The 71,399-nt window shown below is 42.7% G+C and overlaps 2 protein-coding genes across 8 annotated transcripts in view; one reads left to right on the top strand and one right to left on the bottom strand.

Annotated features, from left to right (window-relative positions):
• The first annotated feature begins 25,690 nt into the window (after window positions 1-25,690).
• AASS (aminoadipate-semialdehyde synthase) lies at window positions 25,691-59,500 on the top strand. 3 transcript variants are annotated; one of them, XM_068165238.1, is made up of 24 exons: window positions 25,691-25,777; window positions 27,851-28,071; window positions 29,090-29,266; window positions 29,813-29,897; window positions 30,546-30,613; window positions 31,588-31,734; window positions 32,608-32,686; window positions 32,780-32,907; window positions 33,488-33,636; window positions 34,694-34,816; window positions 34,968-35,079; window positions 35,619-35,678; window positions 35,772-35,839; window positions 38,238-38,359; window positions 42,113-42,242; window positions 43,114-43,224; window positions 44,665-44,773; window positions 45,202-45,342; window positions 47,552-47,719; window positions 50,790-50,885; window positions 53,370-53,485; window positions 53,612-53,700; window positions 55,071-55,247; window positions 57,026-59,500. In XM_068165238.1, exons 2-24 carry the CDS (start codon window positions 27,859-27,861, stop codon window positions 57,142-57,144), a joined length of 2,787 nt encoding a protein of 928 aa, XP_068021339.1. In that variant the 5' UTR covers window positions 25,691-25,777; window positions 27,851-27,858; the 3' UTR covers window positions 57,145-59,500. The 3 variants fall into 3 exon arrangements, with proteins under 3 accessions (XP_068021339.1, XP_068021330.1, XP_068021348.1); XM_068165229.1 differs by lacking the exon at window positions 25,691-25,777 and having other exon boundaries at window positions 27,730-28,071; XM_068165247.1 differs by lacking the exons at window positions 25,691-25,777; window positions 27,851-28,071; window positions 29,813-29,897 and having other exon boundaries at window positions 29,192-29,266.
• Window positions 59,501-67,789: 8,289 nt separating this feature from the next.
• PTPRZ1 (protein tyrosine phosphatase receptor type Z1) overlaps window positions 67,790-71,399 on the bottom strand; it is a 156,516-nt gene continuing 152,906 nt past the window's right edge. For all 5 annotated transcript variants that reach the window (XM_068165185.1, XM_068165199.1, XM_068165193.1 and 2 more), the window contains 2 exons: window positions 71,327-71,399; window positions 67,790-68,885 (listed from right to left, as the gene is read on the bottom strand). The exon at window positions 71,327-71,399 is cut by the window's right edge and continues 63 nt beyond it. In XM_068165185.1, the coding sequence (XP_068021286.1) occupies window positions 68,745-68,885; window positions 71,327-71,399 (214 nt within the window). In that variant the 3' untranslated portion in view covers window positions 67,790-68,744. The remainder of the gene's footprint in view (window positions 68,886-71,326) is intronic.

Here is a 71,399-nt window from a genome sequence, read left to right as displayed (position 1 = left end):
CACTGTTTAGCTTTAGCTAGAAAATACTTTGTTTCTTTTCCTATGCTTACCAGAAAATAAAAAAGAAATGGCAGTATTATTTTTTAACCTACTATATTTTAAAGGAACAACAGGCTGGCTCTTCAAATAAACAATAAAACATTATATGAGGATCACAGGAAATATTTTTTTTTCTTTTATATTTGCCAGCAAATAAATACATTAATCTACATATCATAAATAAAAAGATACCTAACCCCCACACACACTTTGAGATACTTTAACTGAATACTAAAAGCTGAAGGCCAGCTCTTGCTTGTATCCAGTAATGCTTTTGCATGCTGGGAACTTGGGAAGCGCAGGAGACACAGATAAATTAATTTGGATGACATTATTCAATTTATAGGAACAGACAGTTTGAAAAGCCACGGTAGAACTGGCTTGAATAGTTAGGTAATGACCACAACAAATTCATAATTACTTTTGTGGGCAACCCGTAATTATTATTGTTTCACATGATAAAGTCACGGACTGTTTTGATTCGCTAGTCCTAAGAAGCAGAGACACCCTTCCCTACAAACAGTGTTTCTTCTGTTCTTGTGGAGCATGCTGGCTCTCTGGGTATATTCTTCTCACATACCTTTAGAAATGCAGTGTACAATTACCTTAAAAAAAAGTAATAAATTAAATTACATAGGGATTATATCTACAGCAGAGACTGAGCTACCCTAAAATGGATCTGCTACAGGACAGGCAGCTGAGTCCCCAGCCATGCAAAACTTCTTGAAGAAGAAGTCAGCAATTGTTAATTTAGAACAATTCCTTCCCTGATACTGAGTGTTGGTGTACACAAGACTGGCTTGTAGTGGAAGTTACAGTGGGCAGAGAGCTACTTTACGCAAGCAAGGGAGTACATCACTGCCGAGTTGCATTTTCTATATTTAACTTACATCTGTCTCTGCACTAATTACAAAGGGTGCTACTTTCTAAGACTTTTATTTTTTTTCTATAGAAGTTTCTTTTGCCTAATCAGCATTTATAACTCTCTGCAGACGTTTACAAGTAGATTTTGATGGAATATTAGTATAATAACTTGTTGCATTGGGAAGAATTTGCTTGAAACCAGAGATAACCAGATTAAGGGTACGGAAGCATCTGTCTGAGGAAGTCATGCTCACGTTCAAACACCCCTTCTGCTTCACAGGCATCCGAGCTCTTCAGTGGTGTCTGTCCCGAGTTAGAGAGTCAGTGTGTCTATTTTGGTCTTTCTTGCTTTCTTCGGACTGCTACTCCAGATGGCGGCCAGTCAGTAGTGGTGTGCCCCAGGGATCAGTGCTGGGCCCCATGCTCTTTAACATCTTTATTGATGATCTGGATGAGGGCATTGAGTCCATCATCAGTAAATTTGCAGATGACACCAAGCTGGGGCAGGAGTTGATCTGCTGGAGAGTAGAGAGGCTTTGCAGAGGGACCTCGACAGGCTGGACAGATGGGCAGAATCTAACGGCATGACATTTAACACATCCAAGTGCCGGGTTCTGTACATTGGCCACAACAACCCCATGCAGTGCTACAGGCTGGGGTCAGAGTGGCTGGAGAGCAGCCAAGCAGAGAGGGACCTAGGGGTACTGGTTGATGGTAGGCAGAACATCAGCCTGCAGTATGCCCAGGCAAGAGGGCCAATGGCATCCTGGCCTGCATCAAGAACAGTGTCGCCAGCAGGAACAGGGAGGTCATTCTGCCCCTGTACACTGCACTGGTTAGGCCACACCTCGAGTCCTATGTCCAGGTCTGGGCCCCTCAGTTTAGGAAGGATATTGACTTGCTGGAGCGTGTCCAGAGAAGGGCAACAAAGTTGGTGAGGGGTCTGGAGCACAAGCCCTATGAGGAGAGACTGAGGGAGCTGGGGTTGCTTAGCCTGGAGAAGAGGAGACTCAGGAGTGACTTTATTGCTCTCTATAACTACCTTAAGGGAGGCTGTAGGCAGGCAGAGGTTGGTCTCTTCTCCCAGGCAATCAGCATCAGAACAAGAACACATGATCTCAGGCTGTGCCAGGGGAGGTTTAGGCTGGAGGTTAGGAGGAAGTTTTACACAGAGAGAGTGATTGCCCATTGGAATGGGCTGCCCGGGGAGGTGGTGGAGTCACCAACACTGGAGGTGTTCAGGAGGAGACTTGATAAGCACCAACTTATAAAGTGTCCCACACTTTTGTAGAAGGTTTAGATATCCCTTCCTCATATTAATCAAATGGTTGCAACCACCACGTGGAGGAATTAGGTTATGAATAATTTATCTAATGGATTTAAAATTTTTTTATAGTTAAGTTCAGTTCAGAACAATCTTGTTCGAGACATCAAACCAGCTTGTCTACTTTGGGCAATGCTTACATCAAAACCTTGAGCATCTTAACAGGAAGCAAGTGAACATAAACATCTATGTTTTCTGCATCGTCAGTGGAGGAATAGAATAGAATAGAATAGAATAGAATAGAATAGACCAGGTTGGAAGAGACCTTCAAGATCATCATGTCCAACCTATCATCCAACACCACCTAATCAACTAAACCATGCAACCAAGCACTCCATCAAGTCTCCTCCTGAACACCTCCAATGATGGTGACTCCACCACCTCCTCAGGCAGCCCATTCCAGTGGGCAATCACTCTCTCTGTGTAGAACTTCTTCCTAACCTCCAGCCTAAACCTCCCCTGGCACAGCCTGAGACTGTGTCTTCTTGTTCTGGTACTGGCTGCCTGGGAGAAGAGACCAACATCCGCCTGTCTACAACCTCCCTTCAGGTAGTTGTAGACAGCAAGAAGGTCAGCCCTGAGTCTCCTCTTCTCCAGGCTAAGCAACCCCAGCTCCCTCAGTCTCTCCTCATAGGGCTTGTGCTCCAAACCCCTCACCAACTTTGTTGCCCTTCTCTGGACACGTTCCAGCAAGTCAACATCCTTCCTAAACTGAGCGGCCCAGAACTGGACACAGGACTCAAGGTGTGGCCTAACCAGTGCAGTGTACATGGGCAGAATGACCTCCCTGCTCCTGCTGGCCACACTCTTCCTGATGCAAGCCAGGATGCCATTGGCCCTCTTGGCTGCCTGGGCATACTGCAGGCTCATGTTCAGCCTACCATCGACCAGTAGTTCACAGTTCTTCTCACAGATATCCAAAGCAATTCAGTTTCCACAGTAGCTCTCTTCTCTATTATTACTTCTGGGAGAACAAAAGAAAGTCCCAGGTAATGGTGCTCATGAGCATTTTTTAGGTAATGATTTGAAGGTGAATCTGCTTATTCACACAGCCAGATGATGGGGAGCTGCACCCTGCTTTGCCAGGCTGACACATAAAGCCAACACCTGCATCCTAGGAGACCATCTAAATCCTCAGGCCGTGGAACATGCTGAGTGAAAGCACCCTCCAAGCCTTCTAGTTCACTTTGCATCCAACATGAAAACATTGATGGGGACAGTAGGACAGCCAACAAAAGGAACTCTTTTTCGTGCCCTCCTGGGTCAGGCTTTCATAGGGGACAAAGGTGCTGCGCTAAGTGCCCTGCAGCACAAGTGCTGTTTTCAAGCAGCCTTGGAAGCAGGGAAGAAATCCCAGTCCTGCTGCCTCACCAGCGTGTGCTGTAACTACTGGCTGCTCTATGTCTTGCTCTTTGGCTGTGTGGTGGCTCTGTTTAAAGAAGAGAGATGAAAAATGTTCTCATGTAAGATACTGTGTGGTTTACTTCTTTTCAATGTTGCCCTTCTTGTGTTGTGGAGATTAAGGAGTTTTTCATGCTGGATGAGCTGAATTCTGCACCTGGTAAATTTTAAGAAACTTTAGGCTCCCATCAGTGGAAGCTGGAATCACTCTTTCTGGAGTCCATGGCTGTGCCTGTATTCAACCACAAAGACTTTACAGCCTAACAAAGTGCCTGTGTAGTTTGGATATATCTGCTGCAGGTAATGTCAAAGGAGTTTCTGTTTCTAGTAGCTAGCTTAGCTGAGGGAACAGAAAAGCTCTGGATTCTTTAGTGAAGAAAAACTCATAGGACACTTCTCCTGCCTCTTTAAGAAGTATCTGAAATTGAATTCGAATTTACTGAATTGTTCAAACTTTGCAACTCTTTGGAATAATCAGGAAACCTGTCCTAGCTTTTGATAAAGGCTCTTGCTTAGAGGGGGATTCCTTTCGGGTATCTGTGCATTTCCAACAAAAACAGTATTTGAAAATGGAGAATGAGTATATTTACCTAGCAAAGGATAGCACAAGCAAATCTCTCTATGTAAACCTCCATATATTTCCCACTCACATATAATATGGGTTGTATGAAGTCACACAGAAGGGAATGCTTCTTGCTTTATTTGGGAAACATTTGCAACAAGTGCAGACAACCTTCTTGATACTTGGGCTCCTAGCAACCTCTTTAAATGTTTGAGAGCCATCATACCCATACCTTATATCTGTGAAATGAAGAGGAGAGAAACTGCTAGGAGTCTCACAGTATTCTCAAGACTTCTGGGACTGGATCACATGGGAAGCTGAGATCTATCTGACCTATGGTCAGATAAAACAATTCACTTGGCTAGGGAATTTTTCTGTGCTATCAGGAATCTAAGAAAAAAAGTAAAATGTAGTTTATGGTAGAATAGAATAGAATAGAATAGAATAGAATAGAATAGAATAGAATAGAATAGAATAGAATAGAATAGAATAGAATAGACCAGGTTGGAAGAGACCTTCAAGATCATCGCGTCCAACCCATCAACCAATCCAACCCACCTAAACAACTAAACCATGGCACCAAGCACCCCATCAAGTCTCCTCCTGAACACCTCCAATGATGGTGACTCCACCACCTCCCCGGGCAGCCCATTCCAATGGGCAATCACTCCCTCTGTATAGAACTTCTTCCTAACCTCCAGCCTAAACCTCCCCTGGTGCAGCCTGAGACTGTGTCTTCTTGTTCTGATGCTGGCTGCCTGGGAGAAGAGACCAACATCTGCCTGTCTACAACCTCCCTTCAGGTAGTTGTAGAGAGCAATAAGGTCACCCCTGAGTCTCCTCTTCTCCAGGCTAAGCAGCCCCAGCTCCCTCAGTCTCTCCTCATAGGGCTTGTGTTCCAAACCCCTCACCAACTTTGTTGCTCTTCTCTGGACTCGTTCCAGCAAGTCAACATCCTTCCTAAACTGAGGGGCCCAGAACTGGACACAGGACTCGAGGTGTGGCCTAACCAGTGCAGTGTACAGGGGCAGAATGACCTCCCTGTTCCTGCTGGCCACACTGTTCTTGATGCAGGCCAGGATGCCATTGGCCCTCTTGGCTGCCTGGGCATACTGCAGGCTGATGTTCAGCCTACCATCGACCAGTACCCATTTTCCATTTCTATAGGGCTTTCCCATATGTCAGAAACATCATATCATAATTGAGTTTTACTCTGTAATTGTTTTTTTTAAATCTGGTGATATACCATAGTATTCTGCTTTCTTGTAAAAGGGACTTCTTCAGTATGAACACCAGAAAATCTTTACCATGCTAAGACAGCTGTTCTAATCCACTTCTCAAGTTTTATGTAATACTGAAAAGTACACTGGAATTTTTAACAAAATAACTTATTCTCTTAAGTTCTTAGACAGAAGTTTCTCAGAATTCAGATTCTGCCACCAGCTGCAGTAGAATAGAATAGAATAGAATAGAATAGAATAGAATAGAATAGAATAGAATAGAATAGCACTAACCAGGTTAGAAGAGACTGGAGCAAGATATGGATATTTGAGAGAGATGGATATTTGAGAGATGATAATATGGATATGCTGAAATATTATCCCCTTTGATTTCTAATTGATTCGTGAAGATATTATGTTAAAATCCAAATATAAGCATTCTGAAGATGTATAAAGAGAATGATGGAAGTGTATCCACCATGTAAATACTATGTCTGTAAAAATGTTTGGGCATCAACAGCGGTGGGTAAGGCACACAATATTTTCCACCCCCAGAATGTTACCATGCTTTAGTCCATTTCAAAATGTGCTGGTGAAAAATATTTATAGCTAATTCTGCAATTTAGGAACCTGAGCTCTTCAATCTGGGCAGTGTCATGCCACTGCAGATGTATGCCATGCAGTCAGCCTTACACTCACAGTGGTGTACTGCTACTAATTGCAACACTTCTAGTTCAGAATAAAGTAGCAGCTTCTCAGTGAGATTTAAACACACTAAGGCAAAATTTAAATTAATCAAGCAGAAAACCAAAATGAAACACCTATCTGTTGCTTTTGTAGCTCATTAGCTATTAACAGTGAGAGCACTGTAAATGGATTGATAATTTTCTTGTGATAAGTTGTGTAGGCTATTATCCAGTAAAAAGGGGGCAGGTTTCAGACATGACTTGATGGCTTAGGGAGCCAGTTCAGGTCTTCTTTGACCTTTCTGAGGATAGATCTCTTGATATTCAGGGTTTTTGATGGGCACAGTCAAGACTGAGCTCTCATGGGCTCCTTCTGAGGGATTACCATGTCTGTTTGCTTTGCTTCTTTGTTTTCTCAAGTCAGGAGATTTTCCTGATCTTCGGTATAAGAAAAGATTCAAGGGTTCAGTATCTATGAGTTGGGAAGGTGTTTTGTTATTGGCTATTTCTGTCCTGAACCTTCATCAGACCAGTGAAGGAACCTGTTGTCAAGGAAGACAGATGGAACTCCAAACTGACCACTAATGCCATCATTTTATATTTGTCCATATTAAAGACAAAAGTGGGTCATAACAAGATATCCTTGAATAATATACTCTTGTAATTAAGAAGTGCATGCTCCCCATGATGATGAGGTGGGTGACTACTGCACCTCATCTGGCTGTAAAACTCTGTAATATGTAACCCTCCCCACTGTGAGGAAACAGTCTGAGTTAGGCTTTTGCACTGGAATTACACTGGTCATGTCTAAGACTGTAGCTAAGCAAAAAGAAACTTGGCATGTAAAACCAGACATAGGAGAAAATCTTCATTGTTAAAGTCACTGACAGATCCTGTCATCTCTGTGAAATCCAATTGAACTAAATCTTTGCTTGATGATTCAGCTGTGAAGGGAAGAGATTTAAGCAATTGTTTTCTGTGTCTGGTAATTGAAAGCAAACAAGTGGAAATTCAGTGGGTGGTTTTGGGGAAAAACCAAGATTAGAAACTTGCTTTCCCCATAATTTCCCTTTGCATAAGTAGTTAATTCTTTCTCCCCACCTCTCTCTATCCCACATCACTGCACAGAGTTAAAAATGAAAAAAATATTACTTTTTTTGTTTTTTGTTTTGTTTTTTTTGTTGTTGTTGGCTTATTTTTTATTTGTTCAGTTTTGGGTTTGATTTGGTTTGGAGACAAAACTAACACCAGAGGCAATGTAGGCCCTGGTGACAGAGGATACAAAGAAAGCAGAGTTGCTGAATGCCTTCTTTGTCTATACTGCTGGAGACTGTCTTCAGGAGCCCTAGACCCCTGAGGCCCCAGAGCAAGTCAGGATCAAGGAGAAGTTTGCCTTGGTTGATGAAGACTGGGTTAGGGAATCAATTAAGCAATCTGGACATCCACAAATCCAAGGGTCCTGATGGAATGCATCCATGGGTGCTGAGGGAGCTTGTGGTAGTCACTGCTAGGCCAGTCTCCATCATCTTTGGCAAGTTGTGGGGAACAGGAGAGGTGCCAGAGTGCTGTAGGAAAGTAGGTGTCACTCCAGTATTCAGAAAGGGCAAGAAGGAGGATCCAAGTAACTATAAGCCTCCCCTTCATTCCTTCAAAAGGCGATGAAACAACTTATCCTTGGAGCTGTGTCTAGACACATCAAGGATAAGAAGGTCACTGAGAGCAGTCAGCATAGTTTTACCAAAGGGAAGTCATGTTTAACAAACCAGATAACCTTTTAGGAGGACATAACCAGATGATGGTAGCACAGTGGGTGTAGTTTATCTTGATTTTAATAGAGCATTTGATACTGTCTCCCACAGCATCCATGCAGCTAAACTGAGGAAATGTGGTCTGGATGATTGGGTAGTGAGGTGGACTGAGAACTGGTTGAAGGAAAGAAGTCAGAGAGTTGTGGTCAGTAGGACAGAGTCCAGCTGGAGGCTGGTAGCTGTATTAGGAGGATGCAGCCAGGCTCTTCTCAGTGATGTCCAATGATAGGACAAGGGGCAATGGGTGCAAACTGGGGCATAGGAACCTCTATGTAAAGGTAAGGAAAAACTTTTTTGCCATGAGGGTGACAGAACACTGGAACAGGCTCCCCAGAGACATGGAGTCTCCTTCTCTGGAGACATTCACAACTCACCCGAATGCATTCCTGCGTGACCTACTCCAGGTGATCCTGCTCTGGAAACGGAGTTGGATTAGATGATTTTTCCAGGTCCCTTCCAACTCCTAACATGATCCATCTCCTCTAAAACTGGCTGTGTGAACTGTGCTTTTGATGTGGTGGATTAGTTTAAAAAAAAATTATTATTTATTTTAAAAAAATTGAGTATAGAAGGAGCAGTGACAATCAGGCTGTGACTGTACACACCCAGTGCTAAGCCAGCTGAAAGGCACACCTTCCTGTGCCTTACTAGTAGGCACATGGCTACAGGCACCAATTGCCTAATTCCACCCACATACTAAACATTCTTCAGAAAGTAGATGGCATTCAGAAATCCCATGACTAATTCTTTCTAATAAGAGCAATACCCTCTGTTTTCAGTACTTTTTCTTTTGATTTCCTCAACTGTGAGATGTCTTTTACCACCAGAAGTTTCATCAAAAGTATCAGCCTTCACATGCTCCATTTGCAGTGATGTCCTCCAGCACGGACAACCAGAATGATGCATTTCCTTTTGATGGTGCTCTTGGTAATTTTTCCTTTTGTGCCTTTTACATGGTATGTCCTGTTAATTGTGCCTGCCAAAAGACAACAGCCTCACTGTATGGGCTAAACTTTATTCACCTCCTTCTCAAGAGATGCAACACATTTGCATTTCAAGATTCATGTAAAATGTCAGCTTATTTTCTGGATCTGTTTAGATACTTGCATATGTTTTACCACAATGCAGTTCCTACTTTGTATAGTAGCCAAAAAGAAGACAGTTTTGGTGCTGCAACAGTCCTTTTTTGGAGATGTTCTTCAGTTGTGTGTCCTGTAGGACCTGTTTCTCCTGTTGGTCTGTGTGGGATGCTAATGTAAACTGCTTTGCTTTGTGTTGATTCATAGGTAAGTTCCCTGATGACACACATTCCTTTCCTGCATGATATAATCCACATCTGTTAAAAACCTGTAGCACCTTTGCCTTTGTTCAATGCTTCTGTTTCTACACTGGAATACACTGCTATACTGCTACATTTTGTTTGTATGTTGTTATTCTCTGGTACTACCTTTCTGGTTTATAATATGCCATGTCAGTGTTGCTAGCGAATATTTTCCTCTGCTCTTCTCAGTAACTTGTTCTGGCTTTCTAATGAGTTTCTCTAATATGAAGCTGTCCTATGTTAGTGATTTCTTTTGAGTGTCATCCCCTTGTCATCTTTACCATCATCCTGCCACATTTATCAGTGAAACAGCCATCTTGTATTAATAGGTATAACTGGGCGACCCACTCACTAGCTGCCTCTGTGGGATCCTTATAAAACACTTCTTTGTATGAGGGGTCTTCTTCTTGACAAAACAATAAGACCCAAATGGCATAAAAAAACCTATCTGATTTTTTCCCCCCTCTCTGCTTCATTGAGCTTGCCACTTAAGACTCTTGCTCTGCTATATCTCTGTCCCCTTGCCCGACACTATTTGTAAATGAACAGCTTCCTGGATTGCAGACCACTTAGCTACTTCAGATCCAGCACAGATTAACACCATTAACTGCTTCCACTTAGTTCAGCTCTCTTCAGTGGTTTCTGTTTTCTAAAGTCCTTGCAGAGCATGCTTCTGGCATGAGCTGGCACAACACCCACGGTCAGTTTATTTTTTTCCTGCTGATCCTATAACCATCTTGGTGAGACTTCTTACAGCAATGGAGAACTATAGATGCATACAGAGAAAGGTCTATGAATAAACAGCACATTGAATAAGTATTCTTGTGCTCTCGATCATGCCTATCATGTTACCTCAGGGCTGAGGGAGCTGAGGCTGCTTAGTCTGGAGAAGAGGAGGCTCAGGGGAGACCTTCTTGCTGTCTACAACTACCTGAAGGGAGGTTGTGGCCAGGTGGGGGTTGGTCTCTTCTCCCAGGCAACCAGCACCAGAACAAGAAGACACACTCTCAAGCTGTGCCAGGGAAGGTTTAGGCTGGATGTTAGGAAGAAATTCTTCATAGAAAGAGTGATTGGCTGTTGGAATGGGCTGCCCAGGGAGGTGGTGGAGTCGCCATCATTGGAGGTGTTTAGGAAGAGACTTGATGGGGTGCTTGGTGCTGTGGTTTAGTTGATTAGGTGGTGTTGGATGATAGGTTGGACTCGATGATCTTGAAGGTCTTTTCCAACCTGGTGAATTCTATTCTATTTTCTATTCTATTCTATTCTATTCTATTCTATTCTATTCTATTCTATTCTATTCTATTCTATTCTATTCTATTCTATTCTATTCTACTCTACTGTACTCTACTCTACTTTCCACATGTCATCTTGTAGGGGGGGCTACAAGAAGGCTGGAGAGGGAATGTTTACAAAGGCCTGTGGTGATAGGATGAGGGGCAATGTTTTTACATTAGAGAAGGGTAGACATAGATTGGATGTTAGGAACAAGTTTTTTGTCATGAGGGTGGTGGAATACGGGTATAGGTTTCCCAAGGAGGTAGTGGAGACTCTGGAAATATTCAAGGTCAGGACCTGTGGGTGCTGGTTGATGGCCAGATGCAAAGAAGCCAGCAGTGTGGTCAGTAGGTGTAGGGAAGTGATTGTCCCCCTGTACCAGGCACTAGTGAGGCTGCATTTCAAATACTTTGCTCAGTTTTGGGACCCTCCCTAGAAGCAGTACACTGATGTGACGGAGTGTGCTCAGAGCAGCTGGTGAAAGGTCTAGGAGTCTTATGAGGAGCAGTTGAAGGAACTGGGGTTTTTTAGCCTGGAGAAAAGGGGTTCAAAGGGAGACCTCATTGCTCTCTACAACTACCTGAAAGGAGGTTGTGTCAAGGTAGGTGTCAGTCTCTTCTCACAAGTAACAATAGAACAAGAGGAAATGGCTTCAATTTGCAGCAGAGGAGGTTTAGACTGGATTTTAGGAAAGTTTTCTTCACAAAAAGAGTTGTCAAGCCCGGGAACAGACTGCCTGAGAAAGTGGTTAAATCACCTGAAGATGAATAGATGCATAGATGTGGTGCCTAACAGGTGGACTTGATGCCCTTAAAAGTCTTCTCCAACCTAACTGATTCTGTGTTCCTAAGAACAGAAATGTGCTGAGAAAGAGGCATCTCTTTTGTTAGAGAACTAGGTGGTTTAGGTTTTTTTTTTAATAGGAAAAAAAAAAAAAAGAAAGAAAAAAAATGGTGCCATCAAGTGGAAATCTTCTGTATTGCTGAGAAGAGCTTGCAAAGGCACAGTGCATCAGATGTATAAGCCCCATAAAGTGTTGCAGTGGTAATGTTTTCTTCATCATACCACATTACATCCTGGTCTAAAATTGTCAAGAAACCCTACCTGTTCATATAGGAACTAACATCCTCCCACTCTTGCATGCAGCAAAAGTGTCTTGTTTTTTGACAAATCATGTTTATGGATCTCATTAACGAGTATTCCTCTCTAATTTTGTGATTCTCCTGATACCAGGGTCGCAGTGTCCTCCTGGCTGGAATGCTGCCTGTTTCCAGGTCCCCATTCCAGAGCACAGGGAGTTCTCCTGCAGAGCCAGCCGTCAGTGCTATGTGTTGAATTTACTCCAATATGCAGGGATTAAAAGTGACATTCCTTTGCATTTCCACATTTCTCCTGGAAAGCACTTTTTAGATTTTTTTGTTTGTTTGATTGTTTTTAAATTCAGGATCACCTGACAGGAGGGAAACTCACTTTGGCAGGTCCCCTTATTGTTTCACCTCTGTTCAGAAGTATCTACAGGGTACCTACATTCACACTGAAACTGGCAGAGTGTAACATCACTTGGAGATGGGTAATGCTTGGCACTGCCTAAGCTACTTGCTCACTAAATGTCAGTCAGATCCCTTGGTTTCATCTTAGGGAAGAGTTGCATGGGATAAACTTCAGTTCAACAGAAAGAATAGTCATGGATTTCAGAGACCTGTGCCACTTGAAAAATACATTTCCTGCCCTCTGGAGGCTTCTGTTTCAACATCAAGACATCTGGATGAAACTAAATCACAGAATCACAGCATCACAGAACCACCAAGGTTGGAAGAGAGCTCAAAGATCATCAAGTCCAACCTGTCACCACAGACCTCATGACTAAACCATGGCACCAAGTGCCATGTCCAATCCCTTCTTGAACACCTCCAGGGATGGTGACTCCACCGAATTTCCACTATTTTTGCTAAGTTTGCCCATGGCTATCCCAAATGTGTTAAAAGCCAACATGAAGATATTTATGATTGTAAAACCTTTTATTTAAAAAAAAAAAGAAGCAATTTTATTTTGGAATGTTAATGACTTTTCAAAATAAAAGAAGCAGCTTCGTTTTTGCTGAAACAAGATTCTTCAAACTGAATGATCAAAATCTTTTAACCTTTTAATCTTTTAAGGTGGAATACTGGAAAAGCTCTTCCTCTTGATCACTCCTGGTAATTTTTTCCCCCTAATTTTTGGACTGTTATTACACCAAAAGATGTTTTCCTGTTATATTCAGAGAGATCACACATAAAGTATAACGTATTTGTAGTGGTTGGACTGAGGGATCTTAAGGGTTTTTTCCTAACTGTATGATTCTATGATCAACTACTCTATTTTCTTCTAGGAAGGCCAAATTTGTAGATTGCACTATTTTAAATAAATTCTGATGGATGGACTCTCTGTAGATACACAAATGCACACACACATGCACACACGCACACAATATATATAGAATAGAATAGAATAGAATAGAATAGAATAGAATAGAATAGAATAGAACAGAATAGAATAGAATAGAATAGAATAGACCAGGTTGGAAGAGACCTTCAAGATCATCATGTCCAACCTATCATCCAACATCACCTAATCAACTAACCCATGTAACCAAGCACCCTGTCAAGTCTCCTCCTGAACACCTCCAGTGATGGCGATTCCACCACCTCCCCAGGCAGCCCATTCCAATGGGCAATCACTTTCTCTGTGTAAAACTTCCTCCTGACCTCCAGCCTGAACCTCCCCTGGCACAGCCTGAGACTGTGTCCTCTTGTTCTGGTGCTGGCTGCCTGGGAGAAGAGACCAACCTCTGCCTGTTTACAACCCCCCTTCAGGTAGTTGCAGAGAGCAATAAGGTCACCCCTGAGTCTCCTCCTCTCCAGGCTAAGCAGCCCCAGCTCCCTCAGTCTCTCCTCATAGGGCTTGTGTTCCATGCCCCTCACCAACTTCGTTGCCATTCTCTGGACTCGTTCCAGCAAGTCAACCTCCTTCCTAAACTGAGGGGCCCAGAACTGGACACAGGACTCGAGGTGTGGCCTAACCAGTGCAGTGTACAGGGGCAGAATGACCTCCCTGCTCCTGCTGGCCACACTTTCTTCCTACAAGACCTAGCAACATCCTTAAATTTTTCACGGGTTGCCTCCCCTCTCTTCCAAAGGTGATACACCCTCTTTTTTCCCCTTAGCTCTATATATATGCACACACAAGCATACATACACAAATCCTCTCCATGATTTGGCATCTCTATTCTCTCCTGGTCCGTTATTAATATTCAGTCAAATTTAGACCAAAATACTATATTATACTCTGCTCTGGCAAATAACTGGGAAGGTATATATGGTAGTGAGAAAAGTTCAATTCTTCCCCCCACACACAAACCACAGCTAACTCAGTTGGAGAAGCAAATGGAAAGGCTATATTTTCACAAGCAGAATGAAATGCAATGAATAGATACAAAATATACAGTATTTACAGCATATACAAAAATATACAGGAAAGAACATAACACAGAAAACTCCCTCCTGATGAAGGAGGGTTCCCCCCAAAACCCCTTTTCCACCTTCCTCCTTTTTTCCCAAAAAGGATTAGAGAGAAAATGGATATTAGGGGAAATTTTGTTAGCTCAAAGCAGTTGTTAAGAGAAGAAAAGAATTAGTTTCTTATCTCATTAGTCCAAGGTCAGTACCATCAGGAACAGAAGAAAGAAAATGCACAGCACTGAAAACAGCCAAACAGACTGAACTGAAACTAAAATCCTTAAAGTTACATGCCTGCTGATCTACCAATGAAATTCGTTTAGAATTATCTTTGTTTTCCTTTTTACACCAAAACATTCAGCTAGAGTGTTCAGTAGCTGTCCTTTCCTTAAAGGCACAGCCTAAAACTTCCCAGTATGACAAACTCTAGCACATCATTACCATGCTTTTCATCTCTCAGGCACAGAGCAAAAGGGTCAAACTTGTGAATAAAGTGTCTGTGATGTTTTTGTCACTGTAAGGTTTGACTCCTTTTTTTATCTCAGCCATCATTAAGGATGCTGTACATGTATAAATCACTCTGCCTGGGGCCTGGAAACCAGAATGGAATGGAATGGAATGGAATGGAATGGAATGGAATGGAATGGAATGGAATGGAATAGAATAGAATAGAATAGAATAGAATAGAATAGAATAGAATAGAATAGAATAGAATAGAATAGAATAGACCAGGTTGGAAAAGACCTTTGAGGTCATCGAGTCCAACCTATCATCCAACCCTATCTATTGAACTAACCATGGCACCAAGCACCCCATCAAAGTCTCTTCCTAAACACTTCCAGTGATGGCGACTCCACCACCTCCCTGGGCAGCCCATTCCAATGGCCAATCACTCTTTCTATGAATAATTTCTTCCTAACATCCAACCTAAACCTCCCCTGGTGCAACTTGAGACTGTGTCCTCTTGTATTGGTGCTGGTTGCCTGGGAGAAGAGACTAGCCCCCACTTGGCTACAACCTCTCTTCAGGTAGTTGTAGACAGGAATAAGGTTTCCTCTGAGCCTCCTCTTCTCCAGGCTAAGCAGCCCCAGCTCCCTCAGCCTCTCCTCATAGGGCTTGTGCTCCAAACCCCTCCCCAGCTTTGTTGCCCCTCTCTGGACACGCTCCAGCAAGTCAACATCCTACCTAAACTGAGGGGCCCAGAACTGGACACAGGACTCAGGGTGTGGCCTAACCAGTGCAGTGTACAGGGGGAGAATGACTTCCCTGCTCCTGCTGGCCACACTGTTCCTGATGCAGGCCAGGATGCCATTTGCATTCTTGGCCACCTGCTGGCTTATGTTCAACCCACTGTCAACCAGTGCCCCCAGGTCCCTTTCTTTCTGGCCTCTCTCCAGCCACTCTGACCCCAGCCTGTAACACTGACTGCATGGGGATGGTTCTAGATCACCAAATGCTGGATACATTCCTGGCATGGTCCTGTGCTATCTACCACCTCCTGATCTGTCTCCTGGCACTGGGCTATGGGAATAGGGATGCTCTGAAGCCCTATCCCAGTACTGTACCAGAAAAGGAAACTTCTCAGACAAAGGTTATTCACAGAGTGGCTTTTTACACACATATGAAGGGGTTTAGAACCACATTTCAAAGTGGTTGAATGGACATAAATATTGGTGAGAACTGGGGCCCTCAGATTTCAAGGGAATGGTATAACTAGACTTGAAATACTAACTTCCTTGAGCATTTGTGAGAGTTGTACTTGGAGGAAAGACCAACTGTAACACACACATGGGTATTTTAGGAAAACGGTCAGATAGGACATAGCCAAATGCTTCAAGGATCTCATATGAAATATACTTAACTATGTATTTATTATATATATTTGTTTTCAGTGCCATACCTCTTGAAGCATTCAGGAATATTGCTGTAAGGAAAGCATGTAATTTTCTATGCATGTGGAAATGAATATGCAAACTGTGAGACCTCACATCAAAAGAACAGAATGGGGAGTTTGCTATTTAATTCTTTGGAAATGTGATTTGGTTTCTGGTATTCAAGAGAGAGAGAATGGTTCTATAATCACTTTGAATAGCATGAGAATTGCTCTTAGTTTGTTACAGGACACTAATAAGTGGAGTTGCATCCTGTGCCCTGATTTTACTGGTTTATTAGAATCAATTTTAGTAGCAAACCCATTTGCTTTTAAGTTGCTTAATAGATGCTCCTGTTCCCCATCTTGATCTCCCAAATAGGTGGACTCTTTCTTGTATTTTGCTGAACAGTGTCAGAGCCACAAGTAATTTGAATTCTACATCAATGTTAGAACAATACCTGGATCTCTAAAACTTGCTGAGGTCACTCAGAGAGTTTATAACTCCATAACCAATATTTAATTTGTGAGCACAAATGCAGCATTATTTGAGTAATTCTAATGTCCTTCTTTTCAATGATAATAAAATGATAAAGATTCTGATTAAAGAGATACTCGGAACTCAGCCTATTTAATCCTCAGCTATTGTATCAAGTTTAGGGCTGGCATTTCTGTTTTTAAGTTCTTTCTGCTCAAGAATTGAAATCAAGGTAACAGTTTAGTGGTAGACTTATGTTGCTATGGAACAAATCATTATGTTGTGAAATGGGATGCACAAAGCAGAGGCACAAAAATTCAATTTCATAAACATGAAGCTTTTAACTGCTTCACTCTTACTGAGCAATTTACATGGCACACTGGTTTCAGTACATGTTTATTCTCCAAATATGTGTGCCAGATGTATTCCAAATGCTCCCCAGAAGAAGGTGAAGACATACAGTACAAGTATGCCTACATGCATATATGCATATGCAAGTAAATGTGTTCACATATACACATGTGGTGGCTCTGTAATTTTTCCTACAGTGTTTTTAAATATCTGAGATTTAAAATCTAAATATTGGAAATCACACAGAAAGATAATGTGCCTTGGTTAATAGTGTGATGTTTTATGTGGCATGTGTGGAGAACAAAATAATTTTTTAGGAGGCAGGAGGAAAGAAGCATGTTATGTGTTCAGACCCCAGGGCAGATTCCTCGGCAGGTGGATTAGCTGCAAGGGAAAAGGAACCAGATCATAAAACTCCCACAGCAAAGAAGGGTGATTAAAAAGATGGGAAAATATTCATGGCCTTAGAACTTTCAGTGTAGGTTCTGTTCCTGGCCCTCATATTCCCTCTGTGGAGAGCTGTTTTTCATCTGCACTGCACTCTTCCAGATGGTAGAGTGAATGAAATCTCCATAGCTACATGCTCGTGAAGGTAGAGCATGCTTTATCCTATTTACAAGACTATTCAGGCTCTTACCCTAAGGTACCCTAGTTTATAGTAAACAATCATGTAAGAACATTCCTGTCTTGAAGAGAATAAGAGATTTCAGTCCACATCAGCTAACAAATTTTGAGGTGGAAGGTTCACATTGTCAAGAAAGATGAGATTTGCATGGTTTATTTCTTAATTCGTATTGGTATCTACCACATCTTGAATATACCCCTCTGATAAAGAAAAGTAAACTGTAGGGCAGAGCAAGGGGGAAACAAAACAATGCCAGGGATGATACCTCACCAGGGAAAATACTAAAGGCCTTTAAGTACTGTTGGAGAAGCTATTAATTGGAAAGCAAAGCCTGCTTCCTACACTGTGATCTTGAGAGGGAATATGTGTCTGTGAGTGTCTGTTCATAACCTCAAATGAATCTGGCACTTCAGCTGTTGCAGGCTGGGGAAACCAAGATTGAGACAGAAGTTTCAGTGAAAAAGAAGTACTGCCCAAGTCAACAAAGACAACTGGAGATCTCTCTGGCCAGAGAAAAAGGACACACAGAGAAGACAAATTATGAGATGCAGCCTATGTAGACAGAGACTAGATTCAAGAAATCTAAGCAGGGTTCAAGTTTTGGTTACACCCTGTGCTTCAGGATCTGCTCCAACATGACTTCTCAATGGAATTACAAGCCCCAGTTTACGGACACATTTTTTTCATACCAGGGATTGTGGCTTAAACAGGCAACTTCTTCCCCTCTTCCCACACCTGTCCCACTTTGTTTCCATGCCTGTACACACCTTCAGTTGTTTGAGTCTGCTGATTTGTACTGGAGAATTAAAAGTATCCTCATTTCAAACCCAGCTATTTTAAAAAAACAACTCAGTTCTGGTTTTCTAGGTGGCTGCAGAGATAGTTGTGCCAGTCTAGAATCTGTCACTACACGTGGTACATACTTCCTACTATGTTAATGGTTTTGTTGAAGTAACCATTAAATCTCTGATTTTAGAGGTCCATGAAGAACCCAGAAGTCTTGCAAAGAAATATTAGTCAGGAAGTTCTGAACTCCTGTTCTGACACTGATGTGAATATGAATTGTGGACTGAACCAGAATTTTGTTGTCATTTTCCCAGCTTTAAAATGTTAAAAAAAAACTAAAAGAAGAAGCAAATTCTCCTCCTGCCAATGACACAAAAATTGCAAAGTGCTAAATAAACACAAAAAGCTGTCAGTTTTGTTGCGATTTTTTCAGAAGAAGGTGACTTTCTGCCAAAGACAAACCAGCGCTGGAGAAGCTAGGGCAGGGACAACTGCAATTTGTTGAAGGAGCCACAGAAACAAGGTTGAACTTTTAATGCAGCTATGATATAACTGCTTTAATGAACTCTTTAGGCACTAGACTCTGATTCTGTCAAGAGAAGGCCCCAGTTTTGATTTTATTCACACTATGGATCCATACTTAATGGTGGATTGTTACTGACTTGAAAGCCCTACTAGTGTGAGCATCTTTAAGTAATTAAGAGAGTCAATGAAGATTCTTTGGAAATATGTTTCAGATTATTTTAGCTGAGATGAAGTGGTTTCTTGCAATGAACCTACTACTTGTCTTCTAATGAGTCAATTCACTAATCTGACACCACAGGCTGTAATTTTCTGTGTTTAGCTTTATTTTCACTGCAATTAAAAACACTCACATGGGGTCTTGGGAATTCTGAGAATGACTTAAAAGGGCATCTCAGTTTGATGTAGCAGTCTAAGCATGCAGTTCAAGTGCAAAAGTAGCAAGTTTTACTGTGAATTCTAGTTTGTACAAATGTGAACAGATATGCTCTATGCCTTAGGTGTAACTGAAAGTAGAAGGTCTTTCTTTGGGGTCCTATAAGCCCTGAGAGATGGCAATTTCCCCTACTGGGCAAGAGGAGTGTAAATATATTCTCTACATGATTGTAGAGAACACAACACTGTGCTGTTCAGTGATGTTGAGTACTCCCCTGTGAGGTCAGTATTCACAGTGGCAGTCAACAGCCACGGCAGGTAGTGGCTTTTGAATAAAAGGTCATGTTTTTCAATACCCTTGTTCTAACTGAAAGTCTGAAAGCTTCTTGGAACTTCTTGATCTCTGCAGTATAAAATCTGAAATAAACAAGAAACAGAGTTTGACAGGTAGACACACAGTCTGCAAAAAAATCTCTCTTAGGATGCCAATTTCCCTGTTCATTTGAGACCTAGGGAAGAAACCTTAGCCCAGCAGAAGTTGGTGTAAGTTTTTCACTGACTTCAAGATTTATCCTTGATATTCTAAGAATAAAATCTACGAAGCCCACCTCTCTCTAGGTGCTCTGGGAGTTTATTGTCACTGTAATGGAAGTCAGCACTCCTCCCACAGTGCTGAGTAAAAAGCATTCCAGCTGAGTAAGAATTAGACTTTATAATAAGGAATTGTCAGACAGATGGAATCACAGTCCACCCAAAGCAGGAGGTTTTTATTGCAGCAAACAGCTCCAATTCTGTATTAGCATGTTTTGTAAAACCTGGTTTCCAGATTATTCTATTCTATTCTATTCTATTCTATTCTATTCTATTCTATTCTATTCTATTCTATTCTATTCTATTCTATTCTATTCTATTCTATTCTATAGATATAGAAGTTTTATCCATTTCAAGCAATCCTGCCTTCCCTATCTGGAACACTGCACAGTGCAGGTGGTGTTCATCTTACCTGGTTTTACATCGTCACAGCGTGAGCCCAAACTGGTTACTCAGGCTGCCTTTTTCTCTGTGGAGCACAATAGGCACTTTTGGAGTACAATCCACCTGTTCTGTTTTAGATGCAGGAAGAGACTTAAATGGTGGTGGTAAAATTCTGTCTCCCTTCAGAGAGATGATAAACCTGTGACAGAAGTCAACTCTCTGATAGGCATTTTGGCAGAGTATCTCATTCACGTCCACACTTGTTCAGCTCCTCCTGCTTGCATTTAAGGTTCCACTGCAGATTATACCTCTGTGAATAGAGATGGATCAATTGCTGGTTTGCTGATTGTTTTGACCCAGAGTGGAACTTCATTTTCTTACAAGAACATTTTAAAAGGACGGGTAAACTAAAATGTACAAACCTCAGTGATTTCAAATTTTACAAAGAATACTTTGACAACAAGTCAAGTGGTGTATATGGATTTTTAGCTAAAAGGCATGTCTCTTTTATGCATGTATGAAGGCATCTCACAATAAATAGTTCTTTCAAACAGAAATGTTTTGAAAGTTAGATTGCTTCGGTGTTAAAAGAAGGGTTTAATCACTGTTTATTAAAATCCAGTTCTGTGTCTGCAGATCTGATTGGTATCACAGTATCGCTAAGGTTGGAAGAGACCTCGAGGATCATCGAGTCCAACTTGTCACCACAGACCTCATGGCTAGACCATGGCACCCAGTGCCACGTCCAGTCTCCTCTTGAACACCTCCAGGGATGGTGACTCCACCACCTCCCCAGGCAGCACATTCCCATGGCGAATGACTCTCTCAGTGAAGAACTTTCTCATCACCTCCAGCCTAAACTTCCACTGCTGCAGCTTGAGACTGTGGGCCCTTGTTCTGGTGCTGGTTGCCTGGGAGAAGAGACCAACCCCTACCTGGCTACAACCACCTTTCTGGTAGTTGTGGAGGGCAATGAGGTCACCCCTGAACCTCCTCTTCTCCAGGCTAAACAATCCCAGCTCCCTCAGCCTCTCCTCATAGGGCTTGTGCTCAAGGCCTCTCACCAGCCTTGTTGCCCTTCTCTGGACACGTTCAAGTGTCTAGATGTCCTTCTTAAACTGAGGGACCCAGAACTGGACACAGTACTCAAGGTGCGGCCTAACCAATGTGTAGGATCTGGGTTAGGGTTAGGGTTAGGGGCACAATGACTTCCCTGCTCCTGCTGGCTACACTATTCCTAATGCAGACCAGGATGCCATTGGCCCTCTTGGCCACCAGGGCACACTGCTGGCTCATGTTTAGGCAGCTGTCAGTCAGTACTCCCGGGTCCCTTTCTGTTTGGGAGCTCTCCAGCCACTCTGACCCCAGCCTGTAGCTCTGCATGGGGTTGTTGTGGCCAATGTGCAGCACCCAGCACTTGGATGTGTTAAATGCCATCCCATTGGACTCCGCCCATCTGTCCAGTCGGTCGAGGTCCCTCTGCAGAACCCTTCTACCCTCTAACTGACCAACATTTGCTCCTAATTTAGTGTCATCTGCAAATTTGCTGATGACTGACTCAATCCCCTCATCCAGATCATCAGTAAAGATACTGAATAGGATGGGGCCCAGCACTGATCCCTGGGGGACAACACTGGTGACTGGCCTCTAGCTAGATGTGGCACCATTCACCACCACTCTCTGGGCTCGGCTCTCCAGCCAGTTCCTAATCCAGTGCACAGTGCTGCTGTCCAAGCCAGGGGCTGACAGCTTGGCCTGGAGTTTGCTGTGGGGGACGGTGTCAAAGGCCTTGCTGGTGCTTTCTTCCTAAGAATATCCAAGCAGCACTATCAAATTAGGAATCAACCTACACTTCTCATCTTCAGGTCCCAATCCAGTAGGTGTCTAGATCATATCATGGCCCCCACAATGGACAGGGGAAATTTGTAAGAAGTTTTTCATTACCACCACAGTATTTAGGGCACTTGGTGGGGACTTGAATACATAATCTGCAGTTATAAGTCGTTGGTTACACACAGAATCTTCCAATGTAAAAAGCTCAAAGAGTTTTATAATGCTTATGTTATAGACATGCTTTTAAACCAATGTTTTGAATGACATTGCAACTTTGAAAACAGCCTTCAGGTTCCTAGAGTGCTCTAAGCACTTAGCTAGTGGCCATATCAGAGCTTGCGAGATAAGGGAGGGTAATCTGTGTAAAATTTCCATTGGAAGGGCAGATGTGGCCTGGCAAAGGTGCCAAATACCAAATGAGAGTTCACAGCTGACAGCTCATGGCAAAAGAAGCCAGCTCCTTTCTGAGCACCATCAGGTTCAGGCACAGTGCCTTTTTCTGGCATGCTCCACTGAGTTGCTAGGGTAACCCCTGCTTGGTTTCTGCAAATACCTTTCTCCACGTATTTCCGTGTAGCACAAAGACTGAGCTCCCAGGTCTGACCTGGGAACTCCAGTGACAGACGGAGCACGTTGTGGGTTTCATCCTTCATTTCTCTCGGTTCAGATTCCTATCTGCAAAAGTAGAGGAATGCTGAGACATAATTAGGCATTAAACCTGCAAGAAACTGTTGTAGGCAGTCATGGGATAACATCTTGGTCAAAGAAAGAACTTATAAATACCCAAAAATCTCTGAAAAGAATAATAATAAAAGAAATCTTCAAGCAGATTTGGTGAGGTCTACTTACTGCAATAAATTCATCGTGGTTTGTTTCCAAATTCATTCAATAAATAAAGCAGCTCATAAAATACTTGCATGAATTTAATTTAAACCAGGCTACGTAGGAGTATAACGATGGATTCAGCCATCCCTTTCTGCTAGTTTACAAGATGGATTGATCAATACTGTGTCCAGTTCTGGGTCCCTCAATTTAAGGACATTGAGACTCTTGAACGTGTCCAGAGAAGGGCAACAAAGTTGGGGAGGGGGTTAGAGCACAAACCCTATGAGGAGAGGCTGAGGGAGCTGAGGTTGCTTAGCCTGGAGAAGGGGAAGCTAAGAGGAGACCTTATTGCTGTCTACAACTACCTGAAGAGAGTTTGTAGCCAGGTGGGGGTTGGTCTCTTCTCCCAGGCAACCAGCACCACAACAAGAGAACACAGTCTCAAGCTGTACCAGGGGGGGTTTAGGCTGGATGTTAGGAAGAAATTCTTCATAGAAAGAGTGATTTGATATTGGAATGTGCTGCCCAGGGAGGTGGTAGAGTTGCCATCACTGGAGGTGTTTAGGAAGAGACTGGATGGGGTGCTTGGTGCCATAATTTAGTTGCTTAGATAGTGTTGGATGATAGGTTGGACTCGATGATCTCAAAGGTCTTTTCCAACCTGGTTAATCCTATTCTATTCTATTCTATTCTATTCTATTCTATTCTATTCTATTCTATTCTATTCTATTCTATTCTATTCTATTCTATTCTATTCTATTCTATTCTATTCTACTCTGTTCTGTTCTGTTCTGTTCTGTTCTGTTCTAATATGATGAAATGACACAAAATTATGAGGGGCCATCACCACTGCACCTTTCTCAGAGTCATGGTTGAATTAAACTCTAACACCATCAAAAAATGTACATGCTTTTGCAAGAAGAATGATCATATTCAGTTTCATATTGAACATGAGTAGAGTTTAGAAAAATCAGTGTTGCACACACCAACAATTGCGTTCTTGCCAAAGTCCATACCTGCATTTAACAATGAAATAAAAACCTCTGAAAAAGCAGTTCTTATGAATCGTTTAGAATCATTGCAAAGACTGCACTCAATCCTTCTAATTTTCTATTTAGTTTACACTTTCTGCAGTTCCAGAATTTGGCTTCAGTCAAGCAGTTTTGGCAAATTTTATCAATAAACCAGAAAAACAGATACAATTTCTAAAAGACATGGATATACTTATACTCTGCACGTGTAACTTACAGCATTATAAGTGCTTCACTAAGCCCACAAAGTGGAAATTTGAAACAGGGGGCATATACATAATGTTCTTGTGCAACAGAAGTATTTCCTAGAGTAAAGCCTTTGGGGCCAAGCGAAAAGCTTATTGTATCTGCTTCTTGGACCCAAATGGAACATAAGATCCTTCATGTCTCTTACTGCTTGACAGACAAATCTATTCCAGTCCTTTTGGGTCTTCAGTATCCAGATTAAACTGATAGGATGAGAGGAAATGGCCTCAAGTAGCACCAGGGGAGGCTTAGATTGGATATCAGAAGAAACTTCTTCACTGAAAGGGTTATCCTGGGAGGTTATCCTTTGGAGTGTTTAAAAGGCAGAAAAAGTTTAATAGATGTGGTGTTAATGGACATGGGCAGAGTTAGATAATAGTTGACCCAATGATCTTAAAGGTTTTTTCCAACAAAAACAATTCTATGATTCTGTATGTTTTAATAATGTTATATATATAGAAGCTGGATTTGGAGCCTTTGCTTCCTGCCCAAGCTAATCTCTACGTAGTGGCTGAGAGGTACAGTTTCCTCTTCTGGCCTCAGGCAAGTGGGCTGTTTGCAATCCATGGTACAGTCACAGACTGTATCGTGACAATCCATCTTCTGCTCTAGATAGTTGGGTTGCTGCTGTTGTTGTTATTATAGCTGGGAACACTGGGAGTTTTTGAAAGGAGAGAAAGATTTTGTAGTTATATGTACCCCTGAACCTCACTCTTTTGTCCATTCTGCTGAGGCCTCAAATTCTCAAAATCTCTGGGACCACTTCAGATCACACTTTGTAGTGTTCACCTCCCAGATTCTGAAACAACACAACCCAGAAAGATCCCTTCAGTCCTCACTTCCTTTCACCCCCAAAATCTTTGCTGATGCATTCTGCGTCTCATTCCCTAACACTTCCTTATATCATGTGTATCACAGTAGCAAGATGCTGTTTGCTGGCTCTCTCATTGCACCCTGGTGAGTTATGAAAATACTTGGATCTAAACCAGAGCACTGAAGTCACAGATTATTATTGTTAGTTAATGCTGCCTCCAGATGCAGGAGAAGAGAGGGAAAAGTTCAGGGTCGTGCCATGAAAAAAAAGAGCAAGTCAGAGATAAAGAGAAAGTAATCTACAACGAGGTGCCTCTAAAGCCATAATGTTCATAGTTTATAGCTACAACATCCCATCATTATCGTGATAAGCTAATATGGCAATGGAGGCCTATCATAAATGGACCTAATACAAGCACCAAGTTCCAGCTTAAAATTGCTAGCAGGTTGCATAACAATCCTTGCTTCGTTTCTCTTCCTCCGACAAAGTAACTTTTACTCTCTCTCATACCATTTTAAACACATTTGAAAGGGACAAAGTGACTGAACGCTCGTGAATAACTTGAGCGGACGTGTAGTAGGAAAACGTTTAGCACAGTCCTGTGATGGGACAGACGCCGCCCGTCCTTGAACTCGCCCCGGGGCACTGCGAGGCTGAGGCTCAGGGGTCGGTGCTGGCGGTTGTAGCCGTGGGGCGCTGGGGTGATGGCTGTGTACCGCGCTGAGGAGAACCGGCGGAACGTCGCGCGCGGCCGGCGGGGCTCCCCGCGGCGCACCCTGCTCTCTAGGCCGCGGCGCTGACCACTCCCCTCTGCCCGGGTGGGGAGACGGTACGGGGCCTTCCAGAAACCCGGGGGCGGTGAGGGGGCGTGCCGGCCCCCGCCGTGACGCCTACGCCACGACCCCTCCGCATTGGCGGGCAGCGAAGGGTGTACCCGGAGGGAGGCCGGTGGTTGGCTGCGGTCCTGGGCGTCGGCGCTGCGCTGGACGTCTGCCGGAGGAGAGAGCCGGACCCGGTGGCTGTGCCCTTCCCGTTGCCGCGCTCGCCGTGAGGTAGGTATGGCGCTGCGCTGCCCTGCGCTGCGCTGCCCTGCCCTGCGCTGCTCTGCCCGCCGCCCCGCTGGGGCACACAGCGGCGCCCGGCGGCTCCCGTGGCGGCGAGAGCGGCCTGGCGCCTTTAGGGCGGACAGTGCTGCCGGCAAGGGTGCCGCTCCTTCCCCGCCTCCCGCTGCCGGTGCCACCCGCTCTCTGCGCTTGTCCTCCGTCTGCCTGTGCTTCCTTGCCGCACTTCATGGGGATACTTTTTTCCCCTTCTGCGCGTTGCCCCTCCGCGGCTACAGGGGCCCCGTCAGAGCCACAGCCGCAGCTTCGGAAGAGGCGAAACATGCTGGCAGCGCCGGTGCTGTAGTTTATCAGGGTCTCGAGTGATAAGTGGAGGCACAAGTTGCCCCTGTAAGGGTATTCAGCTTTCTCTAGAAATAGGGTTATACTCAAACTGTGTGGTGCAATCAAATATATTGCTGTTGTTTTTATTGTTTTGCTGCATTGCTCAGCGCAATTTTAGTTGCAGTGAAACTCAAGGTTGGGTGCAACAGCCAGCACAGCATGAATGGTGAAGAACCCATGTGATGTTTGGCTCTCCCGTACTGGCTAGTGTGCTGGAGAGGCCAGGGAGGAGTCTCCATCTCTGTAGGCTTTGAGTTCTCAAGTTACTTTCACCTTTACAACAAGGTATCAGTATCTCTGTGGCTATGCCTGAGCATACACAGGGAATCATGTGTACGAACTTCTGGCCTGCCAGAGGTCATGAAGTGTTTGCTTACTGCCCTGATATCCCCACACATGCTGTAAATGCGGGCCAGCTCACTCCCTCCTGAAAGGGGCATTTTTCTTCTTGGTGAACTCCTCTGCAAGAGGGAAATTGACTTCACTGTAGGCTTACGTATGAACTCCACTCATTGTACTTAATGTACAGTAATAGTGACATTGTGTGACAAGACTTCTTCTGGTTTTGAGGTGCCAAAATGCTCTCTAAGGAGCCTTTTAGGATGCTAAAGAGCAGTGTCATGAAGTGACTCCAGCTTCAGTACAGTAACTTCTGCTGGCGGACAAGTCTAGTGATGGCAGGAATATGACACCTGGAGCTGATGTGGAGGACTGTTTGGTTTTGTAGATGCCTTCCTTCCTGTGCTAGTTTTTCTCTTTAAGCAGCCCTGGAGTTAAATAAGATCTCTCAAGTCTTTAGATATGTAGAGGTTTTAAAAGATTGAGGCAGGAGGAGAAACAGGATTTCCCAAGTTACTCAGATACAGAGATTCATGTGATTATCAATTAAAATTGCTTTGGAAGCAAAATTCACATATTTGAAGCCTCTATCTTTGAGATCCATATAAAAATATGAAGTCCTTAGGATCCTAGGTAGCTGATGCTGAATCTGTGCAGCTGTTTATGGCAAAGCTAAGCAGTGGCATGTGTGCTTTGCTGGTAATGAAGAGAAGGAGAGAAAAAACAAAGGGATAATCTTTTACAGTGGGAATATGTCCTAATAATGATATTCAAATTTTGATTAAGAAGAAAACCTGTCACTCCTGACCACCCATATGCTGACTGCTAAACAGTAGTCTTCAATTTTTTCTGGATGTAAGAAATAGTTATGTAAAAATACTTAGCACTCATCTTACACATTGGGCTTTCTTTTTTAATTAACTGCTTATGTTATAGCCTGTGTTTTTTCTCTCTGTGTCTTACTTCTTACTGTTCTTGATGCAAGCTTTGATAAGTGCTTGGTCTTTATAAGTTTATGCTGGGAAAATTAATTAAATTGGTATCTTCAACTTTCCAGGATTTCCTGAAGTCATGTGATTAAGAACTTGGTACCCTAAACGCATAAAAAGCCTTCCTTTACAGTAGTAAAAAAAATTTGCCTCTGTAACAACACCCCACCAAACTGAGATGCAGCAAAGTGCATTGAAAGCAAATTCATATCTCATAAAAGTAACTGGAATATGAAGTACCTGGTTTGTGTTTTACAGCAGATACTAAAGGAGACCAGAACTTTTGCACAAACAATGTTTGAAGCATACATATACATGTATTATTTTACTACTTTGTCTTTGCTGCCATCAGGCCATACCATGCTCCGAGCCTTTAGTCACACAAATGGTAGGTGTGTCTTCCATCATGCTAAGTGTTGGCATCATCGTAAGTCTGTGCTGGCAATCAGGAGGGAAGATGTTAATGCATGGGAAAGAAGAGCACCGCTAGCACCCAAGCATGTTAAGGAGCTGACACAAATGGGATATAAGGTCTTGGTGCAGCCATCAAACCGGAGAGCCATCCATGAAAAGGTAAAGGTCCCATTTTGAATTAGATAAGCAAAATCATAAGTAAGTTCTTAGCCTCAGTAAAGGGCAAATAATGTTCAAAAGATATACAAGAGAAAACATATGGTTAATTTTGTTATTGAATGAAGAGTCATGTCCTAGTGGAGAGAAGAAAGAATGGTTTAACCTTTTATTGTAATATTAGCACACTGGTTGGTTTTGGAAATTGTTTCTATTGATTTATTGCCCTTTCATCAGTCTCTGAAAAAAAATCTAGCTGCTCTTGAAGTAGAAACTTGGGAATTAATGTAACATTGGTATTTTTGTCTTCTATTTGTATGGAGGGAGCACCCTAAAAAACATGGATATTTTAAAAAAAGTGGGAAGAATCTGGTGAATCTTGTTCCTTCCCATCTGTCATGGAGAATGAGGAGAGACTTTTTTCTGTAATGCTGTGAGCGTCAGGACTGTGACTTTTTAGTTCTTGTAGCAGCAGTAAAGTTGCTGTTGTAAAGTACTTGCACCAACAGATAAGAACTGAAACAAAAGTAGGGAATTAGTGAACACTTGCACGTTTTAATTAAGGCACTAGAACTATTTTTTATGGATTACATTAAGCATACAACTATGATATAGAAAGTTGCAATTTTAATGTGCTTTTGAGATAAGGAGGAACAACAATAAATTTTGGCATGGAGAACCAGTCTTTTAGAAGTTACTTTTCGTCTTGGACTTAGTCTTACACAGTTTCATAAAATCACATCATCTGTCTTCAGGTTAATTTGTCAGGTTTGTCTAATTTCCAAGTATTTCAGCACATTACAAATTACACACAATTATGTTTTGGCCTTGTGTAATAGGATATTGGCATGGAAGCTCAGTTTGATATTTGATACCTCTTTTGATAAGGAAGTTTATGAATGTTTTGAAGGCAGTAACTTGTGGAAGTGTTTATTTGTCCTCTGTTCTATTTCCTTATGTGTTGACATCTGAATATGAAAGAAACCCAGAAAAATTTACTTTGCTTTTCTTTCTTTCATAGGATTATGTCAAAGCAGGTGGCATTATTCAAGAAGATATTTCTGAGGCTTCTCTGATAATAGGTGTGAAGAGACCTCCAGAGGAAAAATTAATCCCTAAAAAGAACTATGCCTTCTTCTCTCATACTATTAAAGCCCAAGAGGCAAACATGCCCCTTTTGGATGAGATTCTAAGACAGGTAAATTGTGTCAGAGCAAAACAGTTGGCTGTTAGCAGGGGATGGAAAACTGAATGCTGAATGTAATCGAAGCTTGCTGCCTAGTATGGTTACTTTCAGAATGAGTGTTTGTAGGTACTGTCCTTCCTTGCAGCTGAATGTTTATTGCTCAAAGTATCTTGTGCTTGCAGTGCTGTCCTGTTTATGTGTACAAGGCAAGGTGTGTTGTGAGCACGGTATGCTCTCATTTCAGAGGCAGCAGCCAGTTCACTCAGAAGTAAGCAGCCTCTTGGCAGAGCATGTGAATGCGTCTGCAGCAACTGGAGTGACCCTTTGGCGAGCTCTGTGACAGGAGTGTGCAGGCAGTGCAGAGACTCCAAAGCAAGAATTTGATGCAATTTTCAGGGTTTTATTTTTATAAGATTTTTTTGCCTTTTTCAAATGTACCCATCAGCCTCCATCATGAAGGGTGACAAAGACATATGTAAAGGTAGTTCCTTGGAGAGCAATGTGCCACTGACTGCATTCACTGAAAGTTTTAATACTCAGTTTGCTGTGTATTTTCAGGAAATTCGACTGTTTGACTATGAAAAAATGGTTGATCATAAAGGAATGCGAGTTGTGGCCTTTGGAAAGTGGGCTGGTGTAGCAGGTATAGTGCATAAAGTAAAGGCAGGCTTGCAGCATGTAATACTTCTGGTTGTCTACATTTCCTGAAAGTTGAGGCTCTGCATTTTTAACTGCATTTTTAACTTCTGCTTTGAAGAGCTTTTTTCCCATTCTGTTTTGTGTTCTCTACTTTTGATGAGACAACAGGTCAAATAGTCCTGTGAATTCCTGGCAGATCTCTTTCATGTTGTCTTGAAATCCCATTTGTCTATTCAACTAATCTGAGGTAGACTAAATATCAAGAGATAACTGAATAGGCGTTTGAAAGAAATGGCTGCTGTCAGTCCTGTGAGTTTGAACAGCATCTCTTTGTCACTCTGTTATCCATCTGCACTGATTTTTGTGAGGCATGGTTACAATTCCTTTCTGCTGAACTTCCAACTCTGATTCTTCAGGATGCTTTCTTTATTATCTCCTTCTTTGGAAGCTGGTGACGTGGATGCATCTCATAAAAGGATATCTGAGGATTAAAAAGTGGTGAAATGTGTAATGTGGGCCAAGAGAAGGTTTAAGGTCATGGCCTGCTATTGAATGTCAGTCAGTCAGTCTCTGCAGTTTCCAACTGCAAATTCATAATAAACACTGATGGTCTGAATTACTGTTATTTTGCATTTTCATTTTTTAACACTAGGAATGATCAACATTTTACATGGATTGGGATTACGATTTTTAGCCCTGGGACATCACACTCCTTTCATGGTAAGAGTATATGTGTATGCATTTTTCTTTAGCAAAATTAGGCCAAACCTTGAGTCCTGTGTCCAGTTCTGGGCCCCCCAGTTTAGGAAAGATGTTGACTTGCTGGAACATGTCCAGAGAAGGGCAACAAAGCTGGGGAGGGGTTTGGAGCACAAGCCCTATGAGGAGAGGTTGAGGGAGCTGGGGTTGCTTAGCCTGGAGAAGAGGAGGCTCAGTGGGGGTTGGTCTCTTCTCCTGGGTAGTCAGCACCAGAACAAGAGGACACAGTCTCAAGCTGTGCCAGGGGAGGTTTAGGTTGGATGTTAGGAAGAAGTTCTTCACAGAAAGAGAGATTGCCCATTGGAATTGGCTGCCCGAGGAGGTGGTGGAGTCACCATCATTGGAGGTGTTTAGGAAGAGACTGGATGGGGCGCTTGGTGCCATGGTTTAGTTGATTAGGTCCTCTCCTCTCTCCTCTCTCCTCTCTCCTCTCTCCTCTCTCCTCTCTCCTCTCTCCTCTCTCCTCTCTCCTCTCTCCTCTCTCCTCTCTCCTCTCTCCTCTCTCCTCTCTCCTCTCTCCTCTCTCCTCTCTCCTCTCTCCTCTCTCCTCTCTCCTCTCTCCTCTCTCCTCTCTCCTCTCTCCTCTCTCCTCTCTCCTCTCTCCTCTCTCCTCTCTCCTCTCTCCTCTCTCCTCTCTCCTCTCTCTCCCCTCCCCTCCCTTCCTCCTCCCTTCCTCCTCCCTTCCTCCTCCCTTCCTCCTCCCTTCCTCCTCCCTTCCTCCTCCCTTCCTCCTCCCTTCCTCCTCCCTTCCTCCTCCCTTCCTCCTCCCTTCCTCCTCCCTTCCTCCTCCCTTCCTCCTCCCTTCCTCCTCCCTTCCTCCTCCCTTCCTCCTCCCTTCCTCCTCCCTTCCATTCCGTTCCCCATTTGGGCATCTGTTAATTATCTGTATTTGAATATGGAAAATATCCTGATGGTTCTGTACCTTTTGCTTTCAGCACATTGGCATGGCACATAACTACAGGAATAGCAGTCAGGCTGTGCAGGCAGTACGGGATGCTGGGTATGAAATTTCACTGGGATTGATGCCAAAGTCAATTGGCCCCTTAACATTTGTGTTTACAGGCACTGGTAATGTTTCTAAGGTAAGAATTTTGTCTTCAAGATGAAATGCTGTATTAATAGAACTTACTGACATTGGGTCCATATCATGTTAAATAGATTGATGTGTTCCTTTTGTTTGTTTGAAATTCAGTTTTTCCTTTACTAGTGAGGATTTGAGTACCCTAAACTTAAATTTTAAATATGTTTGAATTCATGCCTGACAAGGCTGACCATGCTAACATATTGCCATGAAAAATGGATGAAATCTTACTGCTATGTCTAACCACCCTATTGAAGTAGGGAGGAAAGAAGTACTTTTTACAATACGTGCTGAGTTTTTAAATCTGTTTTATAGCATTGACTTGGCTTATAAGTGCTGGACTTTAGAACTTACGCAGGAGTTTGGCAAGAAAGATCAGTTCAGCTGGGCTCCAGCTATAGAGAATCACTGCCTGTGTAAATGTGTGCTTTCTGGGCAAAAGGGTAGCATGTCTTAATGACCCATGCCCTACTGTCACAGCTTGTTGGGAAAGTCATCATGAAATTCCTTGCCTTTAGGGCAGCCTGCTTGGTGAGGAGTGGCTTCAGAGGTTATCCCTGAAGAGAAACTGCACCCCAGAGTGGCAGTAAAACCTGCCTAATGTGGCTCAGTTGACACCTCCCAGCTCTGCCATTAGAAATATAAACGAGGTGTTGGATTGTGGGTCACCCATACTACAGTAATGGGGAGCGGTGTAAATTCATTGTGCATAGATCCAGACTGCTTTAGTTTGGATAAGCAAGGGTACATGTGACACAATTTGGGTATCTCTGTAGGTGTTCTCTGGCAGGACTGATAAGCTGTTTGTGGCATTTTTATACTTGTGCTACCTTTATACTCTCAGCTCATTTGAATCCTATTTCATGCTTTACAGGGTGCTCAAGAAATGTTCAATGCCCTCCCATGTGAGTTTGTGGAACCACATGAGTTAAAAGAAGTTTCCAGATCTGGAGGTATGCTGTGACAATAGTGACTGAAAACACTGGAACCCTCTCTGTCTAACAGCTAATTCATTTATTCTTTGGTTTTTATTTCCTTAACCTCAGACCTCAGAAAAGTCTATGGAACAGTGTTAAGTCGTCACCATCATCTCGTGAGGAAACGTGATGGGCTGTATGATCCAGTAGACTATGATAAACATCCCGAACTTTATACTTCTCGCTTTAACATTGATGTGAGCATCATTGATGTGATTCTGTGATCTCTTCTGTTCTTTTATGAAAGGTTTTCTAATGAGTGTTGGTAGTGACTACACCTTCGCATATCTATTCATCTAACAACTACCTGAAGGGAGGTTGTAGCCAGGTGGGGGTTGGTCTCTTCTCCTGGGTGACCAGCACCAGAACAAGAGGACACAGTCTCAAGCTGCACCAGGGGAGGTTTAGGCTGGATGTTAGGAAGAAATTCTTCATAGAAAGAGTGATTTGATACTGGAATGTGCTGCCCAGGGAGGTGGTGGAATCACCATCACTGGATATGGTTAGGAAGAGACTGGATGGGGCGCTTGGTGCCATGGTTTAGTTGCTTAGATAGTGTTGGATGATAAGTTGGACTCGATGATCTCGAAGCTCTTTTCCAACCTGGTTAATTCTAATTCTAATTCTAATTCTAATTCTAATTCTAATTCTAATTCTAATTCTAATTCTAATTCTAATTCTAATTCTAATTCTTTTTTTATTAAAAAATGCTAGATGTGCTTTTAACTTCTTAAAGTACTAAAAGAGAAGATGAGGCATGTGTAACTTTCTTTGCAGATTGCACCCTACACAACTTGTTTAATTAATGGCATATACTGGGAACAACATACTCCTCGCTTGTTGAGTCGGCAGGATGCTCAGAAGCTGCTGGTGCCAGTTAGATCTTCCACTGGTGCAATGGAGGGGTGTCCTGAGTTGCCACACAAGTAAGACACCTCAGTTCACTTGTAAGGGTTCTGCAGTGCCATAATTAAAGTAATAACTTTAGGGAGTTTCTCTGGAGTATCTACCAAATGATTCTGTTTCTTATGTTCCTCTTGCGTGTTGCACAATGCCCCATTGATTCTGCTTTGCTTCTGGGCTTGCGTTCTTGTTTTCAGTTTGGAGTTTTGAAAGCTTCACAGTTCAAATGGCTGATGGGTATGGTCTGTCTTTCTGTAAAGGTGGTTCTGCTGTTGATCCAATAGAAACAGCGTGACATCTGGAAAATGTGCTTTCTACACCATTGTTGCTAGATGTTTCTATGCCTGAGCACAGTTTTTGTGGTTAATTTATTCCTGCTCTGTCATTTGGCTTCTACAGGTAGTAGTGATGTATCAAGACCCTGAATAGCTTTAAGGATGGAACATGGGGTGCAAATCCAGAGTTAGTGTCCTTTCAGTGTGAGTGGGAGACACCCTTTCTCTAGTAGCCCTGTGGGAAGGATATGGCGGTGTATTCTGGTGAGGAAGCAGGTCTTTGTCTCTTTGACCATTCGGTACTTTTCTTTGTCTCACATGACAAAGAACTTCAGCATTAACCATGAGTGGGGCCAGAGGTTGTGAGTTAGACTAACAAATGTTTGATCTCTGCTAGCTATCTGTGAACTGAAAGGAGGCAACCACTTTTTCAGGTCTCCCTTTATCATGATGGAGTTATTCTTAATGTAGGTCTGCCCAGTGACAGCTCAGGGGAATTGGTAGGTGGATAATGAATGGGAGGTGTTGGCAGTACATGGAATACATAGATAAAATGATTCTCTTGTCCTTTGAGAATTTACATGTGAAAAATGAATCCTGTTGATGTGAATGGAAATCTTATGACTACAATAGGGCCAGATATACATTACACTTCTGGGTGTCATCTGTGTTGTGTTGGCTTCTAAACTGGTTAAGAGGACTGAAGCTGCAGGTCTAACAGATCTTCTCACATTTCTTTTATTTCCTGGTCTTTTGTAATCTCTTACATTTATGTTCCTTTGTCTTTTTTGTTCAACTCCTCTAGACTTATAGCAATATGTGACATTTCAGCAGACACTGGAGGATCTATAGAATTTATGACAGAGTGTACAACAATTGACAGCCCATTTTGTATGTATGATGCTGACCAGCACATTATACATGACAGGTGGGAGAGCCTTTCATTTGTATTGCTTTGCTCTGTAGTTTGTACAGTGAAACGTTATCTTTAAAGATCATATGTTTTGTACACTTCTGAAAGGTGGTACTTCCAGGCAGCATGGAGAAGTAGTTTACAAGAGCTTTGTTCTCTTTTTCAGTGTTGAGGGCTCTGGGATTCTGATGTGTTCCATCGACAATCTTCCAGCGCAGCTTCCCATAGAAGCAACAGAGTACTTTGGCGATATGCTTTTCCCTTATATTGAAGAGATGGTAAGGTCTTGTGTCCAACAAGAAGGTAAAAGACTGGATGCTGGTCTGCATGTTTGTTGCTTTTCTGGTCTCCTGTATATATTCAGAACGAATCTGCTGTAGAACATAACTGACTTTGTACTTAAAAAGAATATTTAAAAGGCTTTCTAAGTTTTGAGGCAATACATTCAAAAAAGCAGCACATGAATGAGATATTAGTGGCTTGGATATCTTATGGATTTATGAAAAACACTTTTTGTAGGCAGAAAACATGCTTGGGCAGGTAGTTCATCATTTCTGGACCATGCCATTGATGTCTAAATATAATTTCCTTGGGCCACTGAGCAGTCCCTCACAGTCAGACTGCTCTTTGAATTTCTGTATATTCATAAAAGTCAAACGACATTGATCAGGGTCAGGAGAATGTCAGAGCTATGGCATACTAGTATTGTTCCATTCACTTAAGTGTTATTTTAAATGCTGATGTGTTTCTCTGAAAAAAAACAACAAACTATTGTGGGAAATAAAGTGACCTGATTTGAAATAACTTCTCTCCCTAGCTGTTATCAGACGGCTCTGAACCTCTTGAAAGACAGAACTACTCATCTGTTGTTCGAGATGTAAGTTTTGCAGTCTGGCACTCTGCTTCTCTTACTCTGCTTTAAAATGTACAGGTACAAAACCCCCTCAATATTTGCTTAATGTATTTCTAGGCAGTGATTGCATCCAACGGGTCACTGACACCTAAGTATCAATATATCCAGAAACTGAGGGAGAGCAGGTAATGTATCACTTCTTAAGGTTTATTTACTTCAAACTTTTTCTATGCCCTCTTTTGCATTCATTTACCTTTGTGTTTTGGTGGAATACTCTATATTGTGCTGTGTCCAATGTCACAAAGTCCTAAAATCATAGAATCAATAAGGTTGGAAAAGACTTCAAAGATCATCAAGTCCAAACTGTCACCACAGACCTCATGACTAAACCATGGCACCAAGTGCCATGTCCAATCCCCTCTTGAACACCTCCAGGGATGGTGACTCCACCACCTCCCCGGGCAGCCCATTCCAATGGCGAACGACTCTCTCAGTGAAGAACTTTCTTCTCACCTTGAGCCTAAACTTCCTCTGGCATAGCTTGAGACTGTGTCCTCTTGTTCTGGTGCTGGTTGCCTAAGAGAAGAGACCAACCCCTACCTGGCTACAACCACCCTTCAGGTAGTTGTAGAGAGCAATAAGGTCTCCCCTGAGCCTCCTCTTCTTCAGGATAAACAATCCCAGCTCCCTCATCCTCTCCTCATAGGGTTTGTGCTCGAGGCCTCTCCCCAGCCTCGTTGCCCTTCTCTGGACACATTCAAGAGTCTCAATGTCCTTCTTAATTTGAAGGGGACCAGAACTGGATGCAGGACTCAAGGTGTGGCCTAACCAGTGCAGAGTACAGGGGCATAATGACTTCCCTGCTCCTGCTGGCCACACTATTCTTGATGCATGCCAGGATGCCATTGGCCTTCTCGGTGACCTGCACACACTGCTAGCTCATGTTTAGCCTACTATCAACCAATACCCCCAGGTCCCTTTCTGTTTGGCAGCTCTCCAGCCACTCCAACCCCAGCCTGTAGCTCTGCATGGGGTTGCCATGGCCAAAGTGCAGCACCCGGCACTTGGATTTGTTGAATGCCATCCTGTTGGACTCTGCCCATCTGTCCAGTTGGTTGCGGTCCCTCTGCAGAGCCCTTCTGCGCTCTAACATATCAACAAATGCTCCCAACTTGGTGTTGTCTGCAAATTTGCTGATGACTGACACAATCCCCTCATCCAGATCATCAGTAAAGATATTGAATAGGATGAGGCCCAGCACTGATCCCTGGGGGACACCACTGGTGACTGGCCTCTAGCTGGATGTGGCACCATTCACCACCACTCTCTGGGCTCGGCCCTCCAGCCAGTTCCTAACCCAGTGCACAGTGCTGTTGTCCAAGCCAGGGGCTGACAGCTTGGCCTGGAGTTTGCTGTGGGGGATGGTGTCAAAGGCCTTGCTGAAGTCCAGGGAGACTACATACACAGCCTGCCCCACATCCACCAGGCGGGTCACCTGATCATAGAAGGACATAAGGTTGGAGAAGAAGGATCTGCCCTTCGTAAATCCATGCTGGCTGGGTTGCTTGTATGCTTATGAAGTTTCCTCCAAGTTTGTATCTTTGGAGGTCATGTTTACTTATTGAAAGTTGTTTTCAGAATACAGGATAAGAAAAACCATACCTCAGTCTCCATTCATTTGGTTAAACAACAGGGCAGGGAACAGTTTCCTTTGCTTCAACAGTACAAAAGGCTTTACAAATGTTTTAAAAGTATTATTTGCTAAATAGTTTTTATCTGCATAGCTGTGCTATTTTTAGACAAACACTTTTACAGTCCTAATTTTACAACTTAGTGAAAATATGAGCTGAAAAGAAAAATAAACCAGCAAAATGTATTTTTCTGCTAAAATTTATACACTGACAAGAGTGTGTTTAAACAACTGCTGAACTACATTATTCTGGTTGGCAGAAAGCAGTGCAATGTCTGATGAGAATCCATTTAATATTGCAAGTCAATGGGAGAGCTACTTTAATTTATTTACAGAGTAGTACAAGCTGAGTTGAAACAGTGACAGTTTTCATATCTGAGCTCTATTATGAAAGCAGGACTTTTCAGTGGGCATTAACTTTCATTTGCCTTTTATTGGCTATCATGTTCCTCTGATGTACTGATATGTACCTAGTACAACTCACCTAAAATCCACTCTCCCTAGCATGGTGTTGTGTACTGTAGCAGTTACTTGTGATGTCAGAGCATGAAGGCTTTCTGACAGCCCAACATGACATAGACAGCTGGACAGTTCTCAAGTGATCAGGTTACAGTAATTTGGCTATTGGGAAGGATGTACTGATCACTGAGGAAAAATGTATGAAACAGCCAGTAGCAACAGGAGAAACAGCAGAGGTGTTGATGGGTTTGGTCTTGTTTATGTTATAGGAAGGAAACTAGGAGTTGTAGCAGAAGAAAGGAATCACTACAGTCTTGGGTTAGAACTTGGTCTGAATAGCACTCTGGGTTTGTAGACAAACTTAGACCATTAGTTTTAGCTGCTTACAGTTTTCCATCTTCTGTTTCCTTAATTTTTCCTGTTACACTTCCTAGGGAACATGCACAGTCATTGAAGATGGGTAATAAGAAGAGAGTTTTATTGCTTGGATCTGGATATGTTTCTGGCCCTGTGCTTGAGTATCTCACTAGAGATTCTAACATTGCCATCACAGTTGGTATGTAAGACTCTGCTTGTTTTTAACTGCAAAATTGTGTCTAATTTGAATGTGCTAGCCTGACAGAAACTTTGTGGTAAGTAATAAATTTATCTGGTTCTGAGAACAGATAAAGAAAATCACTCTTGGTTCCCTACTGTTAATAAACCTTCCTGTAAACAACCTTTTTTGGTTAGAATTTGTGGATAATTTTGTCTTGCTGTTTTCTCTCAGGACAAGTTGATTAGCAGCCTATGATGAATCTCCCTCTGGCAATGTTTATCTTCCATTGACTTTGGAAAGGCCACAAGGAAATAAAGACTGGAGTTAGAACCACAGATGCTTTTAAATCTCTGGAAGCCTCTGCCCCACCTGCTACTTTCATTGCCTACTACTGCCTAGGTTCCCATTGCCGTCCTTGTGCTGGCCCTATGGAAAGCCAGGACAGGAAACCAATTCATTTTCAGTCAGATGTGGCAAATACTGGTTGCTTTAACCTGGATATGCTGATGGCAGTAGGGGCAAGGAAATAGGAAGGGATGAGTGGAAGCAGGAAAACACTGGATTTCTCTGTTTTAAGTAGTAATATTGGCATATGCAGGAATCATAGAATCATAGAATCAAAAAGGTTGGAAGAGACCTCAAAGATCATCAAGTCCAACCTGTCACCCAACACCTCATGACTACTAAACCATGGCACCAAGTGCCATGTCCAGTCCCCTCTTGAGCACCTCCAGGGATGGTGACTCCACCACCTCCCTGGACAGCACATTCCAACAGCTAACAACTCTCTCTGTGAAGAACTTTCTCCTCACCTTGAGCCTAAACTTCCCCTGGTGCAGCTTGAGACTGTCCTCTTGTTCTGGTGCTGGTTGCCTGGGAGAAGAGACCAACCCCCTCCTGGCTACAACCACCTTTCAGGTAGTTGTAGAGAGCAATAACGTCTCCCCTGAGCCTCCTCTTCTCCAGGCTAAACAACCCCAGCTCCCTCAGCCCCTCTTCGTAGGGGTTGTGCTCAAGGCCTCTCCCCAGCCTTGTTGCCCTTCTCTGGACACATTCAAGTGTTTCGATGTCCTTCTTAAATTGAGGGGCCTAGAACTGGACACAGGACTCAAGTTGTGGCCTAACCAGTGCTGAGTACAGGGGCACAATGACTTCCCTGCTCCTGCTGACCACACTATTCTTGATGCATGCCAGGATGCCATTGGCCTTCTTGGCGACCTGCACACACTGCTAGCTCATGTTCAGCCAGCAATCAGTAAGTACTCCCAGGTCCTTTTCTGCCTGGCTGCTCTCCAGCCCTTCCAATTCCGGCCTGTAGCACTGCATGGGGTTGTTGTGGGCAAAGTGCAACACCCAGCACTTGGACTTGTTGAATGACATCATGCATCATATTGGACTCTGCCCATCTATCCAGCTGGTCAGGGTCCCTCTGCAGAGCCCTTCTACCCTCTAACAGATCAATACCTGCTCCCAACTTGGTGTTGTCTGCAAATTTGCTGAAGATGGACTCGGTCCCCTCATCCAGATCATCAGTAAAGATATTGAATAGGATGGGGCCCAGCACTGATCCCTGGGGGACACCACTAGTAACTGGCCTCTAGCTGGATGTGGCACCATTCATCACCACTCTCTGGGCTCGGCCTTCCAGCCAGTTCCTAACCCAGCACATTGGTAGGACTAAGCTGTAAGCAAATATTCAAACTTTTCAGATTGAATGTTGGCCTTTAGTCATATCTGGCCTAAGCAAAAGCTTGATGTTTTTACCTTTGTAATGTTAAAATTGGTGAATTATGTGAATTATTTTTAAGGTTTTATGTTGTTCTTGGCTATAAATTGGAATTCTGTTAAAATGTACTGGAACAGAATGTAACCAGATTTGCCTGTATGGTATGAGGGACGTGGTGCATATTTCTGGGCTTGCATTTGTTTACTAGTTCTGTTCATCAAGACCTTAAACCTTAGAAAACAGATTTTCCTCTTTGCACTTTTCCCCTTCCTGGACTTCTAGTCATCTTCTTGCTTTCCAGTGAAGTAGCCTGTGTTTTGCAGAAGTAGCTACTCCCATCAAAAAGTGATTGAATACTTTATCTCTGCTTTTATTTGGCCAGGTTAGAGAATTTGCCATTCTTAAAACCAGGAGAAAACAGGTACTAAAATACTTTGGGCCTCCAGAGACATTGTTGCACTACTTGAAACGCTGCTTTTCCACAGGATGGTGCTAATCCAAACTCAGTCTGCCTTTAAAACACATGGAGCATACAATTTTTGTGTTGCAGCTTTCCTCAAGGGTTAGTGCAACATAGTTTCGTTAAATTGGGCAACAACAAGAATGCTTTGTCTGTATTCCTGTGTGAAAGTCAAAGCAAGAGCAAAACCTGCCTGCTTCAATGCTGTGTGGTTATTCTGTTTCACATGAGGTTGTAAACATGCAGGAAAGGCACTTTTGGAGGCAGGAAATTCCACTTTATTTTTTCCCTTACCTTTGTAGTCATGCAGTACTCTCCCAGAAAACTGATGAGCTTGTGAATGCCCAAAGTGTTTAATACATCAAGGACCAAGATGTGAGTTTCTGACAGTTTCTCCTACACTGTCTTCTAGTAGATCTGTGGATGACTCATTTCAGTAAGGGCTGGTAGACCCAATGGGTGATAGCCAACCCAAATCAAATCATGAAGATCAAGGCTGTTGTGTGATAGTCCACCACATAAACAAAGAAAAGAGCAATTCATAGAATGGCTTGAGTAGGAAGGGACCTTAAAAATCATTTAGTTCCAACCCCTCTGCCATGGCCAGGGACACCTCCCACTAGACCAGGTTGCTTAAAGCCTCATCTAGCCTGTTCTTAAACACTTCCAGGGATGAGGTGTCCACAACTTCTCTAGGCAACCCATTCCAGTGTCTCACCACCCTCACAGTAAATATCTTCTTCCAAATGTCCAATCTAAACCTACCCTGCTCTAGTTTAAAGCCACTGACCTTATAAAACTTTCCTCTTCAGGTTTCTTTATGAGGAGTTACAGTTGAAGACATGGGACTTATAATAAAAGTGTTGGCTTTTTGTAGCTAGTTAAAGACACTTTTGTGACATTTGTGCATAAGAGATGTATTCACTGAGTAGACTTTAAAACCACTTAGGTGTGAAAGTGTGCTGCTTTGTCTTTATCTGTTTTCCCACCATATGGGTGCTCAGTTACCTGGCCAGTGTAGATAGTGCTGCTGTAGAAAACCATGGTGGGAGAGCATACGCATGTGATGCAAGTAAGAGAGTAAGTTCTAGGGTCATCTACTGCACAAAGATAAGTTTAACAGTCCTTTATCTCCTGTTCTAGACCTGCTTCGTCATAGTGTGGGAAAAGAGATGACTTCTAGTTTTGCATAAATACTTTGTACAGACCTAGTTTGCTGACAGGAAACCTGCAGATAAAGCTTTTATTCATTTTAATACACCCACAAAGTTTCTAACTGGTTACATCCTGTTCTCATTACACATTTTAGCTGTGAGGGGTTCTTCTGAGGGTAAGTATTCTTTGTAGGTTCTTATTCTTGAGTTATAGCTGCTACAGCTGGGCACTGGCAATTAATAACAAAATTGACTGCTTTAGGGGAAGTTAGGTGCTTTATGCCTGATTTCTCTTCAACTGTTAGTGAAGGAAAAATATCCATGCAACTGTTTCTCTTGGGGAAGAAGGAGGAGTGTGTAAAGCACAATTATATATGGGAGTGCTTTGGACATCTTTAGGTAATGGTCAATGTGTTTTACTTTTAAAACAGTATCTCTCATGAAAGAACAACTTGAACAGCTGATGAAAAAACACAGCAATGTTACTTCAATTCACATGGATGTCATCAAGGAAGAGGAAAAGCTGTCCTCTTTGGTGAAGAAACACGACCTTGTGATCAGGTCAGAATTCAGTATAAAACTTGGCAGGCTCAGCTTGAAGTCACACTGCTTTTTGTCTCCTAGTTCATTGACCTAAATCATCACAGTAACCTTTTTTGTTTTTCTTTTAATGCCCAAGAACTGGGGTCCTATTTGTGTATGTAAATAGTTGTAACTGGCCACTGCCTTCCCTTGAAAGGGAACATCAGGACTTTCAAAGGGGCTTTGACTACAGCAACTCTGCAGAAGTGTTCACCAGTTACAAGGAGAGCCTCCTTAGTGTGAGAGGCCAGTTGTGTCCGCCAAAGTATATGCTCCTGGCATCAAATTTGCATGCTTGCAAGAGAAGGCAAAATTCTCACATCTCTTAAGAAAACTCTCTTTCCAGATATTGAAATGGGAGGAAATGACTTTGCAGTCCTTGCCATTTTGTCCCTTTTGGCATGGATGTCATGAGTGTTGCTTCCTTTCCATACAGAGCATGCCTTTCACAAAGTACTTCAGCGTGGTCATTGTAACGCAAGCTTTCTCAAGGATGGGTTTTCACTTTGCATCTTCTAAACCTGCAGCATGCCTGTTTAGAAGGTGGCCTTGGAAAGAGGTCAGTGGGGTTTTTTTTACAAAGAGAAGTATGACAAAAGATGCTGTCTAAAGAATGACTCCCCTATTGCCCTGTGCCCTGTTCTGAAGGGCATAGGTACAACAATGCTCTTCTGATAGGGTAGCATTTAACTTCTGTAGATATGAAACTGCCCAGGGCAAGGCAGGTATGACTGTTGCATTTACTTGAGCTCTTTTGTAGGTATACAAGAAACATTTGTGTGTGTCTTTCCAGTGACAGCAGAAGTAACTGTCTGGATTTTGATGTTCCATAATTCTCCTTCATTTGTAGTTTGCTGCCTTATTCAGCACATCCTTTGGTTGCTAAGAAATGTATTGACAACAAAGTGAACTTGGTAACAGCCAGCTACTTAACACCAGCTATGAAAGAACTCCAGGAGAGGTAGGTGGAAAGTAGAATCTCCCTGGTGTTGTTTCCTTCTTTTTAGTGCATTATCTGAATATTTTGCAGTCCGTTACACCTTTGACACTTACTGTGAATTTCTGTTTTCAGCTTTCTTTCTCTTTCTGTGATGGAGAAATAAGTACTTTTCCCTAAAGCTACATGTAAAGGCTGTGGCAGACCAGAGAAATGGGTGCATACCCTAATCTGGCCAGGCTAGCACTTTAAATGATGGAGTGTACTTTTCTGCGTGCCCCATCTTATTCTGTGTTGATGTGCTTTCCCCTCTCCCCTCAAACCTGTTTGAGCTGAGTTGATACTCAAGATGAGTAGCTGGACTGTCCTATTTCACCAGTGATAGCAAGCTTGTTTGATATCCTTCTCATTCCCCTAAACATAAACTAATTCTTGGGTTATTGTGTCTGTAATAGTATCCTCCTTCATGCCACCTCCTTTTTGGACAGGCCCAATGTAGTATTAGCTCTAACTGGTGACAGTTCTAATTACTGTTTCTCTTGTCCTACTTTATATGATTGAAAGTTTTTTTGGACATGGAGGAGCTCTTCTCATTTATGGTACTGCAAATTCTGAAGTGAATTCAAAAGAGTGAGATGAGAATTTTACCTGCATGTGTAGGCAGCTGTTTCAGTCCCCACCCTGATTCAGGAGCTGCTTAGGGCAATTATAGAATAGAATAGGGTAGGGTAGAGTAGGGTAGGATAGAATAGAATAGAATAGAATAGAATAGAATAGAATAGAATAGAATAGAATAGAATAGAATAGAATTAACCAGGTTGGAAAAGACCTTTGAGATCATCGAGTCCAACCTATCATCCAACATTATCTAGTCAACTAAACCATGGCACCAAGCACCCCGTCAAGTCTCTTCCTAAACACCTCCGGTAATGGTGACTCCACCACCTCCCTGGGCAGCCCATTCCAATGGCCAATCACTCTTTCTGTGAAGAACTTCTTCCTAACATCCATCCTAAACCTCCCCTGGCACAGCTTGAGGGTGTGTCCTCTTGTTCTGGTGCTGGTTGCCTGGGAGAAGAGACCAGTCTCCACCTGGCTGCAACTTCCCTTCAGGTACTTGTAGACAGCATTATGACCAGCTCTTTGCTGTCCTCTGTGTGAGTGCCTACCTGCACTATAGCACTGTTGAGGAGAATGTAGGATATTGAATAGCTGATAGGATTTTCCTTTTCCACCAGCCCCTAGATGTTGTAGTAAAGTAAGAAAAACCAAGACTACAGGGACACTTATAAAATGGTCACTCTTCAGCTTTGAACATCTTCTGTTTTTTCCCCCCCACAATTTGCAGACAGAGACTAGAATTTACTTTGTAGCGAGGTGTAATGGGCCTTTGTTGGAGTGATTTCCCAAATAAAAGGCCAGTGACAGTGAATATTCTGACAAGTCTGCATTTCTGTTATTTAGTGTAGAAGCTGCTGGTATTACAGTCGTTGGTGAAATGGGTTTGGATCCTGGTCTTGACCATATGTTGGCAAAGGAATGTATTGACAAGGCAAAAGAAGTTGGCGCTACGGTAAGGTTGGCAGGTAGTGCATAGCTCTGCCAAGATTTTATTAGTTGTTCCTTTAATAGCAGCCTATTTTGGGCATGTCACCAATGTGTGATGGACTCTGGACACCTTACTTCTTCTTATGCTTGGAATTCAGTGTCAACTCATCTAATTGGTGAGCCCATGAACTAAAATTGCTTTGCCTCGGTGTATGTTTTGGTTTCCTCTCCTTTATTAACAGTTCCTGCAATGTGACAGCTTGACACTGTTGGGCAGTGAAAATTCATTTGGTTTCTCCTGTCTGATATAGACCTTCTGACCTGGCCCATTTTGGGAGATAATGTCAATAGAAAGTTTAAGAAGGAATGGGGATTCTGCAGGGGAGGTCTCTTCTATTTGCATCTTTGTGTATCTTCTCTTCACTTTTTCTTTCCTGTGGATAAATGTGACAGGTTGTATCCTACACTTCTTTCTGTGGTGGCCTACCAGCTCCAGAGCACTCTGACAATCCCCTGAGATACAAGTTCAGCTGGAGCCCACAAGGAGTGTTGCTGAATACAGTTCAGTCTGCTACGTATTTGAAAAATGGAGAGGTGAAGTAATCCTTTCATTTCCATTTAAAGTCAGACAAAGGGGTGGTATTGGGCTAAGGAGGGAATGAAGAGTTTCTACAGGGCTGTGTTTACTTTCAAGCCAGTGACGGTTGGCTAAGGATGTTGCATACATCACTTAATGCCATGTTTGGAGCATGATGGCACCTGGGTGCTGCCAGCTTAATTCTTCCTTAGTGTAGGCAGGGTGATTGCAAGGAAGGAGCATGTTCTAATGATTAAAGTACTAGATTAAGGTTCATGTTCTGAGTTCAGCTTCCATCCCTGTTGTGTGTTGCCTTTGAAACTTAATTGCCCTGTCTTTGGAACTGTGAAACAAAGACAAGAGTGCATCCTTCTACTTGCTTTTCTATGTAGTCGTGTTTGCAAACCAAACAGCTGCATTTGCACAGGTGTGTAGCAGACCTCTTGATTTTGTTTTTCAGGTGCAATCTGTAATACCAACAATCCACTGAGTGGGTTTTGTGAAAGTATACAGTGTTTTCTGATGTGTTATATATGAGGACCTTTATGGTCTTTATGCAAAAGCCATTAGACTTACCTGAATAAATGTTACTCCATATTTTATGGAAAGATCATAACTGATTTGTGCAAAGCTATTGCAAGCCATTATCATGTTTCTACTTTCCAGTCCTGTCTGTTTGATCACTCCCACTTGCTCTGAATAGTTCCTGAACAAGGGCTCTTCATATGTCAAGGAGACTGCCTTGTATAACCGTTGCAGAGTTTAGCTAATTGTCTAAGCTCTTTGATCGGCGAAACCGAGAAATCTTTTGAAATGTCTTTATCATGAGATTTTGGTGCTCAGGTGTTCTCACTGCAGTAGGAAAGGGGATTGGATCATTATTTAAAAAGCAGCAACATGTGGTTGTAAGTTTCACGTGGAGAATGTGAAAATATTTCTTATTTATTTCTGACCTTGCTCACCGATTGCTAGGAAAAAAATAGATCTGTGTATGAATGATTCATTTCTGAGAACATTATGCAAGCTTATCAGTAAATTGTGTAATTTTGCCCCCTTACCACTAAATCCTTAGCTGTCTTTGACTGTTGTGTGTGGGAGAAAGGTTGTTTTCAGGTAGCTTTGGAAGGCTATGGGGAAGATTTGCCTTTGTTCGAATTAGAGAAGGGTATGTTTAGTCTTTGACTCAGAAAAGGATGTAAACATCTTGTAACTGAAGGAGAGAAATTAGGCAGAATTTGGTTGGATGTGTTAAAATATTGTTTTGTTATTCTGACCTATTGTATGCCTTAATTATATGCATGCCAGTAGAAAATGGCCAATTAAGATGTGACACATATGCCTTCTGCTAGACTATATAACTTTGCTGTATAACATAATAAGCATCTTCACCTGCTTACATCTTGTCCTGGAAGCTGTGCTCCAGGTGAACAGAACAATTATATTACAACAGTTGTGCAGGATTCTTCCACACTAGTGTCTTATCTGAGAAACACCTTAAGATCTTTCAACAGTGCTGCAGACTTTATTGCTTGAGTCTGTCTTCTAGACTGAAACCTTGCCCCTTTGCTCAGAAGTCACAGAATGAGTTTGTATTGATGCTGCATAGCAGATCTGTGCATCAGCTACTTGAAGGTAGCAGGGTTCAAGACTTTGTCTGGGTGTGATTAATATAACTTTGTGTTCCTTCAACAATGTGTTCTCTCTGTGCTTTGTAGCTGCAAGTAAAGATACACACAGGTAGCAATTTTACATCAGTACGTTATCACCTGATTGATTTTAACCTTTCAAAAAGACACAAAACTCCATCCTTCTCCTTGCATTTGCTTTCTCCTCCCCCATAAAAGAAGAGAATAAAAAAAAGCAGGGAGCCTATGGGCAGAATTTCTCTTCATGGTGGTGTAGTTTTGGGAGGTGATCCAAAATTACACCCATGTAAGTGAACTGGGAGCCACCCACCGTAATATAAATACTTCAGGAATTAGCAATATATGTGAGCTTGTTTTAGCCCTTTGATTAGTAAGGGCTGACATAATGCACATTCCTCACTGACAGGATAAGCTTCAATGGCTTGTGCAATTGCTTCGTTCAGATTGTGCCTTTGTTTGCGCCAGTAACGTTAAGCATATTGTTCCCTTTTCTCTTTTGAGCGCGCTTCATCTTTTCTGTTGTACCAGAAATCACAAAGCCCTGCATCAAAATAACGTTGCTGTTCTTTCCAAAATTTAGATTGTCAATATTCCAGCTGGAGGAGCATTGCTTGATTCTGTTACCCCGATGGATTTTTTCCCAGGATTAAATCTCGAAGGTTTTCCTAACAGAGACAGTACAAAATATGCTGAGCCATATGGTATCCAGACAGCTCACACTTTATTGAGAGGCACCTTAAGATACAAAGTAAGTTGTTGTTGTTATTATTAGGTACTGTTTTCCTCAAGTGATGAATGTTGTAATTTCAGGAAAACGCTGTATTTAAGTCAGCCTTTTATAGCTTTGCACTTGCTGTTTATGAGCTCTCTGTTATCCTAACTGGGAGATGGCTGAAAGCATTCCTCTCATTTTTTTCCAGTGTAGCTTTATGTGGTTTATTTGACAGGGGTTTGTTGCAAATCAGGAAACTGGGGACTGGATGGAGCACTTGGTCCCATGGTTTAGTTGATTAGATGGTGTTGCATGATAGGTTGGACTTGATGATCTCAAAGGTCTTTTCCAACCTGGTTAATTCTAATTCTAATTCTAATTCTAATTCTAATTCTAATTCTAATTCTAATTCTAATTCTAATTCTAATTCTAATTCTAATTCTAATTCTTTGTTCTAGGCAGCTGGTCATTTAGCTTGCCTAGTCTGTATCTGTCTTTCTTTTTTTCCTCTGGCTCTGATTTGGTGTCGGATCAGTAGAAAATGGAATGGAATGGAATAGAATAAGAATAGAATAGAATAGAATAGAATAGAATAGAATAGAATAGAATAGAATAGAATAGAAATAGAATAGAATAGGAATAGAATAGACTAGAATAGGAATAGAACAGACTAGAATAGGAATGGAATAGAATAGGAATAGAATGGAATGGAATGGAATAGAATAGAATAGAGCAAAGTAAAACTTCAGATCAATAGAAGATAGAATAGAATAGAATAGAATAGAATAGAATAGAATAGAATAGCATTAGAATAGAGTAGAGCAAAGTAAAACTTCAGATCAATAGAAGATAGAATAGAATAGAATAGAATAGAATAGAATAGAATAGAATAGAATAGAGCAAAGTGGATCTTCAGACCAATAGAAGATAGAATAGAATAGAATAGAATAGAATAGAATAGAATAGAATACTGGCATAGAGTAGAGCAAAGTGGAGCTTCAGACCAATAGAAGATTAGAACAGAATAGAAGTAGAATAGAAGTAGAATAGAATAGGAGTAGAGTAGAATTAAATTAACCAGGTTGGAAAAGACCTTTGAGATCATTGAGTCCAATCCAAAATATAAACAATATAAAAGATAAACAGAAAAAATATAAATAAAATATAAAATATAAACAAATGTAAAAAAAAAATATAAAATATGAATAAAATATAAACAGAAAAATTGGAATGAGTCTGATGGGTTTGGGTGATGCGTGTTGGTGCGATGCATTTTTAAGACGACCTGTTCTCTTGGAGCTAACAAAAATTTGAACTTGCAGTTTGTTGCTTATGCTCTTTTATGGAAGACAATGTAAAAATCATGTTTTCCATCAAAATGAGAAAAAAAATTAAGTAAGTAAGTGTAACTCTTTATTGTGAGCATTTTTAGCATTTTGTTCAGTCAAGAAATGTGTTTTCCGTCTGAGCAATAGACTCTTCCTTTAATTTGTTAGGTGCACAAAGCAGAATCAAACCAATATTTATTCTTTTTTTTAATTATTAATTTGTTGGTCAACATACAGTAAGTAGGAATAAGCCTCAAACTGTGCTGAAGGCTTGAAAAGGCTTTTATGGCTCTTGTGGCATGTCTGTTAAGGTTTATGCCAAGGTTTAAGTTAATGTTTTGTGCACGGCTTGAGGAATGTGTATGTCCTTTCCCTCTTCATTCCTCTGTTGCAATACAACAGGATTTCTTTATTTCTTGGAGGGAGGCTGGCTTAGCAAAAGAAGATGGAAGGCCAGTGTGGGGAAATGAAGGTTACCAATTGCAATAGCTCTCTTTTTGTCAGTCTAGATACGGTCTCTTGTTCAGAAGCTAAAAATATGTGGAAGGCATCTATCTCGTCATGAAGTCTTAATATGACAGTACCTACTCATCCAGTTGGTGCCTGGTAAAATTTTCTTCTTTTGTATAAGCATTAGCACAAGGAAAAGCAAAAATGTCAAGATGACACTGAGAGCTGTTAAGAATGTGTTGCAAGAATGATATTACAGTGGCTAGTGCTGTTTTTTTAACTCCCCAGAGCAGGCCCATCACTTTGGTTTGGGGTGATGTTGGTAGGGTTGCATGGAATGGCTTACCATACCTCTACCTGTGTGGTGCCTACATGCCAGAACATAGTGCTGAGCAGGGCAGAAGTTAGTGTTGGCCCTTTGCACATGTTGCTCTGTTGCAGAGCACAGAGCAATCCATTCAGTGTGGAGACTCACATCTCCTGAGTGCCTTTTATAGATTAGGGTCAGATAGCTGATGGAGTCAGTTTAAAAAGATGTCACAGAAGTCTCTCACTGCAAGCCATCTGAACTGATAACCCAGTGCTGGTGAAGGTGGCTCTGACTTATAATTAACCCTCTTTCAGAGTGCTGTCTTTCAACCATTCTGTTTGTTTACTGTGTTTCTAGTCACTTGCATACAAGTGTCTTCAGGTATCCAGCAGCTGTGTGGGAATGTTCATGGGATATAAATATGAGCAGAAACCAGCTGAGACTTTTTGTTGTCATGCAGACTGTTGCAGCCTTTGCAGTTTCTTTTAAATACCATTCCACCACTCTCCTGGTTTTGTCTCTGACATTCCTGAAGGAAGGATACAAACACACAGAATTCTTACCTCTAAAATCAGTTTATTGGATGCCCATACAATCACAGAGGTGTATAACTGGGGTGAGCTAAGCTCAGCATTTGGGTTCTTTGTATTTGGTAGTTTGGTTATGGGCTATCTGGCTGATATTACCCTGTCTATAATGTGCTGCAGTTGGAAATAGTGCTGGCCAGCTTAGCCCTCTCATCTCATTAACTGATGCTACTTGCTGTGGAAGTATTGATGTTAGAATAAGTCATTAAAGAGTGTATTGAAAAAGTAGAGGGAGGGGTAGAGAGGGCCTGAGGAAGGTATCCCTCTGTAGCAGTAACCCCATTGGCTTTTTGTTACTGTGGCTGTCTTCCCATGGGAATATTTCCTAGCACTGCCATGGTTATGTCCTTCACTACATTGAAACCAAGGAATAATATTCACCTCAGTTTCAAGTGATTGTTGTTCTTAACCATGTTATTCTTTCTTTTCAGGGATACTCTAAAGCTATGGGAGGCTTTGTAAAACTGGGATTAATTAACCCAGATCCTTATCCTTTGCTAAGCTCAACCACGCCACCTCTAACCTGGGTGAGTGACTTTGATTACTTTCCCTTCTTTCCTCTATTGTATTAATATTTTTCTTATTGCTAGACTTGGGTGTGCTTGCAGCAATGGGAATCTTGTATTGCACCCATCATCTTTGCTTTTTGTTCCTGGGAATCAGGAAGATTTTCTTCAGCAGGAATATAATACAGTGCTGCAACAGGTTTCTCAGAGAGCCTCCAGTGTCAGATATTCCAGGACTTAGCTAGACAAAGCCACAGCTGACTAGAGTGTTGGTGTTACTCCTGCTTCAAGTTGGACATTGAGATAGATGACTCTCAGAGGTCCCATACAATATTTTTATGAGTTGTCTTAAATTTTATTTGGAATCCAGTCTACAGTGCTGTGAGTTTGCAATGGTGCTGAGTGTCAATATTGGTACTGGCCCATGATCTTCAGTACAAAAGTGTTTTTTAAGGCATCAAGAAGTAAGATTATACTGAGTATATTATTTTTTTATGTTAAAACTCTGTACAAACATTTATTTGTGTGTGTGTTTGTGTCTTCTCTTATGCTGCCTTTCTGTCTTGCTTACTGATGCTTCACTTCATCTTAATCTCTGCCTATGATGCATGAATCCTGCTGCTGTTACATTTGAGTCGAGGTTTTGGTTGTCTCTGTGGATGAAGAAGGATACTTCATATTTTGGTTGGGTATAAAGTGAGCTGAATTGGCAAGCAGTGGTTTACTTGTCAGCTCTGTTTGTCTTGTGAGAAATTTTTCATCCATTTTGGAAACGTCTGTGAGTCTAACTGTCTGCTGCTCTGGTGAACAAAACCCACATCTGTCTCCTGTTTTCTTCCTTGTGCTTTTATTAGCATTAATCTGGAAAAAGACACTAGGCTTATGCTGTGTGAAGGTCTGATGAGAGTAGGGTATTTTTCTCATGATGCTATTATTTCAAGCATGTTTTGAGTGTTCTCAAAACCTTGGAAGCACAAGGTGAAGAGGCCCAGTATTACTTGTCTCTTACTAACACACAGCACTGCTTGTCTTCTCAAGCTCTGAGAGTTTGTGGGCTGCCATATGGGAATTACTTTTATCTTTTTGAGATTATTTTTGTTCGCTTTCTATTTTAGGGTTGGTATCTTCAAATTCTCTTTGCAAAGACAGGTAGAATTTCCAGTCATTCTGAGCCTCAATGAATAAGTGTACAGTGTAATGTAATCTGTGAACATAACTATAAACTCACTGTAAATGTTGTCTCAGCAATGTTGTTACATCTCAGTACTTTCCCTTTATCTACTGCACCTGGGAAACAAAGGAGATAGCCTAACCTGAGTTTCTGAACAGCCTCCACAGTTTTTCTTTGCTTCACATTTTGTTCATAGGTCTGTTTATTATTCATCTTGCTGAGAATGAAGCAAGCAATAATTAGTATCTATGTAGCACAAAATGGCCTTCAGATATGCACAAAAATATGGTAATATTCCCAGAGCTTTATTCATTTCACCAGTCTGTTGCTTTCCTTTTGAAAGGGACATTCTTCAGTTCCATGCTATCTGGAAGATATCCATAAGTTCCTGACTCTCTGGCCGTCTTCACGTGGCTTCTCTTTCTCCTTAACATCCTCCCAATGTTCCCTTGTTTATGCAGATTTCTGTGTTCGTTCTTGACTGACAAAGGAAGGGATAAGACTAACAGTAGGAGGAAGCAGCTGAGTGGTGGGATACTGTAGTGGTGTAATGCTTTAGCCCACAAGCACCAACAATAAAAGCACAGCTAAACTCAGCTGGAGAAGCGAATGGAAAGCTGTATTTAACAAGCAATGATGAAATGCAATGAATATATACAAAATATACAGTATTTACAATATCATACAAGAATTTACAGGAAATAACACAACACAGATCCTCCTGAGGAGAATCCCCCCTCAGGTTCCCCCAAAACCTCTCTCCCCCTCCTTCCCTTTCCCGTAGTAGTTAATTAGCTGAAAAAGGAGAAAGAGAGAGAAAAGGATATTAAGGGAAATTCATTAGCTCAAAGCAGTTGTTAAGAAAGTTAGTTATTCTTATCATTATGCAGTTCAGGGTTGACATGCATGCAGTCTGGCCAAGAACAAAAGTCAGAACAGCCTGAAGCTGAAGTGAGTGAGAGAAAACAATGTGAGAGCCATTTGCTGTGGTACGTCTCACATCTGACCAATGAAGTTCATTTAGAATTAATCTTTGTTTTCCTTTTTACACCTAAACATTCAACTAGAGCATTCTGCAGCTGTCCTTTTCTTAAAGGCACAGCCTAACCTGTCACAGGTACAAAGTGTTTTAGGAAAATATGGCCTCTGTTTTCACTTGTTGCAGTTAAAAATCTCAAACTGCCTCGCTTTCCCTGTATGCATAACTTGTCTTCTCAGAAATCCTGGGTATTAACTGAGCTTAGGGGACAAGTGGGTTCTTGAAACCTTGACTGAAAAGGAGTGGGAACAAATATTAGGCCTTCAGAGGCTTTTTTTCTTGTGTTTTAATACAGAATGAGCTCATGTGCAAAATGGTTGGAATTAAGTCGCCTGCTGAGTACCATGTTCTCAAAGAAGCTGTGTTTAGCAAACTGGAAAAGGACAAAAGTCAGCTGGAGGCAGTGGAATGGTAAAATGCTCCAGTGAATTTTAAAGATTAAAACATAAATAAATAACTTTGCAGTTCTGTTCATTTTGATTGATGTTGAGGCTGTTGATAGGCAATGATAAAAGTCTGTCTCATGTCTTTCGCTAGGCTAGGCTTATTGGGAGATGAACCAGTTCCAGAAGCAGATTCGATTGTGGGGGCTCTGGCAAAGCACATGGAGAAGAAGCTGCCCTTTGGTATGTGAGAAATTAATATTTATTTTTTTCTTATGTTTTGAGTGGAAAAAGTCATAGAATCATAGAATCAACCAGGTTGGAAAAGACCTCAGAGATCATCAAGTCCAACCTATTACCTCATACCTAACACCTCCTGACTAACTAAACCATGGCTTCAAGTGCCACATCCAATGCTTTTTTGAACACCTTCAGGGATGGTGACTCCACCACCTCCCTGGGCAGCCCATTCCAATGGCAAATCACTTTCTATGAAGAACTTTCTCCTCTTCTCAAGCTTAAACTTCCCCTGATGCAGTTTGAGACTGTGTCCTCTTGTTCTGGTGCTGGTTGCCTGAGAGAAGAGACCAACCCCCACCTGTCTACCAACCTTGTTTCAGGTAGTTGTAGAGAGCAATAAAGTCTCCCCTGAGCCTCCTCTTCTCCAGGCTAAACAATCCCAGCTCCCTCAGCCTCTCCTCATAGGGCTTGTGCTCAAGGCCTCTCCCCAGTCTCATTGCCCTTCTCTGGACACATTCAAGTCTCTCAATGTCCTTATTAAATTGAGGAGCCCAGAACTGGACACAGTACTCAAGGTGTGGCCTAACTAGTGCTGAGTACAGGGGCACAATGACTTCTCTGCTCCTGCTGGCCACACTATTCCTTATTCAGGCCAGGATGCCATTGGCCTTCTTGGCCACCTGGGCACACTGCTGGCTCATGTTCAATAAGTACTGTCAATAAGTACTGTCAATAAGTACTCCCAGGTCCTCTTCTGCCTGGCTGCTCTCCAGCCCCTCCAACCCCAGCCTGTAGCACTGCATGGAGTTGTTGTGGCCAATGTGTAGAACCTGGCACCTGGACTTGTTACATGCCATCCTGTTGGACTCTGCTCATCTGTCCAGCCGGTCAAGGTCCCTCTGCAGAGCCCTCCTACCCTCTAAGAGATCAACACCTACCCCCAACTTGGTGTTGTCTGCAAACTTACTAATGGTGGACTCAATGCCCTCATCCAGATCATCAATAAAGATATTGAACAGGAAGGGGCCCAACACTGATACCTGGGGGACACCACTAGTGACTGGCTGCCAGTAGTTCTTATCAGCCTTAACTGGATTAATTTTTTTGCCTTCATTAATAAACCTTTATGTTAGGTTGTTGTGTTGTGTTTCTTTTTAATGCCCTGTGGTGTTCTCTGCTCCCCCTGTTTATCCTTTTCTTTCCCTCTTGCATTTATTATTTCATCTTAATATTTTTGTCCTCCTTAATAATCCCTATCTTAAGTCACTTCCCTGGTACACATGCTGTGTGTGTGTAGTGCTCTGCTCATCAGGAGCCTTATCTTGATATGACTGAAACACAAGAAGTGAACAATTTGTGTGCTTTTCTTTTAGGCACTGGAGAGAGAGATATGATTGTTATGAGAAATGAAATAGGTCTCAGGCATCCTTCTGGCCATTTGGAAGACAAATTTATTGATCTAGTTGTCTATGGTGATAACAAAGGATATTCTGCAATGGCTAAAACAGTAGGATACCCCACAGCTATTGCTGCTAAGATGGTTCTAGATGGTAAGTGGCTGTTCAGACTTCACTAAAAGTATTTTAACCCTCTGTATCTTCCTACCTGTAGGAAGCAGATGTGTAGTGTTTCTACAATGTGTATATATGTATATTAAAAAGAAAATAAATTATTACTTAGAGAACTTTAGCAAGGAGGTTGGACTAGGTCATCTCTAGAGATCCCTTCCAACCCTTACCATTCTTTGATTCTGTGATCTTTAGTCACTTAAACATTTCATTGGTGTAGAGGAGACCTTTAGCATGGTAAATTACAATTGATTATGCCACAGTGAAGCAAGCTAGCATATACCTGTGCTGAAGAAACTAGCAACTTCCAATACTGCTTTCTGGATTGGTGAAGTCTGAAGCTTGGGATATATGACCTGATCATGTTATATATATATATAAACAGGTAGACTCTGCCTAGTCATCACTGTGCCTGAGGAAATATCACAGAATCACAGAATCACCAAGGTTGGAAGAGACCTCAAAGTCCAACCTGTCACCACAGACCTCATTACTAAAGCATGGCACCAAGTGCCATGTCCAATCCCCTCTTGAACACCTCCAGGGATGGTGACTCCACCACCTCCCTGGGCAGCACATTCCAATGGCGAACGACTCTCTCAGTGAAGAACTTTCTCCTCACCTTGAGCCTAAACCCTGGTGCAGCTTGAGTCTGTGTCCTCTTGTTCTGGTGCTGGTTGCCTGGGAGAAGAGACCAACCCCCTCCTGGCTCCAACCACCCTTCAGGTAGTTGTAGACAGCAATAAGGTCTCAATGTCCTTCTGAAACTGAGTGGCCCAGAGCTGGACACAGTACTCAAATGTGTGTTTTTCTCTTGCTTGTTGTTCTTCATCTTTAGAACTCCATTCCTCTGGCTAACTGAAATGAGCAACATTATGTGTTTTTTTTTTTTAACAACCCCACCCCAACAACCCAAACTATGAAGTTTAGGTGCTTTTCACCTACATGCAGATTCACAACTTTATGAATTAAATTCAACCTGTGTATGCTACTATGTTCTTCAAACATTGTTTCCTTCTTCTTTGATCCAGTACTGATGCTGTGTGAGAACATAATGCCAGAGTTCATAAATCTGTGTGTATGTATATATATATGTAAAAAATATTATAAAAGAAAATTTATGTAATTGCAGATTGATATTTGTATCTGTCTGCCAGATGCTTACTCAGCCACTCCCTCAATCCTCTTCAATAGGACAGGGAGAAAACAAGATGGAAAAGCTCGTGAATTGAGATGAAGACTTACCAGTTACAGTCAAGGGCAAACTTGGGAAAAAAACCTACCTGATTTATTGCTAATTAAAATAGGTTTGGATAGTGGAAAAATCCCACAAAAATATTCCAACAACACTTGCCCTGTGCATTTTCCACAGCTCAAATGTACCTCTCCATTTCTGACTCTTCAGTCTCTTCCCTGTGCTGGGCTGCAGGGGAGTCTTGGCTCCGGTGCCTGGAACACCTCATCCCTGCCTCTTTCTCTGACAGTGGTATCACAGGACTGTTCCTCACACTTCTTTTCTCACTGCTGTGCAGCATTTTCTCCTTCCTTAAACAGATATTCCCAGAGGTGCCACTATCTTGGCAGAGGGGCTCAGCCGTGTCTGTGGTGGGTCAGTTGGGGTCAGCTGGAACTGACTGTGTCTGGCATGGGGCAGCCCTGGCCCCTCCTCACAGAGGCCACTCTGTAGTCCCCTGTTACCAAAGCTTTGCTGAGTCAACCCAGTAAAGCACTTAACACTTTCTCTCCTGCCTTTATTTCAGGTGAAATAGGTGCCAAAGGCATGGTTACACCGTTGACAAAGAATGTTTATGGACCAATACTTGAACGTGTTCGGGCAGAAGGCATTGTGTACAGTACTTGCAGTGTTATCAAACAGTAACTGGAAGCACTGGAGTCAGTTGGGGTTTCTCTTTGTCTGGGTCCCCCCACTCCTTAGAGAATCTCAATTTGGACCAGCTAAAGGCAGCACCTGCTGTTTCATACTCATGTGATGCTTTCCATAAAATGAGTTGCCTGACTTGGATGTAGAAACTGTAGATACCCAAATGCATGATTTGTGGCATTTTCCTCTTCAAACTGTTACGCTGTCATGTGCATTTCAGCATCAATCAGATGTTTTTGATTAACAGTTTATTTTGCAAGTGTGTAGGGTTAGCGAGACATTTAATCTAAAGGAAAAATCTCTTAGGGAGTTCTTTTATGGTGGAAGAGTCTGGCTGATGAAGTCCATTGATTGAGTTTGATTGTTCACCTGATAAAAATAATTTATCAGAATAACAGAGATGGAAGTGGTACTGAAATGTTATGTTTTGATCACCCTTTCCCTTTAGAGGCATTTGTGAATATTCTCACAATAACAATATGCAAGGTATAGTTTAGAAATCCTCTACTATTAGCCAATAAGATTCTATTAAATCTTGAAACTATGCAGTTGTTAACTATTTTAAACCTAGACCTTAATATTTTTTCAAATCCTTTTCTTATGAATGTAAAAAATGGATTGGAAGAGGGAGGAAGTTTAAAGCAAGCCTCCTCCATAACCTTTCCTGTGACAGAATGGAAGCCGTTTGCAATATGTTGAAACACCTGCTGTTATGCCTTGCCTTGTGCTGTGAAGAGAACAAACTAGCATCTAGCTCTGCAGTTAGGAAGGGTATTATGTAATGCAAGACAGTTAATATGCCTAGAAGCTGCTCCAAATTGTTTACTCTTGCCAGTCACACTTTGTGCCCACTCCAGGTTAAGTACCGTTGCAAAGGGAATAGACTGTGTGGGATAAGCAGCTTTGAAACGCAGTAGGCGTAGAAGTTTAAATCACTGGGTTTTGAGTCAGCTTCCAGCCTTTTGCTATCATGTTTCTTTGAGAGTCTATCCATACCACTCAGTATAGTGTCTCTTTAGACTGATGACTTAGCCAGTGTACCAGCTTATTTGATGCCAAGTGCTGTGCTGCACAGATGTGCCAGCTCTAGCACCAGTTTAGCTGCATCAGCCCAGAACTGAGCTTTAGCTTCTCTCTGACAAAACAGCAGTTGCCTTCTTCCAGTTCAGGGCTGCTTCTGTGGCTTTTGCTCAGGGATTCCTACATCACCATGCAATGCAAGCATGGCTTACACTTCATCATCTTCTGAGTTGTAATGCTGTGGGCAGATACCATTTGCACTGGTATCTGTGCAGCTGCCAGGAGCTCCCCTTTTCTACAATTGAATACTGATGCTGGAAGCTGTCTGCTTTCAGCTTTGCTCACAAGTGCACTTTGCTGATAAACGCACAGCCTTTTACCTCCTGAGGAAGCATAGTGTCATGGTCCCCGGGGGCTGGAATTCCAGGTGATGCTCTGCCTGGTAGCAAAAGCAGCTATACTAATAGCTACGGTTTTGATCTCGAAGTCCTACTGCTCAGGACTTGAATTTTCTTTGTGCATGTATAATGAACTAGCAACTGCAATGAAGAGAAAGATGAAAGGAGCCAAAGGGAGAAGGGATAATGAAGGGCAGGTATTACTGTCAAAGAGGAAGGCTTTTTGTACTGAACCACTGAATGCTTTTGTACTGTCAAATATGGACTCTGTTACAGTGCCATGCCTTTTCTGAGTAGTGGATGAAATCCTTGCTCCACTAAGTTGTTTTCACTTCTCACTGACCTTGCAGGCTGTTGATCTGTTGTACGACTGATACATGCAGCTGGGGTAAGGATGGAGCCTTCAATGAATGTTGTGCTCTCTCTGCTGCCTCCTCCTTCCCCAAGCAGATTGAAAGTCTACAATTAAGGGTTGAAATTAGACCTTGATCTACTGGTCCCTTCTAGTCCAGTGCTTGGTAAGACCAGAATTTCACTTTAGAATTCTCTGTTACCTATTTTACCCCACCAAGACACAATCATGGCGTTGTGATTCTAAATATATGCATGCACCTTGCTTACTTTTCTACCTAGAAATTGCAGTATGCAAAGAAAATTGGAATTTTGAAAAAGAATGTAATCACTTTGGAGCACAAAAAGAGTGAGCACTACAGAGTGTGTTCCTCTAGAAACAGAGCTAATATTTTTGAAGCATTTTGTATCAGAATATTTCTGTTCTCCAGTGCAATGCTGCTTTTGTTTTCTAAGTTTAGGCTTGAATTTATTGCTCAGCTTTTGTATAAAGATTAGACTTCTCAGTTATCTTTGAATATTATTGAAAAGCTAATTGTATCTTAAACACAAAATTGCTTGAAAAATAAATCTGAAGCCCCACATTTAATTGTCGTGTCATCTTTACACTTAATGTATATGAATGCTATTTTATTCCATCATGGTTGTATTGTAAGGATATCTATACATGGACTTCTCTATGTACATGAAATAGCTTTCAGTACTTCTTGCTCAACTCACAAGGGATCTTTCAAGTAAGCATCCACATCTAACACCCATAGATACCTTTATATAGACTAGCATAGCATGGAATGGAATGGAATGGAATGGAATGGAATGGAATAGAACAGGTTGGAAGAGACCTTTGAGATCATCAAGTCCAACCCATCATCCAACATCATCTAATCAACTAAACCATGGTGCCAAGCACCCCATCCAGTCTCTTCCTAAATACCTCCAGTGATGGTGACTCCACCACCTCCCCAGGCAGCACATTCCAATGGCCAATCACTCTTTTCTATGAAGACCACCTTCCTAACATCCAGCCTAAACCTCCCCTGGCATAGCTTGAGACTGTGTCCTCTTGTTCTGGTGCTGGTTGCCTGGGAGAAGAGACCAACTCCCACCTGGCTACAACCTCCCTTCAGGTAGTTGTAGACAGCGAGAAGGTCTCCCCTGAGCCTCCTCTTCTCCAGGCTAAGCAACCCCAGCTCCCTCAGCCTCTCCTCACAGGGCTGTGCTCCAGACCCCTCCCCAGCTTTGTTGCACTTCTCTGGAACAATTGTTGCAGCAAGTCAACATCTTTCCTAAACTGAGGGGCCCAGAACTGGACACAGGACTCAGGGTGTGGCCTAACCAGTGCTGAGTACAGGGGGAGAATGACCTCCCTGCTCCTGCTGGCCACACTATTCCTGATGCAGGCCAGGATGACATTTGCCTTCTTGGCCAGCTGGGCACACTGCTGGTGCATGTTCAGCCTACTATCAACCAATACCCCAGGTCCCTCTCTGGCAGCTCTCCAGCCACTCTGACTCCAGCCTGGAGCACTGCATGGGGTTGTTGTGGCCAATGTGTAGAACACGGTTCTTAGATGTGTTAAATCTCATGCCCTTGGACTCTGCCCATAGATACATATGTTTGTACCTAGACATCGTTTGCAGCTGTACTCTTAAGATAATGCATTTGTTTGTTTTAGCATGTTTTGTGCTTGGGCACAAGGTCAACTGCTTAAATGGAATGCTAGAGAACAGTAAATGTATAATGTCTCCTTGTGCCCCAGGAAGAAATGAAAGCTTAGTATCTCACAGTCTGTCTCAGTGCTCAGTGAAGGTCTGGCTCAGCTGAATATGTAGTTTGGTTTCTGTTATCCTACCTGGGCTGAAAGGCTCTTAAGCTGTTTATTCACGTCAGGCTTCAAGGAACAGATTGTTTGCCACTGTCTTCTCTCTTAATTTTTCATTATGGAATTTATTCTAGTTCCAGCTCTCCATGACATACACAATCCTAGTTTCATTCTTAGATGGAGGTTCTCAACCCCAGTTACACAGAGACTCCTCTTGCCTTAGTGTTTCACACTCTCTCAGCCCTAGATATTCCTACAGACAAAAATTCCATCACTTTTCAGGGACTGGAGCACAAAAGTGTGACTTCCAGACAAAGGGCATAAGCTCAAAGTACAAAGCTGTTAAAGGGAAAATGACTGGGGTACAGTGGTTGTGACTAGGCTGCAAAACTAACAAAAGAAGGGGGAGATGAAAAAGGAATTCAGTTGTGAGTGCCCAGCAGAATTTATCAAGGCAAATTGGACTATCTGACATGCACTGTGACTAAATCAGTTTGACTTGCCTGAGACAAGGGCCAGAATGAAATTTGGAAATAGAGAGGAGTCAGGAAATTTGGCCAGATGTCCTGAGAGACTCTTCTTCTCTCTTGTACCTTTGAAAGGAAAGTCCCCAAAGCACAAACCTGTGAAACAGAAATGGCTAGACCTTAGGAGAATAGTGCAACTCAAGACTGTAACCTAGGATGCCTCAGACTCATGGTAGTAGTTAGGTCCCTGATTCTGTTTATAACTCCAAGAGGCTCCTCTCCTTTCCAGCCGCACTTTGCTTATGCTTCAGAATAAATAGAGAGAAAAAAAAGAATTTAACTTTGCCAAACTCATCTTGAAGGAAGTATTAACTATAGAAAATGTCTATTCATCTGAGATAACTTGTGATCTTAGGACATTCTCCTTCTATGACCAGGTGACCCACTAGGTGGATGTGGGGAGGCCTGTGGATGTAGTCTACCTGGACCTCAGCAAGGCCTTTGACACCGTCCCCCATAGCAAACTCCTGCTGAAGCTGTCAGCCCATGGCTTGGACGGGAGCACACTGCATTGGGTTAGGAACTGGCTGGATGGCCGAGCCCAGAGAGTGGTGGTGAATGGTGCCACATCCAGCTGGTGGCCAGTCACTAGTGGTGTGCCCCAAGGATCAGTGCTGGGCCCTGTGCTCTTTAACATCTTTATTGATGATCTGGATGAGGGCATTGAGTCCATCATCAGTAAATTTGTGGACAACACCAAGCTGGGGGCAGGAATTGATCTGCTGGAGGGTAGAGAGGCTCTGCAGAGGGACCTCGCCAAGCTGGACAGATGGGCAGAATCCAACAGCATGAGATTGAACACATCCAATTGCCAGGTTCTGCACATTGGCCACAGCAACCCCATGCAGTGCTACAGGCTGGGGTCAGAGTGGCTGGAGAGCAGCCAGGCAGAGAGGGACCTGGGGGTACTGGTCGATGGTAGGCAGAATATGAGCCTGCAGTATGCCCAGGTGGCAAGAGGGCCAATGGCATCCTGGCCTGCATCAAGAACAGTGTGGCCAGCAGGAGCAGGGAGGTCATTCTGCCCCTGTACACTGCACTGCTTAGGCCACACCTGGAGTACTATGTGCAGTTCTGGGCCCCTAAGTTTAGGAAGGATGTTGACTTGCTGGAATGTGTCCAGAGAAAGGCAACAAAGTTGGTGAGGGGTTTGAAACACAAGCCCTATGAGGAGAGGCTGAGGGAGCTGGGACTGCTTAGCCTGGAGAGGAGGAGGCTCAGGGGTGACCTTATTGCTCTCTACAACTACCAGAAGGGAGGTCGTAGACAGGTGGATGTTGGTCTCTTCTCCCAGGCAGCCAGTATCAGAACAAGAGGACACAGTCTCAGGCTGCACCAGGGGAGGTTTAGATTGGATATTAGGAAGAAGTTCTACACAGAGAGAGTGATAGCCCATTGGAATGGGCTGCCTGAGGAGGTGGTGGAGTCACCATCATTGGAGGTGTTCAGGAGGAGACTAGATGGGGTTGCTTGGTGCCATGGTTTAGGCTGGGGTCAGAGTGGCTGGAGAGCAGTCAGGCAGAGCGGCCCCTGGGGGTACTGGTTGACAGCCAGCTGAACATGAGCCAGCAGCGTGCCCAGGTGGCCAAGGAGGCAAATGGCATCCTGACCTGCATCAGAAATTGTGTGGCCAGCAGGAGCAGGGAAGTCATTGTGCCCCTGTACTCAGCACTAGTTGGGCCACACCTTGCGTCCTGTGTCCAGTTCTGGGACACTCAGTTTTGGAAAGATGTTGAGTTGCTGGAACACATCCAGAGTACAGGGGCAGAATGACCTCCCTGCTCCTGCTGGCCACACTATTCCTGATACAGGCCAGTATGGCATTGGCCCTCTTTGCCACCTGGGCACACTGCAGACTCATGTTCAGCCTCCCATCAACCAGTAGCCCCAGGTCCCTCTCTGCCTGGATGTTCTCCAGCCACTCTGACCCCAGCCAGCATCACTGGTTGTTGTGGCCAATGTGTAGAACCCGGTACTTGGATGTGTTCAATCTCATCTCATTGGACTCTGCCCATCTGTCCAGGTCTGTCTGCAGAGCTCTCCTACCCTCTAACAGATCAACACCAGCCCCTAGCTTGGTGTTGTCTGCAAATTTACTGATGATGGACTCAATGCCCTCATCCAGATCATCAATAAAGATGTTAAAGAGCATGGGGCCCAGCACTGATCATTGGGGCACACCACTACTGACTGGCCACCAGCTGGATGTGGCATCATTCACCATCACTCTCTGGGCTCGGCCCTCCAGCCAGTTCCTAACCCAACTCAGTGTGCAACTAGTATGCATATGCAGTAAATTGCAACACCACAATCATGGAAATGTTGCTGATGTTAGTAAATTACTGAAGTTGTCCTTTAGTTTTTTTAAACTCTCTACTCATTTTTGCTTTCTTAGGAAGCAGCTCTCTGATCAAGTTTTTCTTGGCACGCATGACTTAGACCAGCTTGTATAAAAAACCCCAAACCAACTAAAAACGCTTATACTGACATTGTTTATTAATACCCTCCTTCTCGTAGGAGATACATAACATCTTTTCCACACTTGACCCAGTTTGAAAAGGCAGGCTGTATGTCTTTTGAGTCTGTAGCTTGGATTACAAGGAAAAAAATTAATTAGAATATGGCCTTTGTCTGAGAGAGGAACTGACACGCATTTATTAAAATCTGTAATCCATCACAGTTGAAGATTATAGAAGATTTTTTTTATGATTCTTCTTCTTCTTCCCCCCCTCCTTAGATCAGAACCAATATGTGTGAGTAAAGAGATTATCCTAAGCACTTATGTTTTAAATAACTTGTCAGCATGCTAACATGATGAATGTGATTACAAACATCTCTGGAAGAAACCTTGAACGACAGCTGATTCCTTGGATTATCATTTTAAAATGTCTGCAAAACATTTAGGTTGAAAAGAACAGTTATATCAAGATGGGATTTTAGAGAGGATTCCTGGGTTTGCTTTTGGCCACCAGAGGCTTGAAACACACAGCAGAAATAATTGGCCTACATAAGACTTTGTATATAAAATTAGATGAAACTGCAAATACTTCAACAGAAGGTATAAAAACTAAAAAGCACTGAGTACTGTGAGGCTACAAGCCTCCTAAAGAAAAGCCTGGAGAAGTAGCACGTGAGCATTAGAGTTTCTTACATTACTGCGGTGAAGAGCAGAAGTGTATGGCAAGAAGGTTATGGGTTATGATTTGCAAATGACCAGAAGATCACAATTAACCTCTCTAGTGTGGGAACCTTTAGAGGTCAAGAAAGAAAAACATTGTTTCTGCATTTTCATAATGAGAGGGGGGAATTATATAATATCTACATCCTTGTTAGCCTGGATGTGCAAGTGAAGGGTGTTGGTCAGCCTGAGCACTTTAAAGAAGTAGGGAGGAACCCCCAGGCCTCTGGGAAAAAGAAGTTATTCCTTTCTTCAACCATCAGGAACAGTGTGTCCAGGGAAGCCATTGTGCCCCTGTACTCAGCACTGGTTAGGCCAACACCTTGATTCCTGTGTCCAGTTCTGGGCCCCTCAGTTTTGCAAAGATGTTGACTTGCTGGAATGTATCCAGAGAAGGGCAACAAAGCTGGGGAGGGGTTTGGAGCACAAGGCCTATGAGGAGAGGCTGAAGGAGCTGGGGTTGATTAGCCTGGAGAAGAGGAGGCTCATAGGAGACCTTATTGCTGTCTACAACTACCTAAAGGGAGGTTGTAGCCAGGTGGGAGTTGGTCTCTTCTCCCAGGCAACCAGCACCAGAACAAGAGGACACAGTCTCAAGCTATGCCAGGGGAGATTTAGGCTGGATGTTAGGAAGAAGTTCTTCATAGAAGGAGTGCCCATTGGAATGGGCTGCCCAGGAAGGTGTGGAGTCACCATCCCTGGAGGTGTTTAGGAAGAGACTGGATGGGGCACTTGGTGCCGTGGCTTAGTTCTTAGATAGTGTTGGATGATAGGTTGGACTTGATCTTGAAGGTCTTTTCCAACCTGGTCTGGTCCATTCCATTCCATTCCATTCCATTCCATTCCATTCCATTCTCAGTCATTACACATTTGTGTACACCAACTTTGTGCCTAAAAGCTGTGAAGAAAGTGTATGTGTAGCTCAACAGTGTTATAAAAGTAGATATCTTTAAGCCTTTTCTCAGTCCCATTCTTCCTGCACTTCAGAACTAGCAAATACGCAGGTATGACAAGGACCACAGGGGGGAAAAAACCCAACTAACCCCAAACAAAAACACCCTCCCCCAAAAAAACAAACAAACCAAGCATAAAACCCAAATTACAATGTGTTTGGTCATAAAAATAGGTTCCTGTATTTCTCAAGTAACCAACCAGTTATGGCTGTGTACTGATGTGGCAAGATGCTGCTCACCTGGCTAAGGCTGAGCTACCTTCACAGATCCTGAGAAATTGCTAAACATGAGAGGGGAGACTGCTGAAGAGAGCAGGAGTGAGCAGCTGGTAAATGTCCCTCTGTCTCATAGCCTAGCACTTCATTTAATTCTCATTTCATGTATCAACAGTATGAGGATTTGGGGAAAGAGTGTCCTGAAAGTTGCTTGTCAGAGAGGGATCTGGGGATAGTCAATAGCTGACTGTGTATAAGCCAGCAGTGTGCTCAGGTGACCAAGGCCAGCAACATCCTAGCCTGTATTAGAAACAATGTGGTCAGCAGGATCAGGGAAGTGATTGTACCCCTGTACCTCACCAGCCCACTGGTGAGGCTGCACCTCAAATCCTGTGTTCAGGTTTGGGCCCCCCACCACAAAAAGGACATTGAGTTGATGGAGTGTGTCAAGAGAACGGCAGCAAGGCTGGTGAGGCATCCTGAATGTAAGTCCTATGAGGAGTGGCTGGGAGAGCTGGGGTTGTTCAGCCTGGAGAAGAGGAAGCTGAGGGGAGAGCTCATTGCTCTCTACAACTACCTGAAAGGAGGTTGTAGCAAGGTGGGGACTGGCCTCTTCTTCCCATGTATAAAGTTATAGGATAAGAGGAAATGGCCTTCAGGTTACATCAAGGGAGGTTTAGATTGGATATTTGGAAAAATTTCTTCACTGAAGGGGTCATTGGGCACTGGAACAGGCTGCCTGGGGAAATGGTGGAGTCATCATCCCTGGAGGTGTTTAAAACACGTTTGGATCATAGTAGTATCATAGTATCAGTCAGGCTTGGAAGGGACCACAAGGATCAACTAGTTCCAACCCTGCTGCCATGGGCAGGGACACCCCACACTAGATCAGGCTGCCCAGAGCCTCATCCAGCCTGGTCTAAAACACCTCCAGGAATGGGGCCTCAACCATCTCCCTGGACAACCCATTCCAGGGCCTCACCACTCTCATTGTGAAGAACTTCCTCCTCCCGTCCAGGTGATGGATGAGGTGCTTAGGGACATCATGGTCTAACAGTTGTATGCAGAGAGATGCAAGGTTATGGTTGGACTCAATGACCCTAAGGTATTTTCCAAACAGGTGATTCTATGGTTTTTTTTTTTTTTTTTTTTTTTAAAGTTTCCACTGTTTAGACTCCTCTAAAGCTGAATTTTATTTGCTTTGTTGTAGCTCAGTCCCAAAGTTTTCCAAAAGTGTCCCTCTAGATAGATGGGCAGAATCTAACAGCATGAGATTTAACACATCCAAGTGCTGGGTTCTGCACATTGGCCACAGCAACCCCATGCAGTGCTACAGGCTGGGGTCAGAGTGGCTGGAGAGCGGCCAGGTAGAGAGGGACCTGGGGGTACTGGTTCATGGTAGGCTGAACATGAGCCTGCAGTGTGCCCAGGCAGCCAGCAGGGCCAATGGCATCCTGGCCTGCATCAGGAAGAGTGTGGCCAGCAGGAGCAGGGAGGTGATTCTCCCAATGTACACTGCACTGGTTAGGCCACACCTTGAGTCCTGTGTCCAGTTCTGGGCCCTTCAGTTTAGGAAGGATGTTGACTTGCTGGAGCGTGTCCAGAGAAGGGCAACAAAGTTGGTGAGGGGCTTGGAACACAAGCGCTATGAGGAGAGGCTGAGGGAGCTGAGGTTTCTTAGCCTGGAGAGGAGGAGGCTCAGGGGAGACCTTATTGTTCTCTATAACTACCTGAAGGGAGGTTGTAGACAGGTGGATGTTGGTCTTTTCTCCCAGGCAACCAGCACCAGAACAAGAGGACACAGTCTCAGGCTGCGCCAGGGGAGGTTTAGGCTGGAGGTTAGGAGGAAATTCTACACAGAGAGAGTGATTGCCCATTGGAATGGGCTGCCCGAGGAGGTGGTGGAGTCACCATCATTGGAGGTGTTCAGGAGGAGACTTGATGGGGTTGCTTGGTGCCATGGTTTAGTTGATTAGGTGGTGTTGGATGATAGGTTGGACACGATGATCTTGAAGGTCTCTTCCAACCTGGTTTATGGTATTCTATTCTAAACGTGTAGCTTCCACAGGAAGAGCAGCTGTCTCCACATCAGCCTGGGGTCCTTATTCTTGTAAGCAAAAGCTTTGTTACAAGACAGTGAGGAGTGTTGAATGGACATGGAAAACCACAAGCACCGGCTGGAATATTTATATTTATTTTTGCAATGCCATAGGTAAAAACAACGTAACAATGCCAAGTACAGGTGTTATTCTCATAAAAACTTCTCATTTCAAACAAATGATTCCTATTTCCCACAAAAAGTTAAACCCACATGCAGCTATGTGAAGGCTAATCGCTTAAGATGCACAATTAGGTGTCAGGAGACTGTGTTAAAGCAAAACCATACTACATCATTTTAAACAAGGCAATTACACAGAACTAGAAAACTGACTCTGTAGTAAAATATAAAAATCTACAATTATAAATATAAACTTGGTCCATGGATCACTACAGAAGTAGCAGTATTTACAGGGAGTATCAGATTGCTATTCTAGAGGTCTAATTGAAGCCTTAAAATGTTGAATGCTACGAGGAACAGTATTTTATTTACATTCTACTATATTAAAAGTTGCATTTCTAGCAAATGTAAATCGTTATAAATACAGCAGATCAGATACTAAACCCATGACATGTTTGCAATCGAGAACCCCCCTAACACCTATAAATATAGTAATTTTAAGTTCAGAGTAAAGTCAAATCAATCAATAACTAATACTGAAAAATAAAAACCAAACCATACCACAATTCAATTCTTAGAAACACTGTAAAAGTCAATCAAGTTAGTCCCGACATAACAAGGTATTACAAGAAATCTTTCCAGAAAAGGCACACATTGTTAATGATAAAAGTTCCACAGTAAAGTCTATGCAACAGGAATGATTGTTTGGGCAATGGTTGGGATCTGAGGAGATATATCTATATATATAGATCTATCTATCTCTATATCTCTATATATATCTATATATCTATTTATAGTGACTGGACAGATTTTCCCCCAACCCAAAGTATAAAACCGAAAGTAGTAGTGGTAAATTCCAGGTGTGACTGTGACTGGTGTGATGTAGGTATGTGTGTATTTAATTGGATGCGTTAATTAAACTAAAGACTCTAAACTTTCAGCTGCATTTCCATCAGGTAAAGCTGAGCCATTACTGTCCATGGATGCTGAAGGGTTTTCTTCTTGCCTTGTGCTGACAAGGCTGAGGATAGCTTTGTACAGAAACTGGTACTGTTCCTGCGGAAGAAAAGAGGAAATAGACAGTGTGTTATGTGTCAGAAACAATAACATTAGATTATCTTGTAACACTGTTACTCAACATTAAATAACAGCTGATGTGTTAGTCTTCTAATCTACTGTGCTCCACCATTTATTATCATAGAATCAGTCAGGGTTGGAAGGGACCACAAGGATCATCTAGTTCCAAACCCCCTGCCATGGGCAGGGACACCTCACACTAGATCAGGCTGGTCAGAACCTCATCCAGCCTGGGCTTAAACACCTCCAGGGATGGGGCCTCGACCACCTCCCTGGACAACCCATTCCAGGGCTTCACCACTATCACAGTGAAGAACTTCTTCCTCACATCCAGCCTGAATCTCCCTACCTCCAGCTTCATTCCATTCCCCCTAGTCCTATCACTCCCTGAGATCCTGAGAAGTCCCTCCCCAGCCTTCTTGTAGGCCCCCTTCAGATACTGGAAGGCCACAGTAAGGTCACCTTGGAGCCTTCTTTTCTCCAGACTGAACAGCCCACTTAGCAGCTTTATTCATGTTCTGACTAATGGTTCCCCCATACACACTGTAAAGCACAACATTAAGAAACACAGCACAGGTAGAGAAAACTGTATTTTAAAAGAAGGAAAAAAAAAAAAAGTAATGTGAGCCTGGTTACAGTCAAATGTAAAGTTACTATTGACTGAACTGGACCTGGATTTGGTCTACTTTTTGTCTGTTGGCTATTTGCCCCCTTGAATACATTCTCATGTTTTATTGTTTGAATTATACCATGACAGACTGTTTTCTTTCCTTACTCTTTTTGGTACTTGCAGTTACTGTCTATGTTTTTGAAGAACCTGCCAGGAAGAGGAGGTGGGAAGAGAGATGGGATTGTAAGAAGATTCACTGGGGAAGTCACTGCCTAGAGGAGCGGAGGGCTTTGGTTTGATGCAGTGGGAAATGGGGAGTGCCAGAAGTCAATTGAATGGCAGTGTGGGCTGGGAAGGAGGAAACAGCTGGATGCCTTGTGCAGAGTGCAGAGAGAGCAGCTACAGTGAAGGCTGTGATGCACCATGTTACAGGGGATGCTCTGAAAGGGCAGTGGAATATTTGGGGTTCTAGGATGGATATACAGAATCACAGAATTGTTTTGGATGGAAAAGACATCTAAGATCATGGAATCAAATCATTAACCTAACACCACCATGGCCATTAAATCACTTCCCAAAGTGCTATGTCTACACATTTTTTGAACACCTTCAGGGATGGTGACTGTGCCACCTCCCGGGGCAGCCTGTTCCAATGCCTGGCCACTCTTTCAGTAAAGCCAATCTAAACCTCCCCTGGGGCAATCTGAGTCCATTTCCTCTTATTGTATTACTTGTTACCTGGGAGAAGAGATCAATGCCCACATCACTACAACCACCTTTCAGGTAGTTGTAGAAAGCCAATAAAGTCTCATCTCAGCCTCCTCTTATGAGGATAAAGAATTCCTATGATGGAAGGAGTAAGGAGTATTAAGACTAAAGAGAGTGTGGTTAGGGATCTGCACTATTAGGTTGGACTAAGATATTTGGGGTAGAAAAAGCAATTAATTTGATAATCTGCAGTAAGAGGATGGAAATATGGAAATGTAAGACAAAGGGCTCAGGTATTTGCTAGAGGCTCCTGAGTGAAGTGGGGTGAAGGTCCTGATGGTGCTGCTGGGGTGTTAAGGGTTCCCATTTTCACTCCACTGTTTGTCAGGCTCCTCAGCCTGGGCTAACTGGGCAGGGGTAGAGTCAGACACATCTGTCAGTCCTGTGTCATGTCCTGCTTTGGCTGTCAAAAATGTGAAAATGCCAACCCTAACACTTAATTTCTACAGCATTCTTCTTATTACACTCATTGTAGTACTATGGCAGTCAGATTTCTAGTGGGATGACCAAAGGGGCAGAGGTCACAGTTTTTTAATTTCTGTGATGAATTTTCATTTGTATGACACTGACTTTGTAATATTGTTACACTTTTCATGTTTTATTGATTTATTTATTAGTTTCTTTTCTTTCTGCAAGCAGTGACAATGGTGTCACATGAGCACTTACTGTATTACAAAAGATCAAAGTCCACCCTGAAATGGAAAACAAAGGTGATTGCTTCAGGGTGTACTTGGAGAACAAATTTATTCCTGCTGAATTAAAACCTTCATTTACATGACATATTGCAGATTTAATGATGGGGATGGTAGTTCTGCACATTTTGAATATGACCACTTGATAAACACACAACAGATTTTCATGGGAAATACTTTGTTCTGGAATAAGCATCAGGTCCACTGCAGCAGCTCTATAGAGAGTTTTGATTAATTCATGCAGAAATAAAGATGTCAATGGTTCAGTAATATTGCCCTAAGGTCTTAGCATGCTAATAATAAGAGGCATTGGAAAAAAAACATGTGCCCACATTTTGCTTATTACTTACAATGTCTGTAAAGACTCCAGGCCTCATCAAATTTATCATCTTCGCTACGTGGTAAACATCCACTGAATTCTCA

Source organism: Melanerpes formicivorus, unplaced genomic scaffold, assembly GCF_026170545.1.
Source record: "Melanerpes formicivorus ecotype bairdi unplaced genomic scaffold, bMelFor1.0.p_v2 SCAF_3, whole genome shotgun sequence".
Taxonomy (NCBI): Eukaryota; Metazoa; Chordata; class Aves; order Piciformes; family Picidae; genus Melanerpes; species Melanerpes formicivorus.
This window is presented reverse-complemented; position numbering and strand designations above follow the sequence as displayed.

Bases quoted from the DNA above. Each gene is read 5' to 3' on its own strand.
- AASS (XM_068165229.1), top strand. From the start codon at position 27,730: ATGAAGTACCTGGTTTGTGTTTTACAGCAGATACTAAAGGAGACCAGA. The intron at 32,687-32,779 runs GTATGCTGTGAC...CCTTAACCTCAG, and splicing joins AGAAGTTTCCAGATCTGGAG to ACCTCAGAAAAGTCTATGGA. The intron at 35,840-38,237 runs GTAATGTATCAC...TACACTTCCTAG, and splicing joins CAGAAACTGAGGGAGAGCAG to GGAACATGCACAGTCATTGA.